This window comes from Phalacrocorax aristotelis, chromosome 6 (assembly GCF_949628215.1).
Source record: "Phalacrocorax aristotelis chromosome 6, bGulAri2.1, whole genome shotgun sequence".
Lineage (NCBI taxonomy): Eukaryota > Metazoa > Chordata > Aves > Suliformes > Phalacrocoracidae > Phalacrocorax > Phalacrocorax aristotelis.
Genome location: NC_134281.1, coordinates 32,805,091 through 32,873,785, shown reverse-complemented (window position 1 = coordinate 32,873,785; position 68,695 = coordinate 32,805,091). Strand labels below are relative to the sequence as shown.

The following is a 68,695-nucleotide window of genomic DNA, read 5'->3' as shown; positions in this document are numbered from 1 at the left end:
TTGAGTTCTGACTTTGTTTGCTTGCTGATAACGGGGTCAGTCCATCTGTAGGGTTTGCGGTATGGAGACATGAATAGCTTTTCCTGAGGTCATGTGGATTATGGGGTTTATTAGTCACTGAGTAATGACCCATCTGGATGCCCAAAGGTGTCGCTTGTTAATTGCCCAGTTCATGAAGAAATAGTGATCTCAGTTTGCTTCTTGTGACTCTGCTGTGAGCCAGTGCTGGGTGTTTTGGCACTGTCCTTCTCTCTTGTGCAATGACCTTTGATGTAAACATCCCATCGCCCTGCTGCTTGCTGTCTGCACTGAAGTGTCTCCATAGTCTCCACCTCCAGTGGGAGATGGTGTGGATCAGAGCCTCTCCCAGCTGCTCCTGGAAATGCCTGGTCTGTGTTTGGAAGTGATGAAATCTGAGGCTGGGTGCTTCTTGAGGGTTAGCCCCCAAAACCTGCAGTGGCTTTGCATACAGAGCATGCATGGGTTGACCTCAATGGGAGTGTTCCTGGCTGTGGAGAAACCCAGGGTCAGAGGGGGAATCTGGGGGGAAAAATCCATGTTCTGTGACCCCAGAATGAGCACCAGGGCTGCAGCTTTTCACAGTCTTGTAAGAATACCAGGTCCTTTGCCTCTCCTAAGCCTTCTCCCTCACTGCTCCTTTCCTCCCTTCCCTGGTAAGATGGTGCGAGACTGCTGTGTGTGCTGGGTAGCAGTGCGGGGCAAAGCTCAGGCTTTACCTCAGCCAAAAAAATAAGTCTTTTCTCCTTTTTTCCCTCTCTGTCCTGGCCTGCCTGCAGGCTGGCATGGCCAGGCTATTTTGCTTTCATAAGTTGCATTATGTAAGCCACATCTTGAGAGGGAATGCAGTGCCAACTTGGACTTCATATCGGGAAGGAGCTGCATTCCTCTGCCACTGGGTTTAATCCGTGCCTCCAGTCACAGCTGGTTTGCTGGGAGGAATTGGAGGGCTGTGCCGAGGTTTCTAATCCCTTGCCCCAGGTGGAGCCAGCTCCTTTGTGCAGGAGCCCTGCTTTCTTTTGTCAACAGATTGTGCCCGTTGACTCCTCCTAGCAAGCTCTTTCCTTGGCTGCTAGGAGGGTTGGCCCAGGCATGCACACCACACCTCGGGATCTTCCTCTCATCCCCATGTTTGTTTGCTGAACTCTCTGTGCTCTGTGGCTTAGATTGCACTTGCTCAGAAAGGCTGGTGGGGGAGAAAAACAGAAGCAGAGACTTCTGCAATTCTACCCCAAAAAAAAGTGGCAAAGGTGGGTTGCCATGGTGGCAGAAAAAGCAGGTAGGCTGCAGAGCCTGAGGAAGACCACGTCTATGCCAAAAGCTTTTCCATCTGTCTCACCACTGACTGCCCTCCCAAGGTGCCATGTCGGCAGGGCATGACCCTTGTCCCAGCAAGGATCTGGGGGAGCCCTGGAGATCCTGCACCCAGAGGTCCTGTGGCACCAGCCTGGCTGGGTGTAAGGTGCAGGACAGCAATGGGTGGTTGGCAGGGTGCTTGTTGGCTCCCTAGCAGCCTGAGCAAGCTGCCTTCAGCTCCTCCGCTCAGAACTGATGATCTTCAGGACCCTGCTTGTCTGGGCATGGGCCACGCGAGTTCAGAAGGAAAGGTCCTCTTCCTCCACTCAGATTTTAGATGAAGCTGACAGTAGGAATGCCTTGCTGTGTATTTTCACGCTCTGTGGGTGGATGAGGCACTAGACTCCACAGTTTTTGCTGGCAGCTCTCCCCACTGCCAAATATGCTGCTAAAATGAGAATTATTAATCAGATACAGGTCTGGGCTGCTTTTTCTCATCACAAAGCCAGGTGGCTCAAGCCCATCTGTATAGCTCATGGAGATGCTGAGCAGCTGGCTGAATTGACCAGCTGCTTCTGTCCTGAGCCAGAGCTTGACCAAAATGCCTAAAATACTGGGAAAGCAAGTGAATAGGATCCTCCTCCTGTACTGAGTTGAACCTGTAGGATTCTGGAAAGTATGCTCACCAGCAGATAATTGGTAAAGTGCTAGGATCAACATTTGCTTCAGTCACAAAGAGCAATCTGCTTAATGCCTCTGTGTGTTTAGGGGATCCTGAGCAAGCCACCAAGTTCAAGGTGGGAATAGCTGTGCCCAGGGCTATGTTGTCTGGATGCCATTTCCATTTAGGAAGCTGCCTGGGAACAGCTGGGCTTAGATATGGGCTTAGCCTGTCTGTGAAACTTGGAGGCCAGGGCTTTAGTTGGCTAAATCACCAAAAACTATGCACTTGCTCTGAAATACAAGATATTTTCAGACTATTTTCCACCCAGACATATAACACATGCAGGGTGATTAACTGGCTCCATTTTTCCACCTCTTGTGGATGGCTCTTCTGGCAAGATCTCCATCCGCTCTTTAAGATGCTTTCACTGTAACATGGATGCCTCCCCTTCTGGCAAATAACCATGTCAGTGATCAGTGGGTGACACTGTCAATGTAGGGTGTAGACCTATGAAGAAGCATTTCATTAAGAGAAGAGATTGCTTTGGCATGGACATTTTTTGTCCATAATCTCTCTAGGAAGAAAGCTGCTCATGAAGCTGGCTGGGGAAGGAGGTGGTCTCTGGCAGGGCTGTCCCCTGCACCACTTTGAGGATGTGCCCTGTGTACCAGAGCAGAAGCCAGCAATGCTCCATGGATAGTGGTTTGGGACCAAAGAGCATCCTAGAGATTTGTGTCATGTTAGCGGTCTCTGCAATGGAAATAACCTGGTCAGAGTGAGGTGTTCCACCTGGGTCTTTGGGTCTCTGTTTTCCTGGGGAGGGAAAAGAGTTGGCAACAGTGTTATCTTACTCTCAAACTGTGAGTTGTAGAGCTCATGCATGGCAAACCCTACTCACACCAGCTTCTCTGCACAGGGCAGAGAATAGCTCAGAAACATTAAGGGATGAAGGGCAGTGTCCAGGTTCCCTACAGAAGGTGTCTGCCTGGCTTATACAGGCAACAAAAAGCAGAAGGAGTTGAACAGAGCCTGAATGATGGTACTGCAACACCCCTGTGTACAGGGAGCCAGGCTTTAGCATGACAGGAGCAGAAGTGCTCTGAGTCACTCCTGTGAGCCACCCACAGTGGCTCCAAAGCACCCAGGAAGGAGTTGGCCATGCAATTTGAGCCTGCGCAAGGGTAGGCATGGGTCTACATGGTTCCTCTTCAAACAACAGACAGCCCTTCTCCATGTTGTGTCTCGCAAAAAGGCACCCTGGGCTTGCTGGGGGATCTTGCACTGGAGGTTATTAAGCTTGTAAAACAGGAGCTTCTACTGGAAGATCTGGTCTCAGTAAAACACAAATCTCTCTGCAAAGGTTGAGGTGGGGGAAAGGTGACGGTGCCATGTAGGTTCTGCAGAGCACATGCAAGACCAGGGTGAATGGCTTCCTAACAGACCATAGCTGAGCTGGATCACTCCCAGGGTGCCTGTGCAAACAGCATGTGACCCTTGTGTCATGGGGCATGTTGAATGGGTGCTAATGACAGCGTAGCCCAAAGAGCTGTCTGACACCCAGTAGCTCACCCTACTCATCTCCCCCTCCTATCCAGCCAGTGGAAACTGCTCACATGATATCTAAAGCAAATGCTGCAATACTTGTCTTTTTGTTTTGAATAATGCCAGGCCTTTTTTCTGTGTGTACTATTGAAGCAGCAGCTGTATTTCAACCAGTTGGCAGCACTCTGGGAGGAGATCAAGTGTTCTTAGCAAAGTTGGGCCAGATCTATGGCTGGTGGAAATCAGTGTAATTCTGTTTGACCTCAGCGCTGAGCTGCTTTATACCAACTTCGAACTGGGCTCCCAGACCAAGGCTTTGGGGTGTTTTGCGAGGAGGAGAAGTGCTCTTTGTAGAGGTGAAATAGTTATGCCTGATGTTAACAGTGTCTGTCTGTCTGTCGGAGGATGAGTTCAGCTGTGCAGTCATGCAATGGCTGCTGCTGGACAGGATTTTGGTTGTGTAGGGAGGTCTCTGAGCTCTTGCTGTTGGATAGTTCTTTTCTGAAGCATGAAAAAAAAAAATTCTTCCATGTCCAGGACACCTGGAGCTGCGTATGTGAGGATTGCTACACTCTGCCTGTGCATGCTGCAAGACCAGAGCACCAGCCCTGCCAAAACATCCAGGCTTTCTGGGAAGCATCTGCAGCACCATGTGCTTGTCCTGCAGGATATGCCGTGCCTCCCTCTGCCAGTTACCAGAGGGCAAGGGCCAGCCTTTCTTGTGGGCTCACAAACAGCTTGTTTTGAATGTCAGTGGCACGGAAGGCAGTAAAAGCAGGAGTAGATGTGCCCATGGGCACCACCACTGGCTCATCTCCCTGGCATGGGCAGTTGTCCTCTGGCACTGCTGCCCACAGGGCACCTGTCCCTGTACTGCTGACCCCCAGGACATACTGGACACCCCCGTACCAGCACTGCCCCATGCTGTCAGCCAGACCCCTGTCCTTTGCACAGAAGGTCTTGGGCAGCAAAGCTGCTCTGTGTGCTGGATTCATTAAAATAGTGTCTATTCTCAATGCTCAGCTCAACCCTCCCATCCATCTGCTCTGTCTGTCCACTAACGGGTAGCTCAGCATGGAAGTGCCTTGAGAAGGACATGGGCGACGGGAAAATGCTGGGAGGAATTGGAAGGGAAGGAACATGCTCAGATGAGAGGTGGGTTTTGTTTTGGTTTGTTTTTTCTTTGTGCCATTTGTTATATTCTGGTAATGAGAAAGCACGCAACCTTTCTCAGTAAGTTAGAGTCCTTTTCTGTTACATTCAGAGATTTGTCTTTCAGTCCTGAGGCACTGAAGGGACCTTTGCTGTCAGGGGCACTGCATTCATCATCCTGCCACTATCAGAGCTTTTCCTCTGATATGCACCTCCCTCTGCCCCTTGTAAGAACAAATGTCTCTGTCCCAGCCGTGCCAGTCCCAGTACCTGTGCTGGCTGGTACAAGCTGGTACATCCAGCTTGCCATGTCTGCAAGGACTGAGGTTGCTCCTTCAGAGTAGTGTGGATGTGCCCTCAACACAGCAGCAAGTGGAAATAATAGTGATGGGAGCAGTGGGGGTGAGAGGAAGGCACTGAATAAATCATGCCCGTGGATGGCTTTTTATGCCTGACTTGGTTTCTCTTTACTAGGAGCTGCACAGGGTTTATTGCATTGCACATTTCTGCTCCGTCCCTAGGTTCATTTGAGTGTGCTGGGTTCATGACTCATTTGCATGGGTGCACTTTTCCAGCGCTGTTGACATCTGCTGATCTCAGATTGCTTTCCAACCATTAAACCCTATGTGGCAAGAGAGAATTGAAGGAGGGAAGACACCTCATTAATTTTTACTCCACCCTGCATCCTTCCCATCTCTTTCCTCTTGCAGAGACAGGGAGGTATATTGTTTTGCTCTACCCTAGGGGGAAATGAGATGCTATTTAATTGCCTACCACCACATAGCATGGCTGTTAGCATGGGCTAAACGATGCTATGCTTGGCTGTCACTGCATGGCACTTCAGGCAGGATGGTGCATCCTGAATTGCAGCCTAGACTGTGTTGAGGCTGCTGCTCTGACTGAAGTAGAGTGGGATTCAGGCAAGGTGCATTCCTCCTTGCTGCCTGGATTACTTCCCTGAGCAGCTGGGTCCCTGGTGTTGGTCAGAGTGGGCTCTGGCTCATGTTCTGCCTTTGCTAGGGCAGGGCCACTAGAGTCATCTAACCAGCCTTTTGGGCAGGTTCCCAGCTCAACCTCCTGCCTTGGTCCCGTGGCTTGTGGGATGCTTGCACAGGGGCCTGCCCAGCTCAGTCCTTTCCCCAGTCCCCACAGGGGTGGCTGGGCCCAGGGAGCTTCCCAGAGGAGGAGAACCGGGAACTGCTGAGTAACGAGGCCAGGCAAAGGACAAGCTCACTTCTGCAGTCTGTCATCAGCGGGAGTGATGAAATTATTAACTTGCTGGGGAGGTCAAGGAAGTGTTGCTGCCTGGAAGAGGTCTCTCGCCCACTGCTGGAGCAAGCGTTTGTGAGCAACTGGCTGTATGCTGTTGTTTTAACCCATGCCGGCACACAGCATTCAACCCTTGCTTCAGCTCCTCTTAACCCCACATCTCCAAGTCAGCAGCAACTCTTGCCTCCACACACTCAGCTGTGTGCAAGGCAGGCTGAGTCCCAGGCATTCCCCCTGCTTCCAGTTGTAGTTCCAGAAATCAGCCTCTGCAGAGTAAATTGTACCCTAGCAAGGCTATGTCCTTTGGGGATGTGGTTTTTTTTTCTTTTGAGTCCAATGCTATTTTGCAGGTGGCACAGCAGAACACTGCTCTGGAAGGCAGCTCTGTATTTAAAAGTAAAAGCAAGGCATAGGACTCATGTTTTTAGCATCCCAAATATATTGAGATCAAAGGCAGTTACCTCCCAAAGTGGCAGTGCGGTCTGGGATCTGAAAGGCCACATGGTGCACAACCCCACTGGGTCCCAGCTTGGCTCCTGCAGCTCTCCTGGGCATGGGACAGGGATGGGGACAGCCAGGAGCTGGCTGTCTCAGGAGCTCGTTCTGGTGGGGAAGGCACGAGCTTCCATCCTAGCCCAGCTCACAGTTTCCAAACCACCTGACGGTGCTGAAAGCGGCCAAGCAAGTCTTGGGCAGTAACGTCCTCCACTGATGGGTGTCTGCTTTCCTTTTCATTGCTTCCCCCTAATGTTTTATAGGAGCTGCAGATATTTAATATCCAAGGGCATTTTTTTTTCTTCCAGGGTAGGCTTCTTCTAAGCAGGGAGTTGAAAGCGCTAATGAAGAACATTATGATACGCTAAAAGTGGTCATATTTTGCTGTAGCTAAATCTAGCCCCTTGTGCCAAATGGAGATTTAATTCTCAATAAGATCATCTGCAGGAAGACAGACTGTGCTTTCTGAGCAGTAGTAGCATTGTTGTGGCTGCTGGGCTGGTTTCAGGTGATGGGCAAGGCAGCATTTGTCAGGAGAGGTAATACTTCTGTTAGAAGCATTGGATTGCTGGAAGAAAAACAGGTCACCTGCTGGCACAAGGGAAAGAATACAAGAAATGTGTAAGAAAAGATATGGCCAGCTTCAAACTAGGTACATGGGCTAGCTCTGCTTTTGGTCTATCCTTGGTTTGAAGATTTCTTGCTCCATCTCAGACATAAGATGGATTAGGGCCAGGATCTTTTTGGGGTTTTCCTAGCTGTCTCACTGGAAGATAATTCCTTTCCCTACAAACTTTAAGGACTTGACACCTGTAGTTTATCCATCTTAACTCTCCTATGTAAACAAGGCTGAAAGAGGGAAGATAAAATGTGTATAGTGCTTTTCAGAGCTTTCCACCCCACAGTGTCGGGGAAAGGGTGTCTTGGGTGGGAGGTGAGCATGGCTCTTGGGGAGACAGGCAGAGACAGGGATGGGAGTCTGCTCCAGGAAGGATTAATGCAAACACCTGGTGAAGCAGATAGCAGTCAAATCCTGCCTCGATTGCTCCTGGTTCCCCTGCTCTGCTCCTGGGTTCGTGTCTGGGGAAAGGAGGGTGATGAATCCAGTCGTGTTGCAGTGACGCAGCATCCAGGAAATGCTGCTGGAAGTTTTCTGTGGAAAGATGACTCCGCCTCATAGGTGTCGCACCAGGGCTAGGGTGAAGCAGTGAGCAGGCAGGAGAAACAAAGGTGCCTTTGTTGCATTTCCCCTGCCCTGCAGAGCTGCCTGGCCCAGTGCCAGCAAGGTGCCTGGCTCCCTACCAAGATGAGAAGTTTGGGGGAGGCTGGCTGAGCAGCCACAAGCTTTCCAGAGCTGAAATTTGGTGGTAATTGCTTTCTCACCTGGAGATGCAGCCTCCCTCCCTGCAGTAGCATAGTGGGGCTCGGATGGGGCAAGCCCTGAAACTATCGATGGCGCCAGCACCTTCCCTCCCAGCCCACCTCCTTACAGCAGAGATGCTTATAGCAGGTCTGTGGCCTCTCCAGGTACATCTGTGCAATGCCTGGGGTGGCCCCAGTGGACAGGGGTGCAGGCATGCCCATGTAGTGCAGAGCAAGTGGGCACAGGCAGGCTGCCGCTGGGAACAAAGTGAGTGTCAGTGCGTGGGTCCATGGCAGGTGGGCACATTGCCAGCCCAGCATTGCCTCTAATCACTGGCGCTCTGACCTCAGCCAGAGATGCCCTTGCTCCGGTCGGTGCTAAACCAACCTCCACCACGCAAAGCCACTCCCTCGCTGGGCTGAAGGGAAAGCTCAGGGACCCATGTGCGTGGGTGTCAGAACTGTATCCTTTGCTCTGGAAGTGGAGGAGATGAGTCCCTTCAGGTCTAGAATGCACCCTTAGGAATGCCATATTCTACCCAGGGGATGGAAAAATCCCATCCCCTGGAATCTCCAAGTAGCTTGTTCCACCAGCATAAAACCCATTTAAAATCTATACCCTTTTTGGGGGCAGGAGAGGATGCATCCATCCTCATGCATGTGTTTTTTTCTCTGGTTCATCACCACAGGGCACGTGGGAAGCAAGATCTGCTCATGCATCCCCCCCTTCCCCGTGATGCCCAATACAAACATTGCTGCTCCTGTTTTGGAAACCCCCTGGGACCGCAAGAGTTAATTCTTCATCCCAGCTGCTTTCCTCCTAGAGCTCAGCAGGAAGAGGGATTGTGCTAGGCAAGGGGCACCACTGCGCAGGGGAAGGCAATAAAAAAAAAAAAAAGTGTTCAGACCTTTTACCTAATTTCCAACGGTTCAGACCTGAGGACCATAGCAACCCGAGCTGCCATTGGTGTGATCAGAGACGGTGGGCTGTGCTGGTCTGCCCTCCCAGCCAGCATCCTCACTGATGGGACGCGGCCGGCATCGAGGCCGGCATTGGTTCATTGGTTTCTGCCTCCCCTTCCCTTCATCCACTGGATGAGCTCGAGGCATGTGGTTGTGTTTTTTCAGCTGATCTGTCATTGCTTATTTCAAGTGTGTTTTCCCTGGTTTCTGTGAGTTGTTCAAAAAGTTCCTGGCACTTGTGAAATCAGATGGCATCCAGGAATGATTTTCTAATTTCTCTAGAAATTAATAGGGTGGCAAAAACCCAGAGAGTTGTCATATACATTTGTATAACCATGTAGAAGCGAGAGGGGGTGGCACCCTGCAGTGAGAGAACAGTTTGGCTCACAGAAGCTTGAATCCAGCAATACTTTCCTTTTACCAAGGTCAAATAAGCCTTTGCAAAAATACCAGGGATTCCTGCAAAGCGAAAGCAAAGATGTGACTTTGGGCAATATAGACCAAGACTGCAAAATGTTCTTGTTATGCCTATAGCTTGCTAATTGTCCTTTAGGACTTCCTAGTGTCCTTCAAATATCAAGTTCATCTCCGAGTGCAGCCCAATCCTGGAGAAACATCACACAGGGTCTGTGGGGAAAAGACCTGATGAATCTTCAATCTGCTCCCCGTGGGTTTTCTGAGCAACAGCCACTTGCTTTGGTGGCACTGTCCCCTTACTGCAGAGCTGATGCAGCCATGGGCTCAATTTCTGCACATCATTGAGATCAAATCACCTGCAACATTTCCACATACACTCTTTGGAGAAGAATCACATTTTAATCTGAGGATGCGGGCATTTCTGACAGTGCTGAATCCATCATGGCAGCAAGTCACCAGGGAAAGGAAGCAATAGAAGTGGTTAAAAGCAAAAGTGCTTGCAAGGGAAAAAAATGGGAATTGTAAGAGCAACTGAGATGATTTAAATAGAGCTAACTTCTATTCCCCAGATCTTCAGGATTACTCAAAGCTTCAGCAGAGCAGCTAAGTTTGATTACATCTGTGTTACGGTTCTCTTGTGCAGCATGCAGCATCTTCCTTCAATCCTTGTTCCTCGATGAGCCACAAGTTTAGCAAAGCATATGCTTAAGCAACTCACTGAATCCACTTAATTCTCCTCACCACGGCACCAGTTTCCCTTCATCACAGGGAAGTTTTTGAATGCAAAGCTGGCTGCGTTTCTGCTCTTCCTAGCTTATGCATGGCAGCCTGTGTATACAGTTCCTTTCCTAGAGAGAAGCACATATTTCTGTGTGTGTTAAATATTTATCTTTTAGTCTGAATTAGTATTTACAAAAAAAGAAGGTTGATATGCTCCAGACAAAGCTACCTTTGTGTTTTCTGGAGACTTGCTGTGCTCAAAAGCTTTTTGTGCATCCCTGTAGCATTTAAGCCCTGCCACAGAGCAGTGAAACACAGTTCATCCCTAGGGAGCTGTGTGCAGAGAGGATCAAATTCCCCTGGGTTTTAATAAGCCATGGAATTGGGTATTCAGCTGTTTGCATTATTCTAGTACTCTGATTTGTGTATAAAACTTTGCAAATTTTCGGTCCATTCATCTTAAAGAAGATATATTGTGATATTTCTATTCTTAATGTCCTTTGAAAGTGAGGTTGTCTCTTCAGCCACATCCTACTTCAATGCTTACCAGCCATCTAACAGTCACATAGAGCAGCTCTGAACAAATCCAGAGATCTGGATTTGGGCTGAATAACTTCTTTTGGGGAAAGCAGTTGCAGGAGAGCTGCTGTATGAAATGACCTTGTGTCATATTGTATAGGAGCAATTCCCCACCATTCCCTGTCCCTTCCACCTAATTTATAGGGTACTTCTCATGCACCACTGGATTTGTAGAGAAAAGCCTTGAAAACTTGGAGCATCTCTGTTTTCCCAGGGGTCTGAGGTGTGTTTACCCTTGCAGGCACCAAGCAGCCAACAGCTGGATTGCTCACTTGCATTTAACTTTCTGTTCTTAAGGAATCATTGGAATATGAATAGGATCCTTATCAAACCAGGTTCATCCAAAGGACAAGGCCATATTAATTGTTTGCAGAACTCCAGCAAATAAATAGCATTTATCCTGATCTCTTATTTGCCTGCTTGAACTCCAATGGCCAACTCAAGCAGAGGCCAGAGAGCTCAACAGATGGAGGAGTGGCAGTCTTTGGCAAGTATTAGACTGTGCCCCACTTCTCAGGTGGCATGATCAAGTGCTATGGAAGCAACTTCTGGCTGGAGCTTTTAAATTACATATTTGAGAGAATAAAAGAGTGCCTATTGCATCTGGGGGTGTAAATGTGGAGAAGAGACCTGCTGTGAACAAAGCTTTTTTTCCTTGAAGTCATTATCATGCTCTGTAATAAGGTGGGGAAAACGGATAGTGATAAAATAGAAGTGTGGGGCTTGGCTCCTTTCCCAGGCAAGGACTGGCATCCTAAAGCTTAAAGGCTGGAGTGCAAGAGGCCAAAAGCTGTAAAAACTTTCTGTGCCCCAGGGAAAGAGCAAGTGTCACAGGACATGGCCAGAGCTCTCAATGCCTGACATCTCTCCACTGCTTCTGGAGAGACTTTTGTAGTCAAGCTGGTCATCTGCCTGAAGAGGAGAGAAAAGTTTGCAAGCATCTTCCTTCATCTCAGTACAGACTTAATGGCCAAAAAACCTTGTTATTCCAACCAGACTGCTTTGTCCAGCCATTGCTGCTCTCCAGAGCATGTCTGGGTGGTTTCTTTGCTGACGGGCAGCCAGGGATCTGCCCCATGAAGAACGTTGCTGCTGGGGCTTGGAGGCTGAGCCCATGGGGTATGAAAGGTGCTTGCTCTGCACACCGTGTGGCAAAAGCTAGTGTTGATGCTGGCCACACTGCTGGCTCACCAGAAGGGCTCATGTCTGCAAAACTTCAATCTAGGGCTAAATTTAAACACCAAAATGTAGCATTTAGAAGCCCAGAAAATAGCCCAGCCCTTGTCTCCAGTAACTGCCTCTAGCCAGCCCTCCCTTTGGCAAGGAAGAAGCTTTTGTTTTCCCTGGACTCAGGGCCAGCTTGGAATAATAACACCAGTGAAACCCTCCCTGCCCCAGCACAATGAAGCAGCACTTTCAATTCCCAGATGTGCAGGAGGGAAGTGCTCAGCATGCCTCCTCCTGATGCTTCCCTTCCAGATGTGGAGTGGCAGGGAGCCGGACACAGCCTGCTGCTGACTGGGAAGAGGGGTGGGGAGCAAGCAGTGGAGTTTTCCTCTGGAAACCCTCTGGATCTCACTGCTTATGGCTAGGGGAAGTGGTTTGGGCTGCCCTGCCAGCTATTCAGCTGGTTTGCAATAGCTTGAGCAAGCTCCTTCTGTGCTGCAGCAAGGAAGTGTCCCTCCAGCGAAGGTGAGGATGTCTTCCCTCCCAGACATATCTTCTCCTCCTCAAACAGCCCTTGGTCCCCATCTTCTCCTCCTGAGCAACACTAACGGGGCTGGACTCTATTAAAACCTGTGCAGGCAAATAGATGGGATGAAGACCCATCACCAAAAGACCCATTACTCTGCTCAGTCACAAATCACAGATGGTAGGGGTTGGAAGGGACCTCTGGAGATCACTTCTAGGTGTACCTCTTCAGCAGGTACACCTAGAGCAGGGGGCATAGGACCGCGCCCAGGCGGGTTTTGAACGTCTTCAGAGAAGGAGACTCCACAACCTCTCTGGGCAGCCTGTTCCACTGCTCTGTCAGAGTCCTCATGTCCCAAAGACAGAAGTCAAAGTGACACCCTCTTGTGCATGAAGCCTCATGCCAAGGTCAAGCCAGGTGAATCCCAAGTAAGCTAGTGGCCCTGCAGGACGCATTTGGAGATTGGAGCCTGTTCTCTGGGAATGAGGTCAGGGGTGTTTCAGGCTCATGAGAGGTGCCTTTTTTGGGCAATGCCCCAGGCAGAGGGATTCAGGCAGCGCAGGAAGGGGCTGCCTGCGGCACAGCTGCCTCTCTTGGTGCCGTCAGGCAATGCAAGCCAGGACCCCATGTCGCATGACCTGGTTTGGCTGTAGCTACCCGGTGGAAAATTCCTGCCCATGGGCACCGTCCTTCTGCCTTTATTTTTAAGCAGTTCGTTAAGGACGCAGCTAAAGCATGGAGATAATAGGTGCTGACAGGAGCCTGGCTGCTAATTGGGTTTTTGCCTGAGCTTACATGATATTTGTAATTAAGGGAAGGTGGGAAGGGGGGTTGGTGGAGGAAGGGGACAAAAACATACAGATGTAATGGGAGAAACTGAGCTTGCAGAAGGGCTGAGGCTCTCTGAGGAGGTTGCAGGAAGGGATGCTTACACTAAAAGTCAATGTCAAGATTACTCATATCCATGGCATCAGTGTGGGTTCCCTCCCAAAATGGCAGTGTGTTGGGGAGGCTGGCAACAGAGTGTTCTCACATGTGGGATGGAGCTCCAGACCCCAATCGGTATCAGAGCTGATCTGTCCCCATGTGGCAACAGTACTGAGCATTGGGAGAGGTTACCTTAAAATTGGGGGTGCTCATGACATTTCCCTGCAGTCTTTCAGAGGCCCTCTCCTCTTCCTTTTCACATTCTTCCGTTCCCTTTCTCTCTTCCCCTTATTTTTACAGAACAATACTGACCACATGTGGTCCCAGAGCCCACCCAATTGGGATGGATGCTGTGCTGACCCTTCGCAAATCCAAATATTTCTTTCCAAAGCTCTTTTGCCCAAATTGAATTTTACACTGGCTAGCAAAAGTGCTTTGTTTGTCTCTTTGTTCACAAGGCAAAAATGCACACCAGGAAAAACCCAGTAGGTGTAGGTTAACTTTCAGCTTGAAGCTGTTTCACTTGCCACGAAGAAATGGTGCAGGTGTCTCGGGACAAACGCGTGCATGAGTCTTTGCAAGATTAGATCTTGTAGTTTGTCTTCCTGAATGTGTAAATATATCCAAGGGAAACCTTTGCCCCTGTGGCAACTCAGGATAGTTTCCAACCTATCTCAAAAAGAAATCTTGAATAAAAATAGAAGGATTTAGACACACAAACCTCTCTGAAAGATGTAAACAATCTGTCTTTAGAAGGGATGTATTTAAGGCAAATTGGTGAGCAAGCAATATCAGGAGCCCTATGGAGATGCTGGACCTCTGAAATTTCATGCTGGAAGACGTTACACAAAGGGGGTAATTCAGGTGGGGCACCAAGTAGAGCCTAACTGTGGGTGATGCTGTTCCAAAAAAGGAGAGAGAATAAATGTTTTATACCAGGCCGTAAAGCCAGGGCTGTCCTTCTGTCTGTGCAGCTGCTTACTGCTTGATGCTGGATATGCAATCCCTATCCAGAACAGCTCACATGTGCAAAGAGGGTATACAGGCTGAGGAGCACTTTGAACCAGCATCTGTAAGCACTCATGTCCCTCTGCCCTGCACTGCTGGGATCAGGGGCACGGAGGGGCTTGGGGAAGGGGCTGTGCAAGCAAGCTAGCAGTGAGCTGTGTCTTCTGTATGCCCGTGAGCATTGAGGCTGAAGGACGTGGATCTCAAAACAGAGGCACAGTTCCTGGCTAGGCCAACCTTTCCTATTTCTCAGGGGTGTCACTAGGATGTTAACAGGATGCAGGAGAGGCTGGCTTGGAGAAATCCAGCAGTTGCTTTTTCCAGGCTCCCTAGCAGTGATCTACCTGCCCACTCCCAGCCCTTCTGCTCAGCATCCCATCCCCCTGCAGTGGCACACCAGCGCAAGATCATCCCCAGCAAGGCGTTATTGCCAAGAGGTGGGTGGCAGCCGTGAGGCACCCTGCCATCTTGCAAAGTTGGCTGGCCATTTATGAAAGAAAAGCAGAGGTGGCACCTACCAAGCCAGCCACTGCTATGCTAAAATCTTCTGGCAGGGAGGAGACATGATGGTAGGGCTGTAGAAACAGCCTCTCCTTCATCCAAGAGGATGCCTTCAGGTGCCACACACGGAAGATTTCCAGGTTGAATTTCTGGGTAGGAGAGTGCATTATCTGAGGTGTGCAGTGTGTCTGTGCATGACCTAGAGGAGGCAGGAAAATATTCCTGCTCTGCCTCTGTCCTTGTCTGCCAGACGGAGAGAAGGTGTTCCAGCATCCTCAAACTCCAGCACCCTGGGGCAGGAGACTGCTGTCCTAGTGCCTGGGTTTGCAAGTGATGCTCAGGGTTTGCAGCTGACTCACACCCTGTTTCCCTGTACCAGTAAAGGGTTCATATACCACTTAGAAAGACTGGACTCCAGGACTTTTTTCATCCCAGAGTAGCTGGCTGGGGCTCTGGTGTCACCTGAGCAGCCCAATGGCACAGGGCAGAGGAAATCCAGGATTTAACCATCCCATTGGAGGTTTGGAGACCTCTGGCATCTCCAGCATGGCCACCACCTCTGCTTTAAGTTAAGAGATGGGAAAAGGTAAACAGAGTTAAGACAAGAGGAAGAAGAATAAAAAAAAAAGGATGGGGCTAGTTCTGTGCTGGAGATGGGAAGCGTGTGGCCAGGGAGGAGGAGGAAGAGAGCGAGGAAGGGGGTAGCTGCTCCCTGCCAGCTGCTTGGGTAATATCGGCAGCAGTCACATGCGGAGATCTGCTTTCGGCATAGCCTGCATGTTTGTGCAGCACAGGGAGGGGGTCCAAAATCAGCTCCCGTTTCCAGGAATCCTCCCAGCACAGGATATGCGTTGGGGAGCTGGTAAACATGATACAACCGCTGGCCTGTAACTCAATCAGCTCCCTGCATTTGCTGCTCCCTGCCCAGGGACTTCAGTAGCCTGGTGGCTTCTCAGTGTGTCAGGGCATGGAACGGTGTGTCCCTGGGCACAGGGCATTGCTGGTGGGGGGTCAGGACTGATGGGAAGGGTGGGGGGAACTTGCATCTAGGGTGTGGGGACAGGGCAGCTTCAGCCCAGTAAGGTGGATATTCCTCAGGTGCAGCCCATGTCCAGCTGCTCTTTGCAAACCCTCTCCAGCCTCGGCCGTGGGCTCCTGAAGTCAGAAATAGCTACCTGGCTGAGCAGCAAACATCTCCCCCAACCTCCCCTTCCCTACGTCCCTGTCCTGGCAGTGGCAGGAGCCATGGGTAACAGCCTGCACCCATTCACAGATAACACCGTCTCTCCTGTGCCGGCTGCCAGCATGCCTCAAGCTGCTCCTAATCTGCCTGCTTGCAAAAATACATCTCGCTTGGGCTTTTTGCCCCTCTCCCTCCCCTGCCACTCGGGAGAGCTTGTTTACTGCTGGGTGCAGGGAAACCATGACCTCTGCTGCCTGCCATTCCCTTTGGCTCCCCATCCCTGGGAGCGGCTGTGGGCTGGCGTGGCAGCTGGGGACATGTGAGGGGACACCCGCTGCTGTGCGGGGGCGAAGGCAGGGCAGGGTGCCTGGGTCCTGATTTCACTGTGTCCCTGGCTGTGAGAGGAGGGGGTAGGAAGGGGGTTTCGTAATCACAAGTTATATTAATTAGACCAGTGTCAGGCTTACAGATGGTTTCTGCTGACAACCTTGACAGAGGGGCTGAGTATTGATGAGCCCAAGCGTGAGAGCTGGTGAGACCTGGGGAGGTAGGAATGGGGGTGACGTTAGCTAATATGAAGTATAAAGTCATGCAGGTGAGGATGGGGAAGATAAGCTCCTGCTGCAGGGCTTGTCCGAAGTGGCAGAGGAGGAGAGGTCTGGGGACAAGGAGACCATGAGAATGGGATGCTCTCGGTGGATGGGGATGGGCTCCCCACAGCACAGGGGACCGCTGTGCCCCCTGCACCTAGCCTGGCCTGCAGACAGCTTTGGATGAGAGGGGCAATGGAGTGGTCAGAGGAATGGGAGGGCCCAGGGGAGACAGGAAGAGCTTGACTGGTCTGGGTTAGCAAAGCAGGGAGCGTGAGGGGGACACAGAGCCCCCCTCCCCAACCATGCCCAGGTCTTCAGCAAATTGGCCCCAGTCAATTTCTAAATATATTCTTCAGCTGAGATGGGGGAAAAACAGGATCTGGCCTTTAAAACAAAGCCCTCAGTTTAATTCCTTTCACAAAAGAGGACACAGCCAAGGGAAGCAGGGCTGGCTGAGCAGCCCTTTGCGGGAAACGGGGTGGGTTTTGTGCTGCCCGCCAGTTTGTTTGTATTTTTAGAGCGTGCTGCAGGCACGAGGTCAACAAAGTGAGTGAAATTCCACCCTGGAGCCTGGAGCAGCTCCCCATCCCTCTCCTCGGGGATGGGCTGGACTCAACAGCTGAGCCAGGGCTCAAGTGTCCCAGCTGCGGCACTGCCTGCTGAGGCTTAGGCTGGCTGGGTGGCAGGGCTGTGGGTGGAAGAGCTGAGGACCAGCAAGGTGGTGGGCAGAGGACAGCCCTGCTGCTGTTTGCACTCCTAGAAAAGTCCCCTGAGAATGAGGGTCTGGCAATGCCATGCTGGAGACCCTGTCCCAGGGTGGCACAGGGTGCCCGAGGGCTCTCAGTGCAAGTGATCGCAGTGGGACGTTTGTTTGGTAGGACGGTGGGCACCCTGCCGCAAGGGAGTTGGGGCCATGGAGGTGCTGGGATGAGACTGGGACAAACTGAGGAGGGGTATGGAGCTCAAATATATTGAGGAGGAGGCCAGGGTGTTCCATGCTTGCTCGATGGAGTGATGAGTTGGCAACGTGGTGAGTCAAAAGCTGAGAAGGGGGGAAAAAACCTAGCAAATTGGAATGTGTGGGGGCTTAAAATGGCACAGCACATCTTGAGAACACACCTCAGGCCTCTTCATCATCTCCAGCAACAAGTGATGCAAGTGAAGTATCTCGCTAGGGCTCGAGCTCAACAGTGAGTGAGTCAGGCGGGTGGGAGTCCCACCTCTTGAATCACCGCTGGCAGCGCTGCTGGATGCAGCCTCAGCGCTGGGAGCTTCCCCTGCCCGCTTTCTGTTGCAAGAGGTGATGGCATCACAGTCTCTGTGGTGTGGCTTCAGGGGAAAATCATCTCTTCATGAGCTAAAGCTGAAATAAAGACACTGTCCCCTGGGATGCTGGCCCAACTGGAAAGCATAGCAAGAGATACTCCCAGGAAGAGCAGAAAGTGTCAGATCCTCGCTTTAAGGCAAGCAATTTACCTAGCAATTAGAACAAGCAAGACGTGCTGAGAGTCATTGTTTGAGAGCTGCTTCTCACGAGGTGTGAAACATCTTCCTGTGCTTTTTCTGATGATCTTCTAGGAGATGGTTTTCCCTGCTTGAGCAACCCAAATGCTTGGCATCACCTGGTTCAGGTGACCCAAGCACCCAGTGATGATCACACATGCAGGGGGCTAGTTGCTTTCATCCAGAGATACATACGCTGATGGGAGTCAGCAGGACCAATGTTCAACCTGTGGCTTGAACCTCAAAGGTAGTGACGAGGAGCCCTGCATGAGGGAACCATACCCCAGAAGAAGGAGATACAAAGCACTGTTGTTATTGCTAGAAGCATGGCGCAGCCTTTGGCTACCAGGACTGCTGTGTGGCACTTGGTGGACTTGTATCAGGGAATAATGTACCCTGTTATTCATGGCCTGTCGTTTCATTAGCCTTTGATCTCAGTGGGATCTTTTTTCTGAGCCACCCTTCCCTGTCATAGTGGCACAGGATGATGTGATGGGGAGAGGATGGCTGGCTCTGCAGGGCAGTCGAGTGGGCAGGGGATGCCTTATGGGCATGTGGAGTCCTTTCTGCCTCTCCATGCTGAGAGCAAGGCCTTCCTTCCACCTTGTACCCACATCACGCCTCCAATGCACTACAGTTTTGGGGTGATTTTTTCTCTCTAATACACAACTCAGTGCCTGCTGGCACCTCCTGAGTGTCATACCGCCAGTCAGTGGCTCTGCTCCAGGGCATCCCCTCTGTTTTTTTTCCAGGCCTTGTCTCAAAGATTCATCCCCTTTTTTTTTCAAAGCAGGCTGTTTCCCCTAATAGCAAGCGCCCAGCCACCAGCAGCTGAAGGCTCAGTTGTTTTGCCTTATGCACAAAACTTTCCACTTGTGCTTTTCATCTTTCCAGCCAAGGGAAGCGCCTGCTTTCCCCAGCCTCTCGCCTGCAGAAGCGTGCGGGAAATGTCTGCCCTCCTGTGTTCAAAGTCCCCTCCAAAGAGAAGCCAAGAGTTCACTGACCTCACAGAGTAAATATTTTCCATGACATCTCCTTCTGACATCTCCTTTTGGGCTCTCTACCTATAGCTGACCCGGCTCCGGGTTTGCAGCCAACCTGCCTGAGCTCCACTGGTGTGGGGAAGGGGGCTGGGTTCTGCCCTCTCCTTGCTTCCCTACATGTCCCCATACAATGTCGCTGCCTGAAGGTTTCAGTGACCTCTCTGTACCTCCTTCCAGGGACTCCGCTGGCAAACAAGGTGGCTTGCGGGCAGCCAGTGCTGCTCCCCATAGACACCAAATCTTGCCGGCTTGCTGTGATGTTTCTCCAACACCTCCCCTCACCCGCTTGCAGCTATAACACGTTTGCGGTTATGGGCTGCTGCCAAGCCAGCTGGGATGCTGCAGGCAGCAGCCTTAGAGCAGGCGCAAAGCATCCATGGGCCAGAGGTGGGATGCAGGAAGGATGTTTTGAAGTGGGAGCAACTTGTCAGCAGGCAAAGGAGGGGACACTCATTGACTCCAGATCCTTGCTGCTCACCCAGCTGAATGAGAAGGGGCAGATAATCCAACAGGTATTTTCCACCTCCAGCCTCTTACTGCTCTTGCTATATTATTCGCCTACAGACTCCTTCCACTGACAGCACTCTTCTCGAGGGGACAGTCACATCTGGTGCTGAGCCACAATGGGTCTCAGCAGCTGGATTTATTATTATTTATTATTCTTTGCAACCACACAAACTCGGTGTTTTTCCCCACTGATGGTTTGCTAAGAGGAGATGCTGTGGTTATTCTCCTCCTGGGGCTTTTCAAACCACGTGCTGGTTCCCAGGCCCATCATGGTCTCCTGAGGGGGACTGGGGCAGTTCATGCCACTGCATATAGGATTGGGGCCCTTAGGACTGGCTCGCTATCCTTTGTGGAACAGGGAAAAAACACAACATGCTGCCAGAAATAATGCCAAGCATGTGGCACACACCAGCAGGTGTCAAAAGATGCTCATGTCAGCCTCACAGGCAGCCCTGTGCCTTCTGCTTTGGCCATGTAGGGAAAATTACCCAAGCAATTTGCTGTGGGTGTTTCAGAGTCCTTTATTTCTAGGGCTAGGTCTTACCTACAGCAAAAGTGCCTCTGCAGGCCAGGTGAGGAGAACAACTATGCCCTTCCTCCTGTAGGTCCTCCACAGTTTGTGTAAGAAATAGTGTTTCCCAGTTCTTCTGCATGGGAGAATTGTTGTTCTTATCTGTATGGTTATTGGTGTTAGAGACAAAATGAATATTAGACATCTATTAACATGGGTGGTTTTAGGGGTTGTTTCTTGGCTGTTTAGCATGTTTGGGTTTTGGGTTTTGTTTTTTTTTTTTAACAGATGTCTTTTTGGCAGCCAGGGAAATGTATTCCACTTGCCTCACAGCTTGCCTGGCAGTAGCTTCACAGGAATGCTTAAGGATGCCGTGGAGTGCTTGACTGAACTGGGCTTAGACCAGCCTGTGACTTCCATACGTTGTTGTTGACCTGTTCCAGAGCAAGTGATGGACCTCTTCCCTCCATCCTGTGCTCTTGAAGAAATGTGTGTGTATGTGTGTTGTGCTCAGCACACCACTACTGCTGCAAACCGCAGCACTCTTGCGCTGAAGCATCACATGTGCAGGCTTTCGATGAGCTGGAAAAGAGGGTGAGCTTACTTGCCCATGCACAGGGGATGCACGTATCGCTGGCATGTTCTTGCACCTACTTTTGTCTGCTCCTTGGAAGTGACATGTATCCTTGCCCTTAAGCAAGTGCTGCGCCTCTCCTTGCAAATACCATGGTGGATCTCTGCTTCTGGGAGGAAGTGAAGGCTGTTACGGTACATCCCACCTGAAGGTGACATCTCAGTGTCAGGGGAAATGGCTCTCTGCTAGGAGTAATCTGCCTGCTGGACATCACAGGATTCTGAGGGGTCGTTCTGCTCATGTGTTGGAAGCTGATACAGCTGGATGTATAAATCTTGGCTTTCCCTGAGGCCTGGGTCTTCCCTGGGGCTGCTGCTCTGCCTCCTCATATTTCTGGGGAGAGGAAGCTGTGGCTAACCTCACCGCAAACACAAATTAGTTGGTTTTGTTACTTTTTGGGATGTTTTTTTTTGTGTGTGCGTTCAGTTTGAACAATAAAACATCTGTTCTTGAGCCCAGCAGCTGGACCAAAATGAAATGACGTTAGTATCAATTATCCTCCGGGATGGGGAGGCTGAAGGAAGAATGATGCAGATTTCCTTAACACTGAATAACAAATGAGAACAACAGCTTGGCTAGGTGTCTTTTGTTCCCAGAGAGTCTCCAAACAACCCACCTGCTTGAGCCCACGTATTGGGGCGCCTGCTCTTGTGCACCTCTGCTCTGGGTACCAAGCATCAGCTGTGGGGTGAGTGGGGGAGATGTTTTTGCAGCCATTGAAGATAAGAGTAATTTCTTAGTGGAAGGGCTTGCAGATACTGCAGTGGCAGAGATTTTTATGAATGCACCAACCAAATACAAATGCCCTGGTACAAAATCAAAGTGCTTCTTTGTGGGGGCGTCAGGGCTGAAGGTGCACCCACCTCTTGCGGAGCCAACTGGGACATCTACTGTGGAGCGTGTGGGCAGCCAGCCTGGAATAGAGCTGGGGTTCGCAGAGGGATGGGATGATGCAGAATCACGTTCCCTGGGTACAGAGAAAGGGGCTATTAACAGGGAGAAAGGGGGGGAGTGATGGAGCACAATGGTTCTGATTTGTTGGCAGTTGCAACCTACGGTCCCTGGCAGCACCTCAAAGCAGCTGTGAAGTGCCAGTCGGTGGCGATGCTTCGGCGCGTGATGTGGGCGCCTGACCCTAGCGTAAGGCTGGGACAGGGGCTGCCTGGTGGGGAGGGCACCAACCAGGCTTGTCCTCCCTGGGGCCCCACAGAGGAAGCCCAAGCATGCTTGTGGTGGGCTGAGTGCTCCAGGGACTTTTTGGCTTTGTTTTCCAGGGCTGCCCCCAAACCCACCTGTCCTAGTAGCCATGCCTGGGTAAATTTTACCTCTTACAGATTGCATACACACAAAAAAATCCTCTCATCTCATCCTGAACACGCTCACTAGAAGAAGGTTATTTCCCCACATCCCAATAGCACAAAGAAAAAAACATAACTGTGGGAAAACTCAAGGAAATTATCACAGAGCAGCATTTTTATAAGCAAGCTGCTTTATACCTGTGCAGCCAGATGCCTGAATAACTTAAAGTAGGCTTCAGGAAATAATTTGGGCTGCTGCAATTTTGAAGCCTCTAAAATAGCTTTTCTGCTCTCCCGGGAGCTGTGAATTTTTAGGCCTGACATCTTCCAGGGCCCCATGGGTGAGGTACAGCTGCTTATTGGAGAGGAGGCCCCCATGGGGCAGGGCTGGGGAAAAATGGGGCTTATGGGGCTCACATGATGCTCATTGTGATTTTTGCAAGGAAAGAGTGTTTTGGGTGAGCAGCAGGGGAGAAAAAGCCTGTTTGAGAATAACAGCTTGCTCTGAAAACCCAACAGCAACATGCATCCATTTTTTCTGGCTTCTTCATCAAGCACCCAGCAAAAGCACTGCTGAGAAAAACCCCCTTGCTTGCTTGCCTATGCCATTTTACTCTAATCCCTGATTGATTGCCTTTGGCCTCCAGCATCAGTTATACCAACAAGCCACACTGGGCCAAAACCACCCCAGGTGTCACATCCAATGTGCATCGCCTCTCTGCTCAGAGTCTGGGCTCTGCAGGTACTCCTGCCCTGGGCTCTCCTACCAGAAAATGGAGTCCAGCTGGGAAAATCCCCAAAATCCTCACTCAAAAGGAGCAAAAGGAGCAAAAGTAAAGGAAGCTTTAGCTTTAATAAAATAAAAAAATAAATCACTTTGTCCCAAAGCAACTGAACATACCCCAGTATGTCTGGTTTTTGTTATTTTATGTACTGTACTTCAGCCTGTTTTCTCAAGCCTTACAAAAGTGTGTGTGCCATTGTTCTGTTTGCCTGTCCCTTCCCTCTGTAACATGCTGAACGGGCTGATTTTGGGTAGATCTGGCAAAGACGTTAATTCCTCCCCCTATTTAGGTCTTTCTGGGTGCAGGAAAATAGGTGCCAGTGCTGGAGACCAGGCTGATCTCTCGCAGAAAGGCTCATTGGGTCCCCGGTTTCCTGAAAACTCCTAGGTAGTGGTGACCCCATCAGATGGAACAACCGGGGAGGTATCTAAGGCAGCATGTGGCAGTCTGGGCATCAAGGGGAGCACCCTGGGATGCCCCGTGCAGTACAGGGGCAGGCAATGGATTTAATAAGAAAGCTTTTCCCACCCCAAGGCTGGATTAGGGAAGCGTTCATCAGCCAGATGCAAAACTTGGTAAGCTCTTCATGCTGGGGTGAGGAGGACTGTGCTGAGAGGCCAGGTAATACATACAGGAGGGGGGCATGTCTTCTCCTCCCAGCCTGGCAGCAGAAACAGCCTGGAGGGACCCTCTGGTACATTGGGATCTGGAGGGATGGAGGCAAGACAAAGTTTGAGGTCCCTGCACCCTGCCTGATTCTCTGGTGATCCATCTGCCGTCTCTCCCTTTCTTGCTTTGACCCAGTTTGCAGTGATCTGCTTTTCTCAACCTGCTTTGTAATCCTAAGTAATAGGAGGCAGATGACACGACATCTCTGGAGGAGCTGGACCTTAAGCCTGGTCCAGGACCTACAGCACTGTTGCTCTGGCTCCCTGTAAGCCATCTTGTGTCTCCAAGGACTGTGGCCAGCAGGTCAAGGGAGGAGATTCTGCCCCCCTGCTCCACTCTGGTGAGACCCCACCTGGAGTGCTGCATCCAGCTTTGGGGTCCTCAGCACAGGAAGGACATAGAGCTGTTGGAGCAGGTCCAGAGGAGGGCCACAAAAATGATCAGAGGGTTAGAGCACCTCTCCTGTGAAGACAGGCTGAGAGAGTTGAGGTTGTTCAGCCTGGAGAAGAGAAGGCTGTGGGGAGACCTTATTGTGGCCTTTCAGTACATAAAAGGGGGACTATAGGAAGGATGGGGGAAATCTCTTTAGCAAGGCCTGTTGTGACAGGACAAGGGCTAATGTTTTTTTAACTAAAGGAGGGTAGATTTAGACTGGATAAAAGGAAAAAACTTTAACAATGAGGATAGTGAAACACTGGAACAGGTTGCCCAGAGGGGTTGTGGAGGCCACATCCCTAGAAACGTTCCAGATCAGGTTGGATGGGGCTCTGAGCAACCTGATCTAGTTGAAGATGTCCCTGCTTACTGCAGGAGGGTTGGAATAGATGACCTCTAAAAGCCCCTTCCAACCTAAACCATTCTATGATTCTGTGGATCACCCTCCCCTATTCCCTATCCAGGGCAAAATGGGCCCTGAGGGACACAGGGCACTGAGGAACAGGGTTTTGTGGTCACCAGGCAAGGAGCCAGTGGGGCAGGGCTGGGATATGCAGCAGCCCCCTATGGATCACCACCTGGAGGAGGCTTCGGAGAGCTGGATGGGACAGAAAATGCTGAACAAGGCACATGAGGAGCATGAGGCATTATGCAATGCATCTGGTCACCTAGGAAAAAGGAGGTGGGTCAGGGGAAGAAGGGGAAAAGCAAGGCAGGGCTAGCGTGCTGTCTGCCACAGAGGGGCTGAGACACTGGTGGTATGCTCTGTGTGGCCAGTGACTGCGCAAGGGATGCATGGCTCTGCCTTGTCCTGGTGGCTAAAAATATCATAACAACATCTGCATCCCACCTCGGTGGGGCTTTTGAGCTCTGCTGGGCTCCTGTTCAGCCCTGCTCACCTGGGGACGGCCACCACCCCCAACCCGGACTCAGCATGGCTGCCTCGGGCAGCTCTGGGGGGGCTGTGAGCTCTCCTCCCCCCAGTCCCCCTCACCCCTTTCTTTCAACACACCCCTCCACCTCTGGCTTGTTTGCACAGCTCAAAATGTTCCGAACATTATCAGTGTTTGCACTTTTGCCACTGTTTGTGCTAGTTGCACTTTAAAGGCAATAAAGTCAAGCTTTGTTTGCTTACAAGGAAACCATATTTTCTCCCTCATTAGACGAACCAGCTCTCACCCTAAAACACGGCACCAGCTTGCCCTGTAAGCCCTGGGCCTGCTTGGGCTCCTGGGGATGATGTCCACAGAGGAACAGGGACTTGATGTGTGCAAACACACTGGGCTCACATTGTGCATCACCCCACGGCTCTGCCTGCCAGGCTTTACACTTCATGAGGGAACTGAAGCCAGCACCCCCCCTTTCACCTTCCAGCTGGTCCCCTAAAGCCAGTGCTGGGGCATCCTGAGTCACACAGCCCCAGTAGGCCCTTTTCCAAGTGAACTGACATTGGCCCCAGCGAAGCTGCTTCACCCTAAGTCCCAGGGCTTACGGAAGCAGCGTGGGAGCCGGGTGCCGCTGACGACACCAGACAACGCAGGTCCCACCAGTGTGGGGAGGTGACCTCGCGCGTGCCCAGCTGCCTGCTGCTATCCCTGCACGCTGCCGCCGCCTCCCACGTGCTGGCTCTGACCCTGGCCAGCGGGCTAAACATTAACAAGCTGGAGCCAGTGCAAGGCCAGATGAGTCTCAAGAGTGACTCAGAGAAGGATGTTATTTCTGGAGAAAACAATGCTAAGAAAGTGGCCTCCACTGTGCTGCTCAGTGACCCTCTGCCATCTGGCTGCTCCTCCATCCCTGCTCTTGGAAAGCCTTCCTCCATCTTCCTCCTTGGATCCCCACCTTTCTCCATCTCTCATTCTAGTCAAGCAGGGGCTTGTTGAGCTGCTCAGTGCATCACTCCATGGACAGGGCATTTCACACACTGCCTAAGGTTGCCCTGGCTGAGGAAGAGCTGCTGGGGAGTGTGCTAAGCCTCTTGGGGTGATGCCAGCTCTGCCTCAGGACCCAGTGCCTCTCCCCGAGCCCTTGGTATCACTCCAGCATCCTCAAGATGGGGCAGAGCCCATTGCAAACCCTGGTTTCCACAGCCCCTGGGGCTCAGTGGCTGGAGGGCGACTGCTGTTGCCCATTTTTCCTGGAAGGGCAGTGCTTCTTGTAACTGATCTCTTGATTAATGTAAGGCATTTTCTCCACCCTGCCAGGGCACACAGCGCCTCTTGAAAGAGCAGCCGCAATGGCTCAGCACCAGGAACACAGTGTAAACAAGGTGCCTGTTGGCCCCTGGCCGGCTCTGCAGGGGCAGCCTGGGGCTGGAAGGGGCCTGAAAAGGCACAAACCATGCAGCTGCAAAGTGGGGTTTAAGGTCCCAAAAAAAGAAATGCTGTGGAAAAGGCAAAATACTCTCTTAGCTGGAGGTAATGGCAGCAGCCAGGTCCCCAAATCCCCATAATGTTGGTGCTGTGCCACAGTGTGTGGCAGCTAACCCTGCCCTCTCCTGGACACGAGCTTGCTGGCAGCTGGCCCCCTTTGGGAAATTTCCCGAATTTTGAAATGCCCCCTGAGGAATGCAGCCTTAGCTGTTTGAGGGGTGCAGCTCACACAGGCCTGTTGGGCCAGGGATGCTGGGGGAGGATAGTGGCATCTCAGATTGGATTTAGGATCTGAGCCACCCTCCTTGGAAAGCAAGAAGGAAATGCAAGAACGTCCTCTGCAAACCAGGACTGAAGCAAGGGAAGCCCTGAGGGAGAGTGGGGCACACAGAGGAGCCCCACAAGCTGCTCAGTGGGGACCACAGTGGAGATGAGATCCTGCAGCTGTGGGACATGGCCATGGGGGCAGGATGGGACCGAATGAATTGGCGTAATCCCTCTGGTGTGCCAGTGGCACTGAGCTAGGGACAGCCCTCACTTTCCTGTAGCAGTCACGCATTTGTGTTCAATGCCCAGTTTCAAACCCCCAGGACATTTCCACTCCTGCTGCCCAGGGAGGAGTGATGCTGCTGGCACAGCGGTGCAGGAAGCCACGGGAAAATTACTTCTGTCCCACCACACTCTGGCCCTACAGCTGGTATTGCTTGGTGTCTCATTTCTTTTTGATGGCTGCTGGTGTTACCTGTAAATAAAGCAAACAGTGTGCCTGAGTCGGCTTTTAATCCATGTGCAGTGTTTACTGAGATGGCTGTGAAAGTTTGGGCTAGGATCATTAATGGAAAGCACAGCTAGGGCAGGGAAAGATGCATCGCTTGGTGTGTCCTGATGCCTCCTTGGCAAGTAAGCACCATCAGCTCCCTGAATTTCCCATTTGCTTCACAGAGACCACTTTCCAGACCAGGAACAAATGGTCACCGTCTGCCATGTTGTAAACTTCCAGCTGCACTCTCCACCTTGGAGAGGATGGACAGTGCAAAGTGGAGCAAGGCTGTGGCAATGCCTGGCTGCCACCAAACACAGCGCTGCAGCCCCAGCCTCTCAGTCATGCTGGGGTGGGGACGGGGGACGATGACAACACACATATAATTTTGCAAGCCTGCATGGATGTGACTTGCTCTGGGGAGGAGGCACCCACTGCAGCTGTAATTCACAAGTCTGGAAAGCAGCCTGGGATGTGCCTGGTGCCGCCTGCTCCCACCCAGCATGGGCTGAGCCGTGCAGGTGGGCACAGGGCACCTGGTACATGCTGGTGCTCCGGGAGCTTGTCCTTGCCCAGCACAGCTTTGGCTGCAACTCCCATTTCCATCCTGTCCCCCAGGGCATCTCTCCCCTACCTCCTGCCTCTACCACCAGCTCTCCCCCACTCGCAAGTCCAGGCTAGCACTCCTTGGAGTCCTCCAGGCTCTGCCAGTGCTAATTTCCCTAAGAAACTGTGATGCCAACATTTTGCAGGCATCGCAGTGTGGTGCAAGCTCATGGGACTACTCCTGCCTTAGCCCAAACCCAGGGACTGTGGCATGCAGTAAGCTCGGGTAGGAGACACGCTCTGGTCCCTGTAACACAGCCCAAAGCCCACAGGCAGGGAGCATGTGGTGACATGAACATACCCGTGGTGCTAATTGCTGCCTGTAATCCCAGGATTATGTTTTACTGCTTGTTATATCCCTCTTACAGCTCCCAGCTCCGTTCCCTATCCCAGGCCAAACCAGAGCACAGCAGGCCTTGGGATTCTCCTAATTAAATGCTATTATTTTTTTACATCGCATTTTTTAATACAATTTAAAACACATGACATAAAGACACAGCCCCATGTCTTTCTGCCTCCCAGGCTCCAGCACACCCAGCATGTCCCTTAGGATTACCAACCAAGGGGCGAGCCCTAGGGGACCATTGCCGCCAGGCTCACGTTGAACACTGCCAGTGCCATTGCCTGGGACGGGTATAAAGAAAGGACCCATTTTGGAGTGTGTCTTGAGCTGCTGGGGTCTGTCCTGCAGCACTGGGCAGAGCAAAGCAAACCCCCGCTTATCCCAGATGTCTGTGGCATCGTGAAAATGCAGGCACCTCCTTGGTAATGGCTGTATTTCATCCCTGGATCCGGAGCTGTTTATGAAATTATCAGGGCTAGACAAATGGTGATTTTTGTTTCAGCAGACACTCTGTGTGCCATGAACCTTGTGGGAGATAAATCTCTGACCTGGTAATCGTATTTCTCTTTCTTCTGCCTCCTTGGCTTCAACTAAATGGCTTTAAGCTGGTTCCAGCTCTCTGAAAAGGTGGTGCTGAGAGAAGGAAAGAAAGGAGGGGGAAAAGGCAGCAGAAGGCTCTCCCAGCCTAGCATCTGGAAGGTCTTGAGGGCCTCCTGAGCCGTTTCACCGTGAACCCAGGTGCCTCCAAGATGCTGCAAGGGACTGCATCTGCTCATGCTCTTCCCTCCTTTCTGCCTGTAGCTTTCTTGCTTGATTTGATTTTACCAGGTCTGAACATTTTTGCCTGTTATGTGGCCCAGTTCTCAGAGCAACTTATTTGGGAGGATGCTTGATCCATGCAGGTCTCCATGGATGGTAAAAAAGTAGACGATAAGGGGACTTTGGGTATGTAAGTGATAGAGAAGTGGGAGGACTTGGTTTAGACTCATGCTCTGGGCACGATTTTAAGATCTGCTCAATACAGGCTTGCAGGCTGTTAAAAGGCTTTTGAGGGTGCTGTACTTATACCAGCCTAGAGTAAGGGTTAAATAGTGGTTTGTGGTTTTTTTTTTTACACAGCTTCATGTTTTCCTGCCTGTCTAAACACTTGGCAGTAGAAGTTTTGTCCAGACAAAAGCAAACTGGTTATGTTTGCAGAGGTTCACTGAAGAAGCATGAGATCAAGGATGAGAGCTCAAGTCATGACAACAGCAGCCTGCCTTGGTGCCTCCTTGGTTTGGCCATGCTGGTTAACTTCTCAAATTATGAAAGTTTTAGAAAGCACTTATCTTCTTAAAATACAAATAAAAAATCCCTACATTGGTGTCTGTTTCGTAGCATTCGATGGACATGAGCATCAGTTTTCAGCTCAGAAAGGCTGTTAGGGTGGGTCTTTTCTCCCTCTTCCTCCACATGACAAAAATTATTCAAATTCTTCTCATCTAATAGCCAGCTAGCAGTCTTGCACTGTGTCAGCTGAAGAGCAGATGCAGCTCTGGCAGGCAGGCAGAAAAGCACTAAATGAGCAAGTTTTTCTTCGGTTTCTCACATCCGTAGCATTCCTCGGTGCTTGCAAGTGCGTGGTGTAATCATCCTCCGTTTGTTTGTATGGCTTCAGCTCCAGAATAGATGGGAACAGAAGCTACAGTAAACTCTGCCTCCGCTGCCGGAACCACAAGAAAAATGGGGACAAGTAGGGTACAGTTATTACTCTGCCCCCTTGAGCTTTTGCTGTTAAACACTTAATAACTGAGAAACCCCAAATGAAGCCTAGCAGGTGCCATATGGCAAAGGTGCCTCTAGATAAACTCTACCATGGAAAGCACTTACAAACATTTACCATAATCTGAATATCCATGAGCTCAGCCTGCTTCTCTGGCTGATCTACTTCACCAGCTAAAATGTATCACCCTTGCTGACTTCCCATCACCTGGTGAAGGGAAAGTAAGTTGTATTTGCCCTTATACAGAGCGCTATTCCCTAAACAGCCTGGGGAAATTGGTGAGGCTGTTGGACACCAACCCCACACCCCCAAAACATAGACTGGAATGGCACAACAAGCAGGAGCACGAAGTAACAGGTTTCTTGTATGGAAAGGAAAAAAACCTCCACATATCTTAAGAAAAAAACTTTTATTTTTCCTTTTTAGATTATTTATCTAGTTCTTGTGGTAACTGTGCAGTGATAAAGAGTAGTTGTCGTGACCCAGGCACTGAGGACACGGTGAAAATATTGCACGAGCAGAAGGCAGAGGGTGTCTCCACTCTTCCCTTTGCACATCACTGGTTTATGCCCTGCTCCCTCTCCCTGGGTACCACCATGCTGCTGCAGACCGACTCTTTGGGCTAACTCTCCATCACCTTCCCACTGGGACAAGGACTGTGTGGGGGTTTGCTCCTCCCCCCCACAATGTGTAACCTGCCTGGCACAGCTGCCCTGTATAGGCAGGCTTGGCATGCTGAAAGCAAGCTGTCTGCAAACACAGCCATTTTCCTCATCTCCCAGTGATTTATCTGCAGAAAGAAAAGCTAAGCTCAGCCTTGATGTCCCCCTTTTTATTCTACTCAGTTTTCCAGCCAGGCAAGCCAGGCCTGAGGAATTCAATGAGTGCGGCCGAGGTCAGACCACAAATCAGGGCTCATTCAGCCCGGGTGCACAGGACCCTCCCAGCTCAGCCTCCCAGCCAGGGGCTCCTCTAAGTGATTTATTTTTTGCCTGCTGTTTCCTTATTTTTAGTGCATGTGCTGGAGTTCCTCATTACTTCTGAAGACCTTATTTGGGAGTCCCTGCCCCCACGCTGGAGGGTCAGTCATGGCCTTGCAGGGCAGGCTGGTCTCTGCCAAGAATTGTGCAGCAGGGATGGTGGATGCCCAGGGTCTCCAAGCAATGGAGGGGTATTTGCTCTTCTGACTGCCACCCATAAGCAGTCAGACACCAAGGAAAGTCCTGTTTTTTCCTTTGCATTGCCCACAGCAAAAGTCCCCAGTGCCATCCCAGAGCCAGCTTTTGGCTCTGCCAGACCACGTCCCTCCCTGGCTCTCAGGGAGCAGCCACAGGTCTGGTGTTTCAATCCTCCCACTTATCCATTGCACTGTTGGGATGGAATAGCTGCTGATGAGCTCATGGGTTTTTCTCCCCTCCAGCAGCAAGCACCGGATCAGGCTGGTGCCATGGTACATAGACTGGACACAGGAGCACAGCACTGCAAGGAGGTGAGCAGCCAAAAGCCCAAGGGGGTGCAGAGAAGGTCCACAGGCTTGTGGGACCAGAGTCTTTGCCTTGGCTATTGAACAGTCTAAGACTTCAGGTGATCCATTTTACCCACCCTTGCCTCCAGACAGGTTTCTTTTGAAAAGGTTCATCTTGGGACAGGGGCTGCCCAGCACAGATACAGCTCTGACCATTCATTAACACCTAAAAACCACTAGCAGCAGTTCATAAAGCTGTGTTGCTCCAAGCACAGCTCTGCCACAGACTTTGCATGGGAGCACAGTTAATTTTAGCTCATGTGAATGTGAAGCATAGCTGAACAGCTGAGATCAACTGCAGTTAAAGAGATCCGGGTGGAGGCGCTCAATTTCTTAACACTTTTCACTATTCATAATCCTGAAGTCCAGCTAACAAGGAGCTTTGTGTATGTACCCTCAGAGACATCCTCCAGACTCGAAGAAGAGGGATGCAAAGAAGATGGTGTCTTGTGAAGCAAGACTTGTGCAAAGCAGAGGTTGACATTTAGCTGGCTGGTGCTGCTCGCTATGGCTGAACCATCATCAGAGGGGGATTATTCTTCAGGTCCATACAAACACCCCCAGGCCAGGTCAGGATGAGCAGCGGGGTTGCCTCGCTCCCTCCACTGGCAGAGGCTGGCACCTGGTCTTGGCAGGGTGGCCCCAGGACACAGGCTGTGTCACAGCTGTGGGGCTGATGCCGGCACTGGACATTGGCCAGCTGAGAGAAGGTGTTTACTGCTGCCGTAATAGCAGCTAAAGAGCCAACCACCTCCCACAGAACCAGCACCCCTCCTGCCTGCCGGGCTGCTGTGGGGGGACAGGGACCCCAATAGGCAGAGTCTGCAGTAGGGGAAGGTGGAAAGGCAGCTTTGGGGATGTTGGCAGGGCAGGGAGCTGTGTTTGCAGTGGGGCTGGGATGTGCATGGGGGGGGCTTTTGCACCTGCTTGTGCAAACCCAGGGAATATGGTAAAGCTTGTCCCTGTTCTTGAATGTGGCTTTCCTTGTGATATGTGCTCTGGGGTGGCACCAAAGTGCCCCAGCATCACCAGAAGTGCAGAACACTCACCTTGCTGGACTAGCAGAAAGCCCAATGCTGCAGGTATCTGGCAGGGACAGCAACACAGGCTGTGAGAAACGGCATCCCCTAATCACTAAACCCACAGGGCTCTAGCACCAAGGACAACCAAGATGTTATAAGGTGGTTTAAAGATTTCTTTTTCCAGTTCCTAGTCTTGCAGGGACTGATGGCTGTGTGAACTGCCCCCTCTTCAGGCAGAAGGGTTTACGATCTTCTCCCCAGCCCCATTCCCCCCAGTCAGAAGATTTTGGTACACAACACTGCTCTCAAAAACAATGGGAGGTGCGGGAGGTGGGGTTTCTATTTGTGGTGCCAAAACGCTGCCCTGCAGCGAGGAGCCACCAAGGCCCTCTAGAAGCGCTGGTACTGATGACTGATGTTCAGCGGGACCAGCTCCATTTTATCCAGGGTTACTTTGCCATACAGCGTCCATGGCTGGAGCCCTTAAAGTTGTAACTTGATCTTGCAGCCCTATAAATATGACCAGTGCACCCTATAAATATGACTGGTACAAAACAGTAACAAAAACTGCAGTAACAGTCATCTAACCTGGTTAAATATAATGGCTGTAATCCCACAGATTATCTGAGCACAGACAGGGAGTCATAGGGACCCTAGGAGGAATCTCTGCACAGTGCTGGCTGCACAGTTGTTCAGGAGAAACACCGGCCAGCTCTTCACTGACGTGAAAATGAACCAAGGATTAATAGTTTTGCAGCAGCGAAGCTGGCGTGCGGCCATGCAATGGTCCAGTTCCTAGACAGGTTCATGAGGAATTTGCTATGTGTCTTTTTGGGTCAGTACCATGTTGCAGCGCAGAGGTTGCTCCATACCTGTTAGGAGCATGGCCCATGTCTGGTGGTCACTGAAGCCCACCCTCACTCTGAAGCCACCACGTCCTGCCACGTTACCAGTCAAAAGCTTGTTAGCTGCACAAAATGCTAAGCTGGTGCCTCCCTGGCACGATCCACCCATCCCATGGGTTTTACACTGGGAAGCTATTTCTTCCCTTTATGTAACCTGCTTAAGCATGGATTTCTACACCAGTGATTGGATGACACCAGGAGGGGGACAAGGGGGTTACAAATGGAAGTTTCAAAGCCTCCTTCTTTTCCTGCAAGAAACAGGAGGCTCATAGCCACAGGCAGAGTGAAGCAGCAGCGACACCTCCAACAGCACTGTCTTCCAGCCAGAATTGTCCCTCTGCCACTTATCTCCCTCTTAATATCCCTGCTTGCCCATTTCTGCTGGGTTAGTTGGTGCTAAGGCTTTGACAGCCTGCAAGGAGACATCACCCTTCACTAGAGAAGGAATGACAGATGCTAAAAACCCCACAGCCCTATAACACTGACATGGAGCAACCTGATTCGGGGTGTAGGAGATACCTTTTCTGCTAATGGCTCCCTCCTCCCTTCATAGTTCAACTTTCTCCTCCTTATTGCCCACCCTTGGCAGCATCAGTAGGCAGGAACAGGCAATGGCATCTATTACCTTGCTGTGATTTTTGCATCAGAAACTCAAATTTGGTGAGGAATCGCTCTGCACAACAACTGCAAGGTGCCTGTCCTACGGAGGCTGAGCATCCAGGCTTAGTGTGCAGGCATAGGCAGGTGACACCAAGCACCAGTGCTTGAAATCCCATGCTCTGAATTGCACTATTTGGGCATTTCGAGTCTTCCTTTGGGGGCACCAAAAGTGGAGATCAGCAAGAGACCTGGACCAAAGCAGGGCTGTCATGCATGCATTGTGGTGGGGATCACAGGACCATCTGTTTGGTGCTAATGTCCGTGAGGAATCAGGGGGAAGGTAAGTGTCATCTGCTTCTCCAGTGGCTGGAGAAGACTGACCTGGAGATCGTCAGCAGGACCCTATCGTTGTCCCCACTGTTGCCCAGGTTGTCCCTGGCCTGCCCTAGGCATTGCCCATTGACAAGGGGTTTGGGCACAACTGGGAATGAATGGGGACCAGGGGAACACAGGGGCTTTGCCATACCTACCTCCATAGGTGCCTGCATGCTTCCAGGGAAGAGGAGCACATGGGGTAGAGCCATAGGGCACAGACATTTCTTTAGTTGCAGCACAAACCACCTTTTACCTTTTTTACTACTGTAGGAAACTTCACTCAGAAGAAAACATTAGAGCACATTGCCCAGCTGGCTCTGCAGAATGTAGAAAACAAGCAGGAGGGATGGGAGGAGCAGGGAGGAGTGGGCAGACCAGAGGAAAACCTCAGTCCAGGCAGAATGGTGCAAGGGTTGGGGAGAAACTCTCTGCATGCCATTTGCCAGAGTCATATTTGCAGGCTTGGAAGCAAGCACTGGATCCTGGAAACAGTGCTGGAAGAGACTGTACCATGAATTTTGGATGTAAGGCAGCCCTGAAGAGGCAATAAATAGGTTTGCGTGCACATTCACATGCCAACTGTCTCATCCCTTCCCACTTTGACACCCAGACATGGCATCCGACCTCTGGGATATACCCTGCCCCATTACCAGAGGCCAGACCTGAATCCTGTCCAACATGTCATTCCCAAAGTTCACCCTCCTGTTGTTCTTATTTCCCTCTCTGATCCTCCTGCCCTGCCCATGTTGGCTCGTGTCCAAGTGTCCAGGGCAAAAGATGGCAATCAGGAGGGCAGGGGAATCATGGGGCTGACAGTAATAATTTATAGCTCATACTGCAGCGGATTTGAGTTCAAGGGGGTGGCTGGAAGGGCAGTTTAATGAAGTGCAAAGGAATGGGCAGCACGAGATACTGAAGCTAGAAAAAATACCAGCCTACTACTAAATAATTTCCTTCTAACTAGGCATGTCCTGCAGTCTCTAAATCCTTCTTCCAATGGATTTAATAAATCTCCTTCTTTCCCCATCCCCCACAAACCAGACACTCCTGTGTGGAAGGTGAGTACATCCCCCCCCATGTCTTCCACAGTCCACAGCAAATAGATGGGAGCTGGTCCCAGGGTCATTGTGGTGGGTTCATCATGCCATTAGCCAAGGAGGAGCAGGGAGCAATTCCCAGGAAGGTCACTGCAGCAGGCATGGGGATGGAGATAGGGAGAACTGCTTGTTCAGCTCCTGAGTTGCTTTGCAAGAGAACTGGGATGGAGATGAGAAGCTGGTGCAATGAAGGCACAGCAGACACCATACACAGCTTTGATCCCATCTTACTTCCAGTTCCTGTAGGCAAATGTTCTGGCAGACACTGATGGGATCCCCCTCTGCCAATCAGCTTCTCTCGATCCTGCTTAACCCATAAATTAGACTCAATGTCATAGCTGTGGACAGCAGTTTCCAGGCCAATGTGACAGAGCCAACATCCTTATTCTGACCTTTCTTTGTGCCTGTGTTGGAAGGAAAGAAATTTGAGCAGCTCCTTTTCCCATATGCACCAAACAGGGAGGTTGTATAATGCTGCGGGACAGTGGTGGCCTCAGCAATGACCCTGAAAAACCTGAGCAAACTAGAGACCTTTGGAGCAGACACCCGAGGTGCTACCAGCAGTGGGCCGAGCTCAACACAGGCAGCGCTGCTTCTGCTGCTCGCTCCTTGCCGCTGCCTTGCTTTATGCCTTGAACGGATTTCAGAGCCCTTGGCACCAGCTCTGAAGAGCCACAAAGAGGTGGCTGGAAGAGGGCTGCAGCTAGAAAAGCAGATGCTGTATCACTCTTCTTTGCTGTAGGACAGCTGGGATGAGCAGGCCCAGAAAATGAGGGTGTATGTCATATTGGCTTTGCTATTTGGTGCAATGCCAGAGTATTCAGCAGTGGTGGAGGAGGGGAAGATTATTTTTGCTGTGAAGAGAGCTGAGTTGCTCCACCAGGGAAATATCCTCTGAGATCTCAAAACCAATGTGATGGTTGCCCTTGATGCTCCAGACCAGCATTGCATGCCCTGCTGCAAGGTCACTGCCCTGCAATAGGTACAGCTCAAATCACCAGCAATGGGGAACTACAATAGCTGCAGCATGGCCCTGGGACTAACAACCGCCTGAACATATTTTCCCTCCCATAACCGTGATGCAAAGCTGGGTGTGTCCCCCTTGCTCACTCCCTGCCAGTCCTTTCCCATCATCCTGGCATAAAAGCTGAGCTCGAACCCAGCCAGACCCTACCCTGGCTGCCTCATGGACATGGGGCTGCCCTGTAGGGAGGGACCCTCATCCTATTGCTAAGCCCATACATATCCCTAACCCAAACCTGAGTCAGGGAGGGAATGAAACCTCCTCGCCTCTCTTTTCTTTGGACTTAGACAAAACCAGCTCATTTCCTACCACTGTAGCTCTTGTACCTCTGATATGAAATCCAGCTCTTGAGGTGTTAGTTTGGCTGATGTTTTCTACAGGGAGCTGTAGACGATGTCTGTATCCTATACCATGATATCATATAGGATATTCTATATATTGTGCCTGCATCCTACTTCTCACTCAAGCCTGAGTCTGTGCAAGCAGGTGCCTTGGAGGACCAGTTTGCCCAGTGAATACCATAACCAGCCCAGGGGCAGCCAGCACCTGCCCTCTCCCTGGCTCTGCACCTATTGGTGAATAGAGCAGTGAGTTTGCTGGACGAACCTCTATCCTGCCTATGAACAAGTCTACCAGACGACTGTATGTGTCCTTTGCCCATCGGACACCAGCCATCCTCCCAGCTCCGCTATCCAGCCTGTCCTTGGTGGCTGGACCCTGGCTGCTCTTCTGTTACCTTGCAGCGATCCTGTCCATGGGTGCAATTCAGAAGGGCTGTGAGGGTTAAAGCTTGAGGCTTTGAATCTTCCAGCGCTCCTCTTCTGGCTGTGTGCTAGAGGTATGCAGAGCCAGGAAGCGACGGTGGTGCTGGTTATCCATCCAAGATGTGTGCTTTTCAGGCGAGATATTCTGTGTCCTGTTACAATTCAGTGAGTCAACGGGAAGGGCCTATGCTGAGAAACAGATGAGGGAAGCAGGGCACAAGAAAAAAAGACCCTGAAGTCTTTTTAAGAAATAACACCCATTTATTGACACAGCTCTTGCCAGTGCGGCCTGCCCCATCACTGCAGAGGCAAGATCCCGCATGGCTGAGCTGGTGCCACTCGCCCAGCAATGCCCTCACCCCTTGGGAGCTGTAATCCGCAGTGTTTCCCGTGGGCGGCTGCAGCACAGTCCCTGCCCAGCTCCTGCAGCTGTTGCAGAAGAGCTGCCACAGGACATCTGGAGCTGCTCTGTGCCCCCAGGCTCCGGCTTTCCTCACCTTATGCAAACAGTTTGTGCAAGAAACCCTGGGCTCAGCCTCTCCCTGGGGTGGAACACCAGCAGCAAACACAGGGTCATGTTGCCCTCGCCATCTCTCCCAGCCACCCCCCAAAGATTCGCAAAATTTTGCCAGCCGTTCCTCGGGAAGTCTACAGGCCAAGTTCTGTTCCTGCAGTTTACCCAACGGCTACACACAGCTCCTGCAGGATCCAGCCTGCCTGCTTTTCATTTGCAGCTTAGGGCACCAGCTTGCAGCAGTCGCTGTTTTTTTCCCAGCCCTTTAAGGCCCCTGGAGCCAGGAGGATGCTTGTCCCGTCCACCCTTCAGCCAATGCTGTGTCATGACACCCAAAATGACCAGCAGAGCATGACAGTCCTCTGAAGGTGGCTGCAAAATATGTGGATGTCAGGACAATCCCATCTGGCTGGTAATACTGCTGGCAGTAATTTCCCCACAAGACATAGAAGCTCTGTCGTTACCTGGCTTCCTGATTTTCAGCCTTTGCAACAAGGCCACTAACTTCAGGCTCTCAATTTGTTGAGTTCCCACAAGAATTTGGCTGCATTAAGCTACTACGCACCTTCCTGGGCCAAGGCTTCAGCAGGATGCAAATCAGCCGAGCATCACTACCCTCAACTCGGTGGTGCTCCTCCAACTCTGTGGAAGAGCAGCCACCCCTGAGCTCAGTACAACCATGCATCTAAGCAGACAACATGGGACATATTATCCTGCCTGCCCTGCCAGTTCCAGGTCCAAACACCCACCCCTTATGTCAGGGATGGGCACTGGGATCATGATCATCCCCAATACCTGTGTGCTTTTAAGCACAGCGTGGCAAGCTCGTCATAAGGTGCTGCCCCATGAACATGCCAGAAAAGACCAAAATGTGTTTAATTATTATTTTGCACCCAGTAATTTTGTGGCTGCTGAGCCCAAGGGACCTGCAAAAAGCCCTGATGCATGGAAGAGGCAGAGGGACTGGCAGCTCCCCTGCAAGGCAGCTGAAGTCATAGAATCATTTAGGTTGGAAAGACATTTAGGATCGTCAAGTCCAACCATAAAGTCCTTCAGTTAAATCCCCTGAAACCCATTGTGTTCAGTGTTTTTATCCCTTCACCTACCCCAGCTGCTTCCTAGGGAGTTTTGGAGGGCAACAAGCTGGAGCCCAACCGGTGGCCGCTAGCAATCACCCCCCAGCGCCCCAGGACTGCTGTATTTACACCAGCCCAGTCTCCCATTCTGCAAACGCAGCAGCAGCTGCAAGCACAGAGTTGGAGATGAGGAAAAACAGCAAAGAGGAGGGAGGAAAAACCCCCTTGGAGCAGGCAGGAAAGCCTGAAAAGATCTGGTTGGACCTGGGGAGGATGAAGCCTGGCTTTCCTTGCTCTGCCTCCCTTTCTTTCTCCTTTGTCCCACCCCCAAAAAAAACCACTGATCTGCCTGCGATTAAAAACAAGGCTTCCTTGAGCAGCATTGAAATATTTTTTTTTTTCTGCGGGGGGGAGAGGGGGGCAGAAGGCTGTGTTCCTGGGAAAGGATGGGTGCTGCCTCCAGCCTCCGACCCACGCCTCCCCTCTGGCCCTGAATTAAAAAACAAGCAGCTCTGGAGGAAAAAGGAGAGAAGAAATACATGCCGTTCCCTGCAACTCCACCAGCTCCTGCCCCTCAGATCTCAGCAGCGGAGGCCCTGGCCTGCTGGCAGCATGCGGATTGGCCAGGGATGGCGGGGTGGGAAAGGGAGCCCAGTTTGGTGTTACTGGGCAGACTTGGAGATTTTGGGGGGATGGAGGGAGGGGACACACACACGCGCCTGCGTCAGGAGGGGAACGTGTACAGGGCTTGTTTTGTGATGCTGGATTCCAGTTCGCCTCCGCCGGCGCGCTGGGACACAGCGTCAGCTGCTTTCTGTCTCATGCTGCTATTTGGGAGTCGGTGATAGCGGGGGACGGGGATGGCGTGGGGGGGTCCCTGGCTCTGGATTGGTGCTGGGCTACGTGGTGCCCAGCTGAATGTTCCCATTGTGCTGCTGGGGAGGGAGCAGGAAGCGCTGGCTTAGCCCCTCTGCATGCCTTGGCACCTCCCCGGCACCCTGCCAGGACAGGGTGACCCTGAGAAAGGGGCCGTGCCCCCAGGGGGATATTTGGGGGAGGGAGGCAGAAAGCAGAGGGGGAAATAGGAGGCAAAAAAGAAGGGGGAGAGGAAAAAAAAAAGAACAGGGTATGGAAGTGGAAAACGTCACTGTGCAGAAAGGGGATTGAAAGGAAAGGGAAAAATACAGTCAACCCCTTTGTCTGCTACACTTGGGCATTAAAAATGGCATATTTTGCAGGGAATGGTAAAAAGATCCCCCCTGCTGCTGTCCCAAAATGCTAATTTCATCCCAAAAGCTGGTTTTGCGCAGGTGGCTGGTCCTGCATGGAGCTAAACTGATGCCAGCAGGGAACGCATTGAGATGTTTCACCTGGGCACTCATGGCCCCAAATGCCACCACTGACCAGTCCCTGGAGCCACCCCCATGCTTCACTGCTGGGACTTTCCCCGTTTCCCAGCCCCAGCTGCCCAAACTGCCTCTCTCCCTCCCTGCCCCCAGGATGGGGGCTGGGCAGGGGCACCCTGGGCATCTACACCCATCCCAGCCACGAGCAGGTATAGCCAAGCTGAAGAGCCTGGGTTCACCTGAACGTCTCCTCCTCACCAGCATGGTCTGAGAAACTCCAAAGCCGCTCAGTGCTCCCACACAGCTTGACGGCACAAAATTAAACCCAAAAGCAGGAGACAAAAACTTTAAGGGCAGCAGGAAAGGATTTTTTTTTCTTCCTTAAAACGCGTGAAAGCCAATTGATTTCTCTAGGCCAGAGCCCAAGTGCAGAAATAAAATCCTTTCCCAGCTTGTCATGCCAGATGCCCGCTCCATCCTCCTGCGCAAGGATCTGAGGTATCTCCGGACAAAGTCTGTGCCACACTGAAGGAAGGATGCAGGAGTCAAGGTTCAGGGCATGGAACTGAGGGGGGCTTTTGCCCTCTAAAAGTTACCTTAGCAATCCTAGAAAAAATAAAAGAGATTTCGGAGTAACGTTTTAAAGAGCCTCTACGTGGCTTCAGGGCCCTGGTGCCATGCCAAGGGGTAACAGGCTGGTAGGACCGTCGTGGTGGCCTTCAAGTGACAAGTTGTGGGGCTGATACCCGTTCAGCTTTTTTTATCTTAATTTTTCTTGCTTGTTAGCATGCAAACCAGAAAGTCCACAACCTCATCCTGAGCAGAGGGAGTATAAATAGGCCCATAGGGCTGGAGCCATGGAAGTGAGGACTTGCTCCATGCGAATGACAGGGGAACCCATCCTGGTTCCAGTTTCCTGGTGCTTATTACATGACCTTTGCATTAATTAATGAGTTTTGACATCGGTAGAAGCAGACACTCGTTCAATAGAGTAGCACCTGCAGTTACAGTGCTGGTGGGAAACACCACAAATGAAACAACATGCCCACTTGTCCAGAGCCCAGCAGATCACAGGCAAGCACTCAGAAGGCAACTTCCACCCGGAGGAGACAGACCACGGCCCACCATATCCCGCCAAGGGGGTATCTCACCCTTCCAGCACTTCACTCACCCATGCCACCATCATACACATGCAGGGCTGCTGCTGGTCCACCTTGGACACCCAGCAGTGTGAGGCACCTTCCCAGCAGCCATCAGAGAGAAGATGGGGTAGGTGACAGCAGCTTGGAGGCCAGCCTGGAAGATGCAGCCCTAGGCACCTCTGAAAGACAAGCAAAGACCAAAACAAAAGTGTTCGGAGAGCACTCATTAGAAAAGAGAGTGAGGTGTTTTTCACTTGTGTGATGTGAGCTTCTATTCATGGTTCCTCATTAGGACTTAAACAACCTGTGGATCTATCCCAACTTTTGGTTGGCAGTATCTGCGCTCCTATCAGCTTGCAATCATCCATTGGACAGGTCACTCAAGGGGAAAAAAAAGCCCATGCAATTATAAACCAGGTCTGTCCTTGTGTTCACTCTCCTAGGGTGACCCAAGACACTGACCTGGACCTTCTGCCCTCTTCCCATTCACTCCACAGCCTGCTCAAGGCCAATACCAAGGGATTTTAATTAAAATTTCTTTCCAACTACAGTGGCGGACATTTTGTCTGTTAATTGCAGAACAGACAGCCTCTCAGCAAACCAAATGACTGTGCAGTTGGCCAGTGTACCCTCTCCAGGCCAAGAGTTGGGAACATTAGCACCAAGCACAAGAACAGTCTTTCATAGTAAGGACACACAAAACAAGAGGTGAGCTGTCATCATCATCATTAGGAGGCAAAACTGAGAACAACATTTTCTTCTGCTGGGTAGGGGTTGAACCTGGGCTCAAAGCCTGTCTCTGCCATGCTGAAAAACCAAGACAGGAGAAGAACAACCATGTCTGACCCTCACACCTATTTCACCCTTGGAGCAACCAGGACAGTGGATTTGCTTTGCACTCACTCCACTCACCTTTTCTGGAGAACGGATCATCAGGTTTGAACCCACTGTTCCAGTGGAGGTCTTGGTGGCTCTTCCCCTGAGGGTTTTAATGTCAGTGGAGAGAGGCCTTGTTGTAACAGTCCCCTGGGAGTGCATCTGTCTTTTGCATGACAGTGTTCAGGCAGTGGCTCAGAGGTACTGTGTGAGATCAGTGGACAGTCCAAAGGCCTTCTCTATCACTTCCAGAGAATGTGAGGTCCTATATTATCATATGTTGCTGCTCCTCAAGCTCAAAGACCTTGCATTTTATACTGCTGAGCTTCATATGGTTGTTGTTGCTCCTGTCTTCCAGGTCATGCAATTCTTCTTTAAAAACACTTACGACCTCCTCTATACCATTGACATGACCCAGCTCTGCCTCATCCACACATGTCAGCATTGCTGTTCTACTTTTTGGGGGTCATTCACAGAAATATGAAACAAGAAAGGCCTGGGGAGCACCAGGGGAAGCCTCCCCTTCTGCATGACACTTCCCTTTGCAACACCAGCCACAGCCAGCTGATGTGTACTCAGGCCAGACCTACCTTCTTTCCATCCTCTGACAACATACAGATAATTTCTTTCTTCAAAACCCATTGCAGATCTTGCAGCCTTCCCTGAAGGATAACAATTTGGCTTCTCTTGCGCAGCCAAACCATCTGCAGCAAGGACAGCTGTCCTCTGCATGGGAGGACAGGCTTTGGTGAGGATGTCGGAGATGAAAGGAGACCTTCCAGCTATGGCATTTCTCTCTCTGAAAGCAACCCGTGGCACACACATGGTAAGACTTGGGCTATGTTGATGGAGCACCCAGCTCCTGCAGCATGGAGCAGCATGCAGAAAACCCACACCACCCTTGCCAGGAAAGAGCACAGCATCGCTCACCGTAACAGCCCACCTGGGCTGGGCACCACCCAGCTGCCAAAGCCACTTCCCTCAAGCCGTCCCCTTGTTAGGCCGATTATAATTATCTGCCAACCTAATTACACCCTTTCCTTTGGGGGAAGCTCAGAGATACTGCTCCTACAGAGCAGCAGAAATCTGGCAGCATGCTAGGAAGCTACTGGTAATTACAGGGATATTTTTATAACCTATACTGAGTGCCTTAAATAAAGAGAGTGGATCTAGGCATGCAAAAAGCTGTGGTGTGTATCTAAAACATGCTGCTCATGCTCCTCACGATTAAACACCATCATTAGCACAATTCACTTAGCAGACAGGAAAACCCCAGCTTCTGCCTTCATGCTTTGCAAGGGCTATAGCTTCAAATGTGGTAAGATTTCAAGGCTGTCCTGGTTGGTTTGCTCACTCAGAGTTTTAAGTCTGCCTTTGCCTATAGCACGTAGCACAGAAAAATTATGTGTTCTTTAATGACAGCACAAAAAAAGAATTCACCTTGAAGATAAGGAAACCATTCTTCTCCCTCTCTAAGCATGGCATATGCTTCAGGAAACCATATTTTGGTCTTTCTGTCCTAAAATCAGCGACAGCTCTCCCCTAGAAAACAATACGAGTGTATTTGTAATTGAAGGATGTTGACCAGAGGATAAAAACAAGCTGGTAAGGAAAGTTTTCATTCAAATGCTACAGCTTTGCTGTTTGGAAACTTTCTCTATTTCATGTTCTCCGTTCCAGCCAACTCACATTTTTGTTTCACTCTTTACAGCCCCAGCCAGGCACTTCTGTGCAGAGCTGTTGTTAGTGTGTCATGGATAGCAACACATACCTAAAGGAAGGAGTCAACGTTTGCTGGAAACGGGCCTGGCTGGACTCCCTTTCCCCCTTCCTAATCCAAACGGCCCCCCACCTTTGGAAAAGTTTGCCTCCAGCTCTGAACTCGCTTGGCCCCAACTGCTATAAATAGTCGGAACAAAACCTCCTGGGCCAAATGCCCTGAGTGTTTACAAAGCTTTGATCCTGTGCTGCTTTTTGAGAGCTTGAGCCTTTTCAACTCATGCAGCTTGAGCCCACATTGTGGCTCAAAGCAGAGCCAGGGAGATCTGACGGGCAGACTGGGAAGCAGAAGGGTGTCAAGCCCTGTCTGCACCCCAAGTGCAGACCCTCCCTCATTGTTCCCGTGGTGAACCAGCATCAGTGCAAGACCAGAGACTGGTGCACTGAATCAGAGCCACGATACCCACCTTGAGTCCATGGACCTCCCTGAGGAGGGCTGTCCCTTGGCCGGAGCTGACAAGCAAACCCTCCTCCTTGCTCCCGGCCACTGTGCTTACTTTCTGTGCCTGTTTTCCTGTGGGTTGAGGGTGCTTTGCTTCTCCCTCCCTCTGGGTGTGCCTGGCTTTTGTGCCTTGGCACCACTTGCCTTGGCCAGAGACGGAAGTGGAAAGACAAAAAACATCAGGGGGAAAAACCAAACCAAAAGAGAAAAAGGGCTGTTTTTGCAGTATTTCCAACCCATCAAGCCTGGAGTGGGAATCCTATGAGAAAGCCAGCTCTCACAAAACCCCAGGCCAAGAGGTTTGGATAAGGGGCCCAAGGGTTTGCATCTCTGCCCCCCCCACCAAAGATCCCAATGGTTTCAGAGGAGCACAGCTCAGCTCTGCAGCCTACCAGCACTAGCAGGGGTGCTCAGCGCCCACAAACTGGCAGCTGGAGCAGGCACCTGGGCATGGTGCTCCTCAAGCCCCTCCTGCCCAAGATTGGTGCGGCTGCATGAGGAGGCAACCCCACACACCTCCCCAAGCCTTCACCAACCCCAGCCCTCGTACAGCTCCAGCCATCAGCTTGTTCTTCCCATCTGGGTACAAGAAAGGGACCCCGGCAACCCCAGCCTGGCTTTCCCGGCCCAGTGCTGCAGTAGGCAGCACCTGCCTTGCATACCTCTGCATTTCCAATGGGTTTTTATGTGTGTGGCTCAGACCCCCCAGATCCCAGCCAAGGAAACAGCTTTCTGCCCAAGCAGCTTTTTCCCTGCCAAAGCTCTTCCTTTTGGGAGCAGAAGTCGGCAATGCCATTGCATGCAGCAGCACAAGGAGCGTGGCAGGGCTAGGGCAGGGCAGCTCGGGATAACTCACTGACAGCGCCTTGGAGGAGAGGGGAGCTCGCTGCCCTCCATGGCCAGCAGGACAGTCAAGCAGGACAGAGGTGCAGCACCAAGCCATCCTCCCTTCACATTGCTTTAGCAGCAATAGCATTTCCTAGGAGTTTTGCTGCAGCCTTGCACTTGGCCAATGCTTTTCCCCAACCAAGTGATTTCAAGGTGGTTACAGAGCACTTTGCTCCAGAGCAAACCCCTCCTGAAACTCTTGGAAATTTTAACCCCAGTTTGCTCCCTGCCTTCTCACCTTGCCCTGCACCAGGCTGGCAGTGGTGAAATTGTGGCTCTGTGGAAAGGCAGGGGAACTGGCATGGGCTTGGAATGGCAGAGGTCTGGCCCCACAGCTGCATCTCTGGGGAGCCAGATTAGCTAAGTTGTATTGGGAAAGGGCTGAGGTCAGTCCCTCACACTGTCACTGGCAGGCATCTAGCATGGGGGCAAGAGAGCCTGGAAATTACTCCTTAGGGAGGGTTATAAATAAAGTAGCCCAGCTTTAAGGGAGCTGTGAACCCCGCCACCCCACCCCGAGCCCATTGCACAGAGAGGACCAGTGTTCAACCGCCTCCTCGCCCCACTGCATCTCATGTTACATCAGACAGGGAGGGCTCAGTCCCACTGCCTGGGACTGTGCCTTGTGGGGCAGCCAGGTCACAGCAAAACCTCTGCAGGGGACACCCAGCCCAGCCAGTGTCCGCACAGTGTCTAGCCTGGAGTCACTTCTGGAGCACCCATCCTCAGCTATCTGAAACCATGGGACTTGCTGCCTGAGCCCTGCCAGGGACCTTTGCCCCCTTTCTCCTGCTTGCTCCTCCAACACCAAGAGGCAACCCTCACCCAGCTGCAAAAGTGGCTGCAGTGCCCAGAAACCGCACTGGGTAGGCTCCCATTACCTCCCTGCATCCCAGGCTGCGGCATCCCGGATGGAGTGGCTGCTCCTTAGGGAGCACACGGGGGGATGTGCCACCCCGCTGGGGGTTTGGCAGCATGCTGCCTTGGAGGCAAGGGCTGGCTTGGGGCTTTGTTTTATGTCCTGTTTATCCTGCCGAGAGAAACAGAGAAGTTCAGTGTGCAGGAATCTCGCGCCCTTGCCCTGCTCCCCCACCGCATGAAAGCTGCTGAGCAAACAGAAGAAAATCAAAGGCGATTGCACCCCGCTGGCAGCGCGCTGGGTTTCCGCACCACCAGTTCTGATGCCAGCTCTTACATAAGCTGCTGGCTTGGCCCAGCACTACACGTGGGGCTTTTTTCTTCTAAACCAAGCAGCTGCCCCAGCAGAGCCTCTCTGGGACCCTGCAGCTGTGCTGCCCCCTCCACTCCTTGTGGAAGACCCCTCTCCTGCCTCCTTGCCAGCCTTCTGGGTTTTTTTTTTCTCCCCATCAAATGAGACCTGAGCAGCCCCTTGATACATAACCATCCTACATTCAGCTGGTCATTGGCACGGCAGGGCAGGGGTGGTGGGTGACAGCCAAGCCAGGCTGTCCCCATGGCATCCCGCGATCCCCAGCCTCAACCCAACACCATGAGACACTACCATCTCATCTCATCCCACCCCACCCCACCCCACCCTCTTCAAAACTCAGCCCTGGGGCATGTTACCTTCTCCTGCTGGAAAAAGGAGATGCTTCAGCCCAAATCTGAGCTCTGTAACATCAGACCTCACTTCTTCTCTCTGCCTCGCACCCAGAACACCCCAAGGGTGGTCACAAGAGGTTCGGCACTGGTGACACAGGTGTGTGTCCTCTCCACCAAGTACAGCCTGAAGCACCAGGGCAAACTGTCCCTGCTTTCTGTAAGGGCATCTTCATCTTGTCACCTCTGGCTGTCAAGCAGTCCCCAGGTATAAGGGCATCCCCAAACACATGCCCTGCAGAGGTTATGTGGACTCATTTCCCTGTCTCCCCTGGGTATGACCTCTCAGCAGAACATGAATGAAAACACTGTAGATATAAAAACATCCAGGAAAGATTATTAAAGCCTCTACATACATGCCCCTTACTACGAGGCATGGCCTCACTTTCCCCTACAACACAAGGTTATTCTCTGATTTGGCAAGGTGACAACTGCCACAGGAGGACAAGGAAGAATGATGTCACCCTACCTTCTCTCTTCAACCCTACCCCTTTTTTGCTCTCTTTGCATGCCTTTTACTATGGGAAAAGGAAAAAACCAAAGTTTCATGCTTTGAGAGGTCACTGGGAGTTAGTGTGTGAGCAGAGGTGGCAACTCCAGGACCCCATGCCCCCACCCACCCAGCCATCCACACCAGTCCCCTCCGCCCTGTGGGGTACCCTGGGAAAAGCTCCCCAGACCATTGCTTTAGCAGCTCCATCCAACACTACCTAGACCTGCAATCCATCAGTCTTTGGCAACACACTATCATCCTCTACCATGCTAAAGTATTCTTACTTCCAAATTTTTCTTCTACTCTGTTTAATAATTTCTGATTAAAAGCAATTAAAAAAAAAGTATCAAAATACCAGTTTCCTGGGTTTCACCATCAAACAAACCTCTGTGCTAACAGCGTGGCAGCCCTGTTTACCTCCATGCTCTGTGAGTCCTCAGTAGGGAACCCCTCACTTCCCAGCATGCACAGCATAGGGATTAGATCAAATTAACCCACACTTGGAGCTGTGGCAGGATCAGGCAAATCCTGGCTTGGTTATCTCTCTTTAGACTACATCTTGCAAACAGAAGGGCTGGAAACAATTTTACTTTAATTGCTTTTTAAAATGCAGCCAGCAGATGGTTCGGTAACCTGAATTTATGACTTTCCACAGTTCCAGACTGCTGGCTTGGAAACCAAACCCAAGAACAACCCAGGTAGTGAGGGACCCACCCTGCCTGCTTTACCAAAGTGCTGGCCGTTATGCCCAAGACAGGACTACCTGGTCTGGCCAAGAGGGACACTTCAAGGCTGCCAGGTCATCAGCTGCCTTTATTACGTGTCCTGTCTGCAATCCCCAGCCACCAGAACCAGCGGAAAGATGTCTCCATTTCTGGGTCTCGGTCTTAGCTCAAAAACTAGCCAAATGGCACTTGGGCAGCCCAGGGCTGTAGGGACATTAAGCAGGCTCACCTCCAGTCACAAGTGGTATTTTTGGTTGGAGGGACTCTAGGCAACACCCTGGCTGCTCCTGAAGAGCACTCGCTCAACAAAGGACAGCCAGAAATACGGGACAATTTGCAAGCGTGCCCCAGCCTGCAGTGTCAAGGCCACCATGCTCAGAAACACCCTGTTAAGCCTGGAAAGAACGTGAGCATAGAACATGGTCTGCAGCTTCCCTGGAGAGCATGGCATGGTCTCTCCAGGGCAAAGTGGGGGGACATGCCCTGCCCACACATCCCTTTGCCACCTTGTCCTTGGTGGCTACTCCATGGACCCATGCCCAAGAGCATAATAGCTGCTCCTGAAAGGCTCACAGGTTAGGCAAGCAGAGTGCTTTTATTGTTGGCTGTCACCCTGACCTGCTGTGTGACTAGCCACTAGTCCCTTCACCTCTCCTTCTCCATGGCAGTCACAGGATTTCTGGGCCAGTGTCTGTGATGTCTCTGTTCCCATCAAACTGGGAACAGGGACTGACAGGGCTACACACTGGTTGCAGACCTGTGCACCACATCCAGGCTGACTTTCCTGACCCCTGTGGTTTACTCTTCTCGTGTAGTCCCCGCCTCTCTCTGAACACCTAGGTGCTCAGCATCCCATGGTACCCAGCTGCAGAACTCTGCCCCAAAGCCAGCCACATCACAGCACAGAGGAATTAAGGCCATCCCAAGAACCTCACAAATGTCTTGTGAAGCAGGCTTGTTTTTCTGTTACAAAGTAATTTGAAATTCTTGGAAGGCAATCAGGAAAGTACAAAATATTCCAGCTCAGGACAGCCTGGGACTCATTCCTTAGAGGCACAATGGTTGTTTACTCAATCCCTCATACATTAATATCTGAAAATTCATGAGTTCAATTGTAAACAAAAAGTACTGGCTTTGCAGTGTTGTCTATTTAACAACAGTGGTTCCAGCCTGAATGCCGATTTTGTTGTTATCTTTCTTCTAATCTTGTTATCAGAGGGTCAAGATCTTGCAAAATTATGGTTTTGAAACACATCCCTCTGAAACCCAAGGCCAAATAAAGACCATTTCATAGAATCATAGAATCATCAAATCAACATTGAAAACTACAAGCAGGGAGAAGAGCTGTTTGTGCCAGCACTGTCCTCTGGCTCAAGAATGAATGAGGAAAAAGCTGGCCACAGATACATTTGTGCTGGAAATTTGTAGAAGATTCCTAACAACTGAGAGTGGAGGTCCCCAACAGTCTCCTGAGGGGACCAGTGAACAGAAAATAACCCAAACCCAACCTGTTCCCAACACAAAGCACAACTGGTTTCTGGAAGCACTCATACCAATGGGTTGCCTGTGGTGAGCAGCAGTCTCAACTGCATTCATCAGCCCAAGGACTCTAAGCCCAACAGTCTAGGACTCCTCCTAAAACTTTATCTGAGGAAAGCCTCTGAAACTGCATCCCAATGGTGAGTCCAGGTCCCCTTCTCAGAAGGGGCCATGGAGGGTGAGAGTAGAGAGACTGCAAGATGGACATGGTCCAGAGCTCATTGGAGCTCACTTCCCTTTCCATGTTTGCTGACTGGCACTGCCACAGGCCGTTTTCATGTCAGGTCTGTGCAGCCTCGAGCTCCCCAGCTGCTTCCACTTACAGACCTCTCTTCCTTTTGGGTCTGATGCTTGCCAGAGGGAGTGAGCTGACATTGTGGCTGTAGGCTCCAGGAGGTTTACCAGGACATTCACAGCTAGGCTGGTGGCATTTCCTGGCTCCTGTAAAAGTCCCATGTAAACACACTGCTGTTTCAGGCATTATCGTGCCAGGGAACATGGTTTTAGCTCAGCTTTCTTGTCTCTCCTGAGCAACAGCTACTTGTTTAGGTAGCCTAAACAAGATGAGATCTATCCCTCTTGCTCGCAGAGTCAGAGCAGATCAGCCAGCTCCACCCCAACGCTTTCTCACACTTGTGTAGAGCTCAGACACCTCCACACAAGCCCTTGCTCCAAGTGGGTGAGGAGAAACAAGTCAGAGGGTACTTTCATGGGTGATTAGAACTGTGTGTGAAACCCCAGTTGCTTTTTCCAGGGACAGAGCCTCAGGCCATGAAGCAGCAGACCACATGATAATCTCAAGGAGGTGGTGAAAGAGGAGGAGGGAGCTTCTTTGAGCAGGAGGTTCACGCATCTTAATCTTTGCTGCTGTCAAAGGGCAATAGCTGAGGTTGCAGAGTCTTGGAAAGCCCCCATGCAAGCTATCTCCTGAGGACATCGACAATTCTGGAAAATCACCTTCACTCTCTTGATAAAGGTTTCAGTGAACAAATGAACTCCAAGACAGGTTCCCAGGGAGCAATCACCTCTACTGGCTAGAAATACATCATCTTACATTTGAGTGAAGCCTTTGGCTTGCTTGAACCACAGGTATTGCCCAGAGATGCACAAACCTGCTCTCCTGTTGATGTTCACTACTGTTTCAGCTCCAACTTCTACCCTGCAGAAACCAGCCAGACAGATGGCATTTATGGGGTGGTCATCCAAGTGCTGCCAAATCACTATCCAAGGGTGAGAGCTCTTAGACAAGCCCAGATTTCAGCCAGTGAAGAACCTGGAGAGGAAACTCTCTGCAATTCAATCACTCTCCCTTCCTGCCCTATGAAAGAAAGCAGGACATGCTGTCCAAGAAAGCCCATGAGCCTTTGTTCTTTACTGCTGCCTCTTCAGCCAAAGAGACCTCCATTGAAGAGAAGACACTACTGCATCAAAACCTGAAGTGCTACAGCAATGCAAGAAGTAGCATCTGGCTCCCTGTTCACTCCAGCAAGCAGATACTTCCATGGGCATCATGGAAATGTGCCCGTTGGGACATTTGTCTATCTTCTTTATTCTCTTTGGAAGAGCTCAAAGCCTGTCTCCGAACACTGGCCCCCCAGCTCACCTCACCAAGGAGAACATGATCTGGCTGCAACCATGCTAATGCCACTCAGGCTGAAAAATATAATGTTCTCATGAAAAAAATAATCCACCAAACTACCTCTGGCTATGTTGGAAAAGGCTTCTTCTGCTCCCTGCATGGTACCATCCTGCACACTGTGGGCAGAGTGGGAGCTCATCCCTGACCACCTGTGGTGACCGTAGCAGAGCACAAAGCCAAACTGATTTTACAGCTTTGCCTGCCCAGATCACCAGCTCTCACCCATCCTGCCAGTTGGCCAGCCCACCCCAGACGGCAGCTCCGTGTTTTTCTTGGATGACCTTCTGCCGGACCAGAGCTTTCCACCACACAGCTCTTCTGCACTGCCGGAGAGCGGATTTCCTGCTGTTTGATCTAAATTTGTCTGTCATTTCACAGAGTACCTCCAGGTTTTCTTATCAGCCTTGATCATTCCATTGAGGAGGCAGCCTCACAGCCCAGGGCTCTTTGGCAGGGAGCTGGGGGAGAGGCCTGGTGGTCAGAGAGCAAACGCTGCTGATCCATGCCTCCTCTGACCCTGGAGCTGGAGGGGTGAAGAGGACCCTCCCTCCCTTCCTAGGAAGATCAAGCATAGACATGCAGTGCCCTCTGTTGATCCGGCCACCAAGGGAGATGCAGGAAGGAGCAGTATGCAGGGCTCAGCAGCTTTGCAAACCTCTGAACAGGCAGCCAAGTCTTGAGCCTCCCTACCAGCTCTTCACAGACAAGGCACAGACAGGACCTTTCTTTCCAGTAGATAAATTGACATTAATCACAGCTCTTGGAGCAGCTGTTTGAGAAGCTGAGCTGGTAGAAGAAAGCTCAGGTGGTTCCATCAGCCAACTTCACACCTGCTGGTTATAACTATCCAAAGAAAACATGGCATCTTCACTACCCTCTGCAGTCTCACCCATTAGGCTTGAGCAATGCTCTCTTTCCCCATGCAATGGGGAGCGAGACCACCTGGCAAGACAGGCAGAGCATTAAGGGCCAAGGAGCCAGCATAAGGGACAAGATAAGATTTCCTTTCCCCTTGACCAAAGGCTCCCTTTCCCAAGAGAAATGTGCTGCTTTATCTTGAAATAGTGGAGGGAAGCAGCCGCATGGGGAAGATTGAGCCAAACTGACTCAGGGGGCAGCAGAGCCTTACCAGGAACCGCACAGATCAGGTGTGAAGCAGAGACATTGCCCATACCAGCACCTCAGTGAGTTACTGCACTTGCTACAGAAGCCTTCCTGGAAACACAAAGATAGATGTTAATTAATCAAAGGCCCAGAAAGTTCCCTTGTGACGTTCCTGCTCGCAGGACTGTAGGTGAGGTGAGCTGTAGCCTAGCATTGTTAGCTGCGAGTCTGCTATCAGTGGACATAGCAGCTCTGACAAGCGTTAGGTGTGCAAGTGCCTCTGCTGAGCTCCTCTGAACTGGACAGGGGAACTGCAGAGCAAGGGCAGCTTCCTGCTCCAAACTGGGACAGAAAGAGCATCCCAACTGGTTTGGATGGAATTGGCAGAGCCCTACTGAGGCCCTGGAGGTGTGACAGACCTGAGTTGCTTCATTGCTGAGGAAACCGAGAGTTTGGCACATCCCCCAGACCACCCTGGATCCCCACCATCACACCAGAGCAAACCTGGCATCGTTCCTGAAACAGCGCCCAGCCATGGGGCTGGCAGGATACCCGCAGCTCAGAGCGCGTCACATTGGAAGAAACCACTTTGCTTTTCTTTTCCTCCACCCTGTCAAAGTCTCTCCAATTCATCTGAGGATGAAGAACCTCAAGCGAGGTTTAAAGGCCACAATACAGGCAGCAAAGTCCACTCCTAGTTAATAAGATTCACCTTAAGAGATAAGGCCTATTGGCATCCAGAAAATGGTAGAGGTTTATAATGCTGTCAGCAGTCTGACCCCCAGCAGGTTTACGTGGCACAGGCAATGTCCAGCTAGATAGTCACCTCCTGGTCCTGCACTGAAATCAGGTCCTTCCCCTGACTGCAAAGACTGCATATTCCTTATCTCTGCTGCTGGGGAAGGTCACCACTAACATGCAATGCATTCAAGTTTTGATTTCTTTCCCCTCTCCATTAATTTTTTCAGGACTTCTAGATGATCAGGACACAAAGCAAGGGGAGAAGGATCTGGCTCAGTTTTGCACTTGATTCCAAGGCAGGGTTTCCTTCCTCCTCATTTCTAGCCATGACTTTTCTAGCACTGCCAGTCCCCTTCTCTGGCACCCCCTCTCTGCCGTCGGTCCCCGCTTCTTAGATACCACACTTACCATTCTCTTGCACAGAGAAGACCTCTGCGCCTTCACACTGTGCCTCAGTCTCTTTGTTTCTCCTCCAGCTGAGGCAAGTGCCTCAGCTAAGGGCTAATGTGACAAGTCAAGTCTCTCCTGTAAACCAAAGCATAATTTCAGAGGGGAGGAGCACATGAAATCACACACAGCATCGACACAGAGTCCAGCTTGAAAACGTCAGTGCCTCTATCAGGTCCTCTCATTCAGTCTGATTGCTCTCTCATGAGCACTGTTTGTGGTGTTTCATGGATGTATCAGCCTAAGACACTCCTCCTTCCCCCAAATGCAGTCACTGCTGCAGTGGAGCCTGGCCGCTGTCTAACAGATGAGAACAATGCCATGCTTTAGGTAAATGTAAAAATAAAACAGAGACATACAAATTCTCCTGAGAGGACAAAATTAGGCTCAGGCCACACAGACCTGATGCCTTTGGGCATAAAGCCTTAATTTTTTTAAGGAGCATCCCAAAAACAGCCCCTTCTAAGGTACTCACATTCTTTAGCATTGAGCCAGGGATACAGCTGAGGGTTACTGACAGTGGCACCAGGAGGACCCATCCCTGATTCCATGACACACACACCCTTTTGTCAAACTCCATCCCCGGTGTGCTGAGAGTGCACACCCAGTATCACTGTATTGCACCTAATCAGGAGATACCCAGCTGGGACAGCTGCCACCCCTGTGTGCACAGTATCTTCTTGTTATCTCACACCCAGTGCAAAGTACTGGCAGGGGAAATGCTGAATCAGGAGTTCTCAGCTGGAAGAAATTAATCTGGTTTTTTAGCATCAGTGTGGCCCTGTGCCAATTCAAAGTGTTCCTGCCCAGGGAGTGGAGGATGGCCCTGCCAAGTGCGGTTCAGTGCCTCACTCCCTGGGGAATAGCTTGGTCCCAAACCAGGATGACATGTGCTGGAGCTGGGCAATGGGAGGGGGGGCAAGGGGACCCACAGAACACTTTCTGACAGCTTAAATTTCTTAGTACCTTCTGGCTTCTCCTTCACAGGCTGGCAATGAGGTGCCTTGGCTGCTGATGTTATTTGTAGTGGCAGAACACAGGAGCTCCCACCTGCCGCCCGGGCCAACGCCAGCCCTGTTTTCTGTACCATTGATGCAGTCACCAGCATGTTGTTAGCCCCGGGGAAGTCAGCAAAACCCAGAGCTACTCCTCAGGAGCCTACCCCGAGCAGGCAAACAGCTCCCATTTCCCTGAGCTCAGCAGCCCTGCCTGATAAAGGATGGGATGGAGCTGCTCAGAGAAAAGGAGAAGAAAACGCTTTCAACAATGGCTCTTCTCCCATCAGATAGAGAGCGCACAGCCGTGCAAAGTCCCTGAGGTACAGCTCTGGGACAGTCCTGTGGCCCCAGGATGTGGCCAAGCCAGGCAGCAACAGCTGCAGGGAGCAGCCTGCCTTTCCATCCCGCTGGGGCTCTGTGGGCACAGGAGTGGTCCCTGAGCATGAGGAGGAGATGCAGCCATCTGAGACACCCAGCCTCCCGTGCCCAGAAGATACCTGCTGGCACCAGGCTGAGTCAGGGAGAGGAGGCATAACACCTCGCTGAAACTTGTGTCCTGGCCACACCAAGCCTTTACCAGGCTCAGCTGTGGGAGCAGCTTCACCCCACTGCTAAAAACAACAGCCGACCAGGTCCATAGTGTCTCCTGTACCTGTTCATGGCACACTCCCTGCCTCAGTTTCCCCAACTGCAAAAATCATACCCCCCCAAGGCCTGTCAAGAGCCAGCCTGGGCTATTTCACATCTTGGGGCTACTCCGACTGTCACCACAGCAGCCTCTGCCAGGCGGAATGGAAGGGCAGCAAGCAGAAAGGGGTGCCCCTGCCCATCCCCTGCCTTGCCTCTCCTGCCTGGGCAGCCACAGGGAGCCAAGATGGCCCAGGGCCAAGGAGCATCTCTACCAGCCACCCAATGCTGTTTGAAATTCTCTGGCTTCTGCAAAAGAAGCTGAACCCACTGCCAAGGGGGTCACTTTGACCCCTGTCTCTAAGCTGTCAGCGCAGCAAACGCGTACCTGCATCCCTGCCTGCCTCCTTGCCTGCAGTTCTTGCAGGGCAACATTGCCATCTGCTGCCTGCTGCTTGGCAGGACACCCCAACCTGCCTCTGCCACCCAGGCCTGGCCCTCGCTCCCAGCTTGCAGGGGACTGCCCGTGCCAGGACCCTCTAGCATGGAGTGCCACAGGCGCTGGGATAGCACCCACGCCACCATCTCCACACAGAGCCACCTTTTATGGTTGCCCCATTGGCACCAAACCTCGTGGGGAGCACAGAGCTCACAGCCCCAGCCCAGCAGCGAGGAGCGCAAGGGAGACATGCGTCAGTCCCACTGAGCACCTCCAGATCTACCCCACTCAAGAGCTGTGTACGTGGCTGGTATGCTTGTTTGCAGCTAATGAACACGCAAATGCTCAGCAGCACAGGGACGGCAGGACAGTGTCCCAAACCAAGGCCATGTCTGCTGCTGACAGCGCAGCTTTGCAAGCACCAGCCTCACCATGCACTCTCTTGGTGGATTCATCAAAAATCTCCCATGCCAGTGCATTTTAGGAGAAAGATAAGCTACTCTCTCAAGCTCCTCAGCATATTCAAAACTGGCAGCTAAGTTTTTACACTTAAAAGCAAAAATATAGCATCTTGGAAGCCAAGTGACAGCGGTGTCAGCACTCCTGACACCCTTTGGATACTGAACCTGCCGGAAGCTCCAACCTGAGGTGGCTGCACAACAGTCAGCAATGAGATGTGGCTGTAGGTCCTGCTTATTTACAAAAAACAACACGCAAAATACCTTAGAAATTGATCTGGGCAAAAACTGCTGCCTTCGGGTCAAATCAGTGCCGTGAACAGCTGCAGAGCAAAACCCCAGCACTGAGCACTGCCCTCGGCTCTGCTGGTGACTCACCCACTGAATGGGAACACACACCTCCAGCTCCTCTGCCTTGGGTTCTTCATCTGGAAACACAAAGATGGTATTTTTTACTCACAGCCATACCAAGAGACATTCATTTATTCTAAACTTGAAAGCACCTACATAGTGTTTCTACAGCTTAAGATAGAAGATGCCATCAAAGGGAAGAGTAGTAATTATCTGCAGATCAGAAGTTTAACCTTTAGAGAAGGAATTGAGTTTCCAGATATACTTGTTAAATGCTTTTAAGCTGATCTTTTCTAAGAGGCCATGCAGTTTATAATTGAGATTACCCACCTGAGACAGGTTTCCACAAACAGGCCTGGGTTTATAGGTCACCGACGCAGACTAAGGCTGATGGTTGCTCTGATCTTTGAGAGGGACAGGGCCACAGAAGTATGGTAACCACACGGTAACACATTGCTGGAGGTCACTGCAGGCAAAAAACAGAGGAGAAATGTGGATTCCCCTTCCCAGTTCCTTACACGGTGGTGGGGGCTATCCCCAAAGCCTGGATGAAAGTCAATAGGCAGCATCACACAATATCACCACTGCAGGGGTCTAGGCGACTTCTTGCATGAACACACAAACACAGCAGTGCTTCTGTAGGAAACAGTGTATGACACTATTTCTTGCATTAAGTGGCGGAGAATGCTGGTGGGAACAGGTACCAGCATTAATTGCTGGACAATGCAAGAGAGGGAAGGTGTGCAGGAGGCTTTCTGTGATCGCTGTCATAGGAGGTAGAAAGTAGTTGGATGCAAGGGATTGCTAATCTTTATTCCGAATAGCAGTGAGGGCTGAGGAGAGCTCTAGTGTGAACGGATGTGATCCTCATTATCAATTTGTGCTTTATATTTGAACAGCAGTTGAATCTACCTGCCAAAATACAGGTTGCTTGAGGACCAGCCAAGCCGAGCAGGCCAGAAGGCTGAGGGCTCTGCTCTGAAATTCACTGGTAGGATGTGAGACAAGCAAGCGCCGAACAACCCACTCAAAAACAAAAGTTATCCAAGATGTGGGACCCAGCCCCTGGACCAAGGCAGCTTTGCTTTGTAGGTTGGCTGGCATGGCAGAAGTTGGAAGCAAGAAAGGACCTCAGACAAAGCAGGAGTGTCAGTACCAAATAGTCATAAAGGAAAAATAAAATCTAATTTTAAAGTGTTTCTCCATCTCAAAGCAAGAGAAACTGCTTTTCTCAGTTGGGATGGATATGTCTCCTATTATCAACAGTGAGCACAAAGCTAACAAGTGCATCTGCTGCCCCCACTTTAGGGGTGCGGTATTGCAAGAGATCGCTAAATTTGCTCTCCAGGATGCTGAGATTAACTGAGGTGTCTGAGCTTACATTGCTCTCAGGTCCTAAAGGGTGCAGAAATGCATAGTCAAAACCAGCACAGGATCACCAACCTAAGTGTGACCCAGGAGACTTGAGGGGAGCTGAGAGCTAGTGCCCCTTGTTCCCTCTGCATCCTGGACACACCGTCCGGACACATGCTGGCTGCTGGACAGGACATCTAGCCATGCACCTTGGTGCTGGTGTGCATGTGGCTATCAGGGAAAGTGCGAATGAGTGAAATACGGCTTGACTGAAAGCAAAATCACCTTCCCCTCCTACCAGGTCTGGCACTGACATCTGCTGTGCCATTGCTAAATGTTGCAGTATTATTGCCTATATTTTCCTCCCATGTGGCCTCAGACACAGTCTGGCCAGTAGCTGCTCCTGGATCCCAGTCTTCCCAGTTGCTGGCACCTGGACGTGGCACAGCACCAGTGCAGTTGTGGCACAGACACCCAGGAGCTGGCCTTTGACATCCCCAAAAAGCAGTGACATCAGTGCCAAAAGTGCTCAGGAGAGCTGCTCCAGCTCCCTTGTCCTGATGGCTCACGGGGCTGGAGGGTCTCCTGAGACAGCCCTGGAGGAGCCCAGCCATGGTGTCCCTTCCTCTGTAGTTTGGATTTCTGTGTGCCTTTGTGCCTCTGACAGCTCCTGCAACAGGCCTGGGAGCCACCAGGACAGAGCATTATTTGGCCCTCCCTGCCACTGCTTCTCTGTGGGCATGCAACATGATGTTTATCCCATAACCTAACACTGGTAACCGGGGGAAATACTGGGCAGATTTCAGATCAGTTCAGGGACTGCAAGGAAAAAGGCAGGGCTTCATATGGAAAACTTAAAAAAAAAAAACCACCAACAACCAAATCAAAAGACTCCAAAAATGTACTTACTTGCATACTATAGATTTTGTGACGTCTTTTTCTTCTTAAAATCACCATTTTCTCACCCAGTTTGTATGACTTTGTGCTTTCTTAGTACATGGCATCTCACGAGGCTTTTCCTTGGCTGCATCTTCAGCCCAAAGCTCTGCTGCAATGAGAATCCAGCCCAGGAGAGCATTACAGACCTGAGCGGGGAGGACAGTTTGTTTTATTTTTCCTTCACAACTTTTATCCCCTATTTCAAGAGTCTGAATGGGAAAGTGTTATTCATCAAAATTACCTTTTTCTCCTACAATATTTCTTTTTCTTTCAGGCTGGTCATAGCAGCATGCCTGCCCCGGGCAGGCAAAGAGCTGTGCATGAGGAGGAAACCCTCCAGACACCCCAAAACACCCAGCATGGCTGAAGGGGGACCAGCAATACTGGGGTCACCAAGGGACCATGCCAGCTCGGCACTACTTTTGGCAACCTGTGTTAGAGCAGGAGGTCCAGCCCCAGTCCCTGCTCTCTTTGTAGCTTGGAAATGGGCCTCAGTTGGCCCCAGTAAGCTGAACTTGCCTCCAACCTTTGCAGGTCTCTTCCCATGACTTTCTCTTGGCCTGTTTTTTAAATCATCCCCAGCTCGTGTTCAGTGACAGCTTCCCCACAGGTTCAAGTCCGAATACTACTCCCCAACACAAGCTAAACCCCTCTGCTTCACAGAGATGCTGCCAAGACCAAGCGAATGCTTTTTGCTGATCCGGTGTCATTTGCTCCAGTGCAACAGGAGGCTACATGGGAAGGAGTGTGGGAATGACGCTATTGGGAGGAGGATTTCAGACTACCAGGAGCAGGGATGCTAATGTATGGAGAATAACTGTTTGGGAAGCTAGTTCATTTATATCACATCCTGCAATAAATAATGGTTTCAGCCCCTAGGAGAGCAACAGTGCCTGCTGAAGGAGCCTGCTCATGGGTGCTCACGTACGCCATCACTCAGCAGTGACCTCGTGGCCCAGTTGGCTCCGACTCCAGAGAGAAATGGGTTTGCATGTCTCTGGTTTCCTGTGGGTGCCGCAGCATTAATTCCTTTGAGTTACTGGATCTAGAGCCGTCTCCGAGACACATGCTCTTGGTTACTGCATGCAAGTTGTCCAAGAGAGGAAAACCAGAGGAAAGGAGCACCTGGGGAGCAGGCAGTAGAATGGCAACAGCCTTGTCACATGTCTGCCTGGTGGGCAGTACTGTGCACTGGACCATCTTCAAAATGCCCTGAGTGCAGCCTGGGGGTAACTACCCCTTCCCACATGCTCACCCAATTCCTGAAAGCAGGATGATATTCCCATATCAGCAGCAATTATTTACATGTGCAAAACCCTGATCAGCAGTGTAGAACTGAAGGCTGCTCTGTAGTGTTGAAATACTACCTGTTGCCAGGACTTTTGGGGATTTCATTTCTTTTTCTCATCGCCAAGACCATCTTCCCTTTGTGGCTGTCTTTTGGATTCAAAGGAATGATCCTGCACATAGTAAATATCCTGCATATAGTAAAAAAGAAAATCAGCTTCAAAAAATGTGGTAGTTGTGACACACAATGTGGGCCTGGGGGCAGGTGGCATTCTCATGATGCAAGATTGAGACACAAGCTTGCACTGGTCTCATCTTCCCCCCACTTCTCATTTCCCTACTCTGTAAGTTGCTCCCCTTGGCTGTGCTGATGCGGGGGGCTGTTCTCTCTCCAGGTGCAAGAAGCAAGGCGCATCTGCTTCTGGTAATCCCAAGTAAAACAACTATAGGCAGAGAGTCCTCGGCACTGAGATTGCCTACAAAGTGAGTCAGCTCAAACCAATGGGAAAAGTTTGATTCTGATGCCAGACAGGAGACAGAAATCCCTGCTGTGAGGAAGGGAAAGCTAAGCAGCATGTGTAACACAGGCAGCAAGAGAAGCAGGGAGGAAATATCCTTGCAGGAAAGCTCCCACACCAGGAAGACAGAATCACACACTTTGGACTTAACGAGCAGGGAGAAACCACTCATGTGGTATCCAAGGAACAATCAGACAGTGACAAATATATCTCGAAGGGGAAGAAAAGCAGGGATTTAGCACAACGCACTGGAGATGAACTGAAGGTCACAGCACGAAGTCCTGGCAGGCAGGCAGAGGAAAAGCACCCAGTGACCACTACTGCTTCTGGGGCTTTCTCCAGAAGGGGAAATGGCACCCAAAAGCCAGGAGCAGGCAAAAGCCTCCTGGTAGGGGCAGTGGAAGGCACATCTGAGCAGGCAGCTGGTGCTCTCCATCGCTGGCAGGGAAGGATTCAGGCAGGCAAGCAGGGCAGCCCGGCTGCATTTCCCAGGCTGCTCTCTGGGATGCAGGCAGCAAGGTTGGGGCGAGGAAAGAGGCACCACCTCTGGAGCTCTGTAGTTGCTCCACTGGACACAAAAGGGTAAGCCAGACACCATCATGCTTGCATGGGATGCTCTGCACCAGCCCCCCTCATCTCCCACGCCAGGGACAAGGGGGCTGCTCCTGCCAGGGCCAACTGTCCACCCATGCTCACCCATCAAGGTAAGGCTCTGCCAGTTGGAGCTGGGAGGAGGCAGGCAGGCCTGAGGGTGACAGGAAGCAACACGGGTGGGAGACCCCAGAGAGGGCACAGGCAAGAGGTCACTGGGGTCTGTCCTTTTCTGCAATGAAACCTCCAAACACCCCTGGCATCACTTGGCAGACCACTGGTGGATTATTTTCTTTGGAAAGCTGCTTTGCGGCACCAGGTTTGCCCTTGCAGTAAGTGTGAGCAGCTTTCCTGCAGGTGCTCTCCCACCTCTCTGCAGCAGTGGGCTGCAGCAGGCTGGATAGCCCATATGGAACTGTCCATAGCTTTCCCCTTGGGGAGCAAGGAAATAGATAAAAGCAGCATTAGCATTTCCCAGCACTCACAAGTGCTGTCTCTGTCAGCAGCAGGCTTGCTTAGGCTCAGCCAGCTGGCTTCAAACTATCCAGCAGCCTCTGAACAAGGGTGCTGGGGGATACCAGTAACTCAACGTGCAAGGAGGAATTCACTGCACCTCTCATCAGCAAGAGGAATGCAGCTTCTCCTTTTTCTACTGAGGTTTGAGAACAGTTTTGCCTTCCTGAGAAGCGACTGCTCAGATGCCCTCCTCCCACATTCCCCCAGCCTTGCATGGGGAGCAGATGCTCCTCAGGCCATTTTCCATGTGCATATGAGAGCAGGGCAGAGCCCACTGACCTGCCTGTGAAACTGGAAAGAGCACTAGTGAAAATAAATCTGTCACAGACCTAACCTCCTGTCCTCGGTGCTGCACATCTCATAAACAGCAAACCTACTGTTTGCTGGCTGCATCTGGCTTGTGGTTAGGGTCTGATTTTAGTTCTTTTTAAATGTTCTGCATAAAAAAGGGAGTAGAAATGCAGTTGCACTGCTCTGTGCCTAGGGGCAGGAGGCAGCTTGGCTTGCCGACATCCACTGTCAACAGCACACAGGGCATCTGCCCTACTGAACCAGCCTGGAGGGACTGTCGGGCAGCTTTCCCACCTTCACCATCAGAGCTCAAAGATGATGTCCTTCGTTTATCATGCTCTTGCTCTTTTTATTTCTCTGGAAATGCTCTGTGTGGCCAGGTGACCTTTATTAAAATAATATTTTTTATATGCATGATTCTGCATTAACATAGAGAACTTTTCTCTGCTGGGCACTCCAGGAATGGGAGAAACAGCTACTGCTCCCCTGGCGTTGTAACACATGAGCTCCTCAGCCACCAAAAGAAAGAGCTACCAGATCTGAAACCTGGCAGAGCATCAAGGCCTCTGTAAATAATAACATCTGCATTTTGTTTCCTGGTGGTTCTGTATTTTGAAGAGCAGGAAAATAGTTAAGAAAGTGCCAAAAATAAAAATCCATGCTTTCAAATAAGCATTGTAGCCATGAGAAGAAGGAAAAAGCAGATGGGATCTAAGCATAAATTAACATGACCAAAGACAAAACCACCTATGCATTAAGAAACAGCTGCCTGGTTGCTTTCTGCTCCAAAATCCAGGTCCCCTCCAGCAATGGCCCCGGGGGTGGAGGAGCGTTAGAGACTTCCATGGCTGATGCAGGCAAGAAGCATGGCAAGCCTGAAGCGCCCTGAATGCCTCGACCAGGAGTACCCCTGTGGTAGCCTGGAGGAGAAGAAGGGGGACCACTGTGCACCACCTGAAGACGAGGGTGACAGCAATGCAGATGAGAAGGAAACCAAGGACAGCAACCACAGTGGTCCAGGGAATGGCCCAAGGGAGGATTGTGCCTGGGGACTGCTGTGCCAGGAAGGTGAGGTCTTCTAGAAAACCTTCACCATCACCAACACTAATGGTGTGGCCAGGAAGCTGAAGCTGCTGGTGAGCCTTTGTTCCCTGGGTGGCGAGCCCAGCCATGGGGAACCCCTGTGCCAACAGCACCCATCCTGGACAGACAGCAGGGCCACTGGGCCCTGTGGTGCTGAGGACACCGCAGTGACCCTGGGGAGCAATTCTGGGGAGGAGTCCAGAGACAGCTGCTCCAGCCATATCACTCAGCGAGCATTGACTCTCACCAGCACAGAGGCCACTGGGCTGGAGGTCTGCAGGGGTCCACCTTGGAGGAGCATCCCTACAAGTGCCTGCAGTGTGGGTGGTCCTTCAAGAAGTCCAGCAACCTGCTGAGCCACCAGGAAAGGCACAGCAGGACCAAGCCTGCGAGCTCTGTGGCAAAGCCACACGCTGCAGCAGCACTGCTGCCTGCACATGGGTGAGCAGGCCTACGAGTGCCCCTTCTGCTCCAAAAACTACACCTGGTCATCGGACTACTGCAAGCACATCTGCACCCACATGGGCGAGAGGCCCCATGGCTGTGCTGACTGCAGGAAGGCCTTTGCCTGCTCCTCCGACGTCTGCAAGCACCAGTGCAACATGCACCACAACGACAAGCCCTTCCCCTGCCCCAACTGTGGATGCACCTTCAACAAGCCCCTCTCCCTGCTCCGCCATCAGCAGGGACACTTAGGGACCATGCCACTCCCCTGCCCCAACTGCGGGAATGCCTTTGCCGTGGCCAGCTGGATGGTGGAGCACCAGCAGGTCCGCACCGGTCAGCAGCCCTATGAGTGCCCTGACTACGGCATGGCCTTCGCCCAGTCCTCCTGCCTCGCCCACCACCGCCGTACCCACACCAGCGAGCGACCCTTCGCCTGCCCCCACTGTGCCCACGCCTTTGCCCATGCGGCCAACCTCAAGCGGCACCAGTAGCTCCACGGTGGCCCCCTGCACCAGTGTGGCACCCCAATGGCCTTCCCCACAACACCCCACTGACCCCAACAGCCCCTCTGCATGGACCGCGATATCTCTTGGCATGTTGCGGAGGAGCCCTGGCCTCCCCAGCATGGCAGGGGAAAACCACATCTAGGGCTGTGAGTGCTGCTGTACCCCAGGGAGCTCCTGGTACATGGCCACTGGGGAAGGAGGCAGCAGTTGGTGAAAAGCTGTTTGCTCAAGCACAGGGGAAGCGGGCAGAGCTCAGTCACTCGTGTGTTACTTAATTCTGAGCGCTCTCCCTCCAAGAAAGGAGGATCCCACCTTGGCCAGCAAGGGATCCATCTTCCCACCCCTGGCAAGGCTTACACCCTGCCCAGGCTTAGCACCCTGCTCTGGCCATGCAAAGGCATCGCACATATTTCACGGGACAGTGAAAACCCAGACACCCCCATGGATTAAGCAAATACATACCGGGTTTAAATTCCACATGGAAATGGACAAGGAAAACGAAACCGAAGCCTGAACCCTCCTGTGCTGCCAATGAGATGAGCACTGCAAAACACAACCCTTTCACACAGAGTATGTGCATACAGTAATTACAGGCAAAATATTTGCACCCCTCGCTCTCCTCCCAGGAGAGCCCCTTTCTGAAGCAGAAGTGCACTGAGTGTTTCTACAGCAATAAGCTGCTTTCTGAGACCAATAACAGGGACTAGACAGTTGGCAAAAATGGATTTTCTCAGGTACGTGATAGCTGGGACAATTAAAAGAAAATTCAACCTACATTCTTAACCTGCACTGTAAGAGAGATGTGCAGTAGTGAAATAATTAAGTTACTGCTGGGAACATCCTGTTCTCACCCATCTATTGCAAAGAACAAAAGGGCAAGAAGCATTTTTGGCTTTTTTTCCTTCCCCTCCCCCCCTTCTTGATAATAAATTGAGTTATTGCTGCATCCCCAAATGCTAGAACCCAAGGGTTTTCTAAATGGCAACAGAGATATTTAGTGGTTAGTACCTGCTTTATCCAGCCTCATTTGGTGACAAACAACATTTTGCCAGTCAGACCTCCCTGCTCAAGTTATTCACAATAAGGGCTCAGAGCTTCATTTTCTGGTTTACAGCACTGGCCTGAAAGGTCTTCCCAGCGACCACCCGGGAGCAGCTCTGTGATGGGATTACAGTCCTATCCCTTGCTGTCTCTTACTGTCCAGCGTCATTTGCTTCCCCACCAGTTACACTGGTGTATGAGCTGCATCTGAGCCTCTCAGGCAAGGGAAGTGGTTCTCTGGATGTGAACCCACTTGCAGCATCCCCATGTATATAGGACTTATGCTACCTGCTCCTCCCCAGGACTCAGCTGGCCACCTCCCAGAAAGGGACTTCCCAGCTGCTCTTTGCAACTCCATGAACAGCTGCGGAGGTATCTGCAGGTACATTGGCAAAACAGTGCTCAGGAAGGGTCACCCCTGGCCTAAGCTCCCCATAGAATCAGAGGTGGGCCTGAAAGATGAGGAATGGCCAGGGGCACAGCAGATGTGCCTCACCTACCTCTTCATCGCAGCAAAGGCCCTGGCATGTGTGAGAAAACAGAAAGCCCCTCCCACCTTTCTCATCAGCTAAAAGAAAAGAGTGATATTTATTAAGTACCTGTTCACCAGATGCCAGCCTCATCAGGATCCGAGTCCCAGATGCTCTTCACATGAAACTCATGCTTTCTGACACAACCCCAAGCCATCCTTGCCTCATTACCTCCAGCAGCCATGTGCTTGGCTTACGAGTCCCATCACCCAAGGCCACCCCTGCCTCTGGCCCTTTCTTCCATGTTTCCTGCTACGCCAGCCCAACACCAGCTTCATTTGCAGGAGACAACAACAGTATAGGAAAGTTTCTGATGTTTCCCAAGTGAAAGTATCCCTGGGATACTCTAATATATAATTTACCGGGATACTCTAATAGTTATTAGATATATAGAGATATATTATATAAAGATATATTAGTATCTCTAATATATATTAGAGGTACCCCGGGATACTCTTAATATATATTTTAGTCTCTCATGCAGAGCAAGGCTGAGTATACCCTGGGCTCTCATTTAGCACCAACCTTCTGGAAGGGAGAGCAGGGCTCTGTGTGGTTTTAGGATGAGCATCCCCTTCACCCACAACATGAGCAGGTAAGGGCTGAAGCCCAGAACTGTAGCAGGTGCGCGCTGCTCCAAAGTCTATATTGTTCTGCTTCAGCCTGTCCAACCTCCTGCACGCAAGCTCTTCCAGGAAGGGTTTGGGGACCGGTCTGGAAGAATAAGGAAGGTGCACGCTAGGCTGACTCCATAATTTCCACTGCCAGGGGTGGTGGTCATGTTTTATAGGTCTGTAAACAGTCAGCCAGGAAAATTTTCACAGGACAAGACAGAAAAGTCACTTAAAACTCTTCCTCAAGGGTGTTTCCTGATGAGGGAAGCAAAAAAGCAATTATAGCAAACTGTGAGATAAAAAGGAAGTCCGGTCAAAGGACAGGCAAGTGCACAATGTACTCAGCAAGGCTCTGCACTGGAAATTGCTAAAAGCCCCCCAAAATTGCTTCCCCCTTTTGAGAGTATAAATAAAACAGATCAAGCTAGGCCCTTCCTGTCTTCCTCTCAATGGCAGCAAGAAATCACATCAATTTGAGGGAGCACATCCAAAAAGAGAGCTGTCCTCGTTTCCAGCTTGGAGCGGAGCGGAGATCTTTCGCCTTGCTGCCTCACTGGGTCAGACCTTTACAACAACATTGCTGCCAGCATTACACCCCTGCACTTTGGAAGGATGTCCTGCATTGCTTGGATGTTGCTTCTGGATTTCTTATTCTGCCCTTCACGGTGGTAAAAACCTGTAGGGCTGAGCCCTGGTCCCAGACCACCTGGCCAGGCAGTGCTATTGAAGGCATGTAAATGTATCTGTAAATGATGACACAAATGTGCTTATAATAAATGTGCTTGTATCGTAACAGTATTGCAGCTGCCAAGGACTGTCCAGGCGGGGGGAGCCTAGGTTTATTTTTACACTCTTGCAGTGATTACTGTCTGATCATTACAAACTGGATGCTGTGTCATAGTATGTGAGCAAAGAGGAAATAATGTACTTAAAATGGGGGATATTCTTCTATGTTTACAGGAACTCCCCAGTCCTGGAGCTACTTTAAAGCTGCTGTTATATCTCAGGTGAATACACTGGAAATAAATACTCTGTATCTACTCATGTATGCCATGAACAGTCTAAAATAAAGTCTCTTGCGCTTTTAGCTCATGTGCTGCTGCGGTCTTGAGCAAATACAGGTATTTGTACAGATGCATAGCCTATCTCAGTGACTATTACTGTATGCAAAGACTGTGCCTCTGCACATGTCCAGAAGTGAAGCAGGACATGAGGTCTTGTAACTACTCACAGATGTCTTCCTGTACCTAAACCCAAGCCTGCAGGTATCCCTAGGGATGAGTTTTGGTATGTGAGAAGCAAAGGCTGGTGGGAGGCTTTGCAATGAGTGTGCAGGCAGCCTTATCTCAGAAGGGGTTCCACCTGTGAGACCACAGTCACGAACACAGACCTCAGCCTTCTCCATGTACTGCACACTTCTGTGGTGCTTGCTCGCATGCTGCTGTGCTGTAACCAGGAGCTGACATGCAGGTGAAGACAAGACCAGCTGACCAGCTTTCTGTACTCAGGAAACACAGCCCCCAACCTCCCAACTCTCTGGGAGGAAGCATCTCTCAAAGCACACTCTGCCCAGTCAGAAACATCCCCAGTCCACTGGATTTGGTGCCAACAGCTGAGGCAGTGTGGTGTAAGTGCCCAGATTTTCCCACAGTCCTCCAACACAGCCATGCTTTCTGGCAAGGCAGCTTTCATCCAGCAGATATAACACTGTGCCAGCAGAAATACTTCCATGGTGTTGCACTGAACTATGTTACAGAGTAGACTCTCCCCAGTGCAAAAGTCAATGCCTTTTTTTCAGGCTCCTGGGGCAAACCATTTTGCATAGTCAGCAGATTTCTACAGGAAAGTTAATCTTCTTTTTAAACAAGTAAGGTATGAATACGAAACCTAGCTAACAGCTGGTCCAAGAGCTTCTTAAATGCAAGTACTAAGACATACATACTAGCAATCTTCCTAAGAGGCCCCACAAGGAAGATCAGCTAGATCACACTTCAGTCTTTGGGTCTGGGAGATTGAATGCTGTACTATACCTTCTCCCAGTTCCCTTTCCCAAACAATGAAAACAAGTCATCTGTCACTCACCACTTACCACGCAAAAGTCTTCAGACCAAATCCTTTAGTTCTATCACAACTGCAGGCACCTCAGGTTCTAGTAACTCCTCTTTCTAAATTGCCATCAGCCCACCAGCCAATCCAGAAGAACCCACCAAAGTCACTATACCATCCCTGCTGACAACACCAGCAGTATTTTCAGGAGCAGCAACAATGGTCAAGGTATCGAGGAAGAAGAAAATTAGCACAACCTCGTTCAAGAAGGAAAACAGAGGCTGGGCAAGCAGGCCAGCAAAACATGCTGACTCTTTGGGGGTAAAACTTACCATACTCCACAAAGAACATCCTTGCATCGAGGAAGATGTTTCTTTTTAAAATGTGCCAGGTAGGTATTTGGAATAGCTGTTAAATGGCAAGTTGGTGGCTAGGCTACCTTCCTGTTACCCGTGCATGGCTCTGAGCCTAGGAACCTCTTCCTTCAGAGTCCCCTGCAACAAGATGTATGCTGGTAGCTTGCCCAGAAATGGAGCTGCTCAGAACAGATCACTACTCCTGCTTTCAGATTTGAAGCATGTAAATAACAATTAAGACAAAACCTTTCACGAGAAAAGGCGTTGATGGCTCTAATATTTTCTTCTAGCACATAAGCAAGAGGAAAGCCATTACATGAACTGCACGAGCACATTCATTTAAGCATACCCTCTTCTGGAAAAGAACATTCCCACATAGCAGGGTGCAGCTCAGCAGCACAGCCATCCTAC

General features: G+C 51.0%; 3 long non-coding RNA genes across 5 annotated transcripts; 1 reads left to right on the top strand and 2 right to left on the bottom strand.

Moving 5' to 3' along the window:
- Positions 1-16,273: 16,273 nt before the first annotated feature.
- Positions 16,274-21,033, top strand: LOC142058917 (uncharacterized). Of its 2 annotated transcripts, XR_012661153.1 has the most exons (3): positions 16,276-16,336; positions 19,106-19,440; positions 20,280-21,033. It is a non-coding gene; the product is annotated as an uncharacterized LOC142058917 (long non-coding RNA). The 2 variants fall into 2 exon arrangements; XR_012661152.1 differs by having other exon boundaries at positions 16,274-19,440.
- Positions 21,034-40,190: 19,157 nt separating this feature from the next.
- Positions 40,191-44,202, bottom strand: LOC142058916 (uncharacterized). Of its 2 annotated transcripts, none has more exons than XR_012661151.1 (5): positions 44,063-44,202; positions 43,317-43,418; positions 41,913-42,675; positions 41,030-41,179; positions 40,191-40,464 (listed from the first exon to the last, which is right to left on the bottom strand). It is a non-coding gene; the product is annotated as an uncharacterized LOC142058916 (long non-coding RNA). The 2 variants fall into 2 exon arrangements; XR_012661150.1 differs by having other exon boundaries at positions 42,467-42,675.
- A 3,056-nt stretch (positions 44,203-47,258) lies between these two features.
- Positions 47,259-65,546, bottom strand: LOC142058915 (uncharacterized). The gene is made up of 7 exons (XR_012661149.1): positions 64,160-65,546; positions 59,826-59,936; positions 58,429-58,604; positions 56,497-56,632; positions 56,194-56,243; positions 53,255-53,371; positions 47,259-52,216 (listed from the first exon to the last, which is right to left on the bottom strand). It is a non-coding gene; the product is annotated as an uncharacterized LOC142058915 (long non-coding RNA).
- Positions 65,547-68,695: the final 3,149 nt, after the last annotated feature.